Consider the following 72,089-nt stretch of genomic DNA (forward strand, 5'->3'; position numbering starts at 1 on the left):
AAACAGATATTTTTGATTACATGAATTGAAAAAAAAAAAACTTTTGTACCTACAAAACTCATATAGTGAAAATTATACAGAAAAAGAGGTAAAAAATTACAGTGTTTCTCTGATAAATGCCTTAATATATTTAATGTCTTAACATCTTAAATATGTAGAAAACTGACCCATATTTATAAAAATGAGAGCCATCTCCCAATTAATCAATGGCCAAAGGATAAGGACATATTTTTTCAGAAGAAGAAATTAAAAGCTATCAATAGCCAAATGAAAAAATGCTCTATATCACTCCTTATTAGAGAAATACAAATTAAAACCACTTTAAGATATCACCACAGATACCAGATTGGCTAACATGACAGAAAAAGGAAAAATAAAAAATACTAGGGCTAATGTGGGGACGAGAGGGAAAGGGAGGGGGGGGGAATGAGACACCAATGCATAGTTGTTAGAGTTGTGAAATAATCCAATCATCTGGAGAACAATTTGTAACTATGCCTAAAGGGTTATAAAACTGGGCATACCCTATGCCCCAGCAATACCATTACTAAGTTTGTAATCCAAAGATATCAAAGAAGAGGGAAAAGGAACTATTTATATAAAAAATATTTATGGCAGCTCTTTTTTTGTGGTGGCAAAGAACTGGAAATTGTGTGGATATAAATCATTTAGGAATGATTGAAAAAGTCATAATATATGATTTTTATGGAATATTGATGTACTATAAAATGATGAACACAATGCTTTATGAACTCATGCAAAGTGAGGCTAGTCGAACAAGTAGAACATTGCCCCCTAATATTATAAGGATATTCAATTGTGAAAGCCTTAGCTATTCTGATCAAAACAATGATCCAAGAAAATTCACCTCCAGAGAGACAACTGATGAGTTTTGAATGAAGTTGAAGGATAATTTTTGTCACTTTCTTTTTTTTCCCCTTTCTTGTCAAGAACATTTCCTTTCAGAAAGGCTTTTAGGGTTTCCATCAGGGGTCTTTGGTTATTGAGAAAAACCACTGACTATCAGTTTCTTGATCACCTTCTAGACTTCTAAATAAATTGATTATTAATTACCGAGAAACTCTGTCTCTCCAGTTTATTCATTCATCAAAGGAGGTCATTATTGGTTGTAATCCCAGCTCTCTTATCTTTCAGTATATCTTATTCCAAACCCTCTGTTATCCTAATGTGGTGGCTGTTATATCTTGTGTGACCCTGATTGTTGCTCCACAGTACTTTAATTGTTACATTCTGGCTTCTTGAGGAATTTTATCTTTGACTTGGGAATTTTGGAATTTGGCTGTTTTCTCCTGGGAGTTATCATTTAAGACTCTCTTTCAAGAAGTGATTGGTGGATTATTTCAATATATATTTTATCCTAATTCTAGGATATCAGGCCATTCTCTTGAAATATAATGTGTAGGCTGCATTCTTGGATGATGCTTTTCAGGTAGTCCAAAAATACTTAAACTCTCTCTTCTTGATTTGTTTTGCAGTCCATTATTGTTGTTTCTTTTTTTCCAACAAAATACTTCACATCGTTCTATTTTTTCATTCTTTTGATTTTATTTAATTGATTCTTAATGTCTCATGGAGTCATGAAATTCCATTTGCCTGGTTATAATTTTAAGCAAATTATTTTCTTTATTGAGATTTTGTACTTTCCTTTTTCATTTGACCAATTCTACCTTTTAAGAATTTTTCTTGAGTAATTTTTCTATATTTTCCCCATTTTTTAACTTCCTTTGTCAAACTTTTGACACTTTTTTTGTAACTCTCTTGAATTACTCTCATTTTCTCCAAATTTTCTTCTTCCTCTTTTATTTGATTTTTACATTTGTTTTTGAGCTATTCCAGTTCTTTTTGGGCCTGAGACTAATCTACATTTTTCTTTACTGCTTCCCATTTGGTTTTCTGACATCATTGTCGCCTTTGAGTTTGTGTTTTGATCACCACTATCAATTTGTTTGGGGGAGGTATTTTATAGTAATTCTCAGATTAATTTGGGATAGTTCAGATGAGCTACTTTCTTATTTGCCCATTTAGTAGTGCCCTTGACCCATTTTAATTTTTAAGGAATTATTTTCTTCAGTGATCTTTTGTACTTCTATTTCCATTTGACCAATTCTGTTTTATTTCCTTCATTATTTTTGTGTCTCTTTTCTTAAATTGTTAATTATCTTCTCATATTTTTTTTTCATTGCTCTCATTTCTTTATCTATTTTTTTCTCTACCTCTCTTATTTCATTTTGAAACTCATTTTTGCCCCTTCCAGGAATTCTTGTTAGAGTTGTGTTCAATTTACATTTTTCTTTGAGGATTTGCTGTTAGATGTTTTTATTTAATTGTCTTCTTATAAATTCACATCTTGCTTTCCCCTGTCATCATAGTGGATTTTTATAGTCAGATTCTTTTCTTGTTTGCTCATTTAACTATCCTATTATTTTTTTTTGAGCTTTATATCCCCAGAATTGTTGTGAGAAATGCTCTGTCTCAAGCTTTAGCCTTTTTCCTATGGCTGTTTTAAATGCTTAATCTTAAGTTTTCATTGCTTCCTAGCTGGTGGAATGTCAGGAAATGTATGGTCACTGATATTCTGGACTGCACTCTGGTGCTGACCCTGAAACTTTCCCTTATATCTTGGGATTACAATCATTAATGCTCCTCAGCCCCCTTGATACTTTGAGACTTGAAGTAATAATGTTTTTCAGAGACCCTGTTGCATTTTGACCAAAAGTGATGTTACTCCTCAGGACTACCACTCTTTTATGATTGAAAGTGCAGCTCTTCATTCTTGAATTATGACCAAGAAGTGGGCATAGATAATGAAATTACCTAATAATGACTGGCCAGGATGCATTAGTAATGATGAGGTAAGGGCTCTGGGAATCCCCTCAATCTCTCCTTGAGTCCTTGAGGTACAGGCTCTAAGAACCTCCCTTGGACTCTTGATTAAATCATCCCATTTTGATGAGGCATTTGCATAAGGTAATAAGCCTTACATTGTGGCTGAGCCCAAGCCTCTGTTCCTAGATTTCCCACCTATCAAAATATGGATCCACCCTTAAACTAAGCCAGCATTGTCTGTAGTCTGTACTCTCCAGATACTTCCCACCCTTAATCACTCATTGACCTCATTAACCCCTCCTGAAGACCCTCCCCCTAGACCATCCCTAGATTCCTCCCACAACCTTCTGCATATAAGACCCTGTCTTGTCTTCATGTTGGTGAGAGGGCCATAGAATTGGGAGAGTACCATAAAATGGTTACTCTGTGTCCAATACAAGCAAACTTTTAATAAACTTTACTTTTCTTTGACTGAGAAAAGATTTGAGTCGAATTCATTTGGCAGGACCCGGCTTTGTTGGTATTTTGGGGTCTCCAGAGCAAATAAATTTTTTCCAATGTTGTAAAAGACAACCCAAAGGTGAACTTTTGGGAGCTACAGGCATAGTGCCTGGAACTCCCTTCCTCCATAAAGGAAGGTTTGAGAGTAAGCCTCAAAAAACAAACAAAAGCCCCCCATAAAAAAGTACCTGCAGTTTTCCCAGTTCCCTAGCAATAAGATAATTGAAAGAATATGGATTACACTTCCAGATGGGTATGTCTGTCCTTATCTTCCATTCTTCAGAAACTGTGCACATGTCCATGTTCTCCAAAATAACCAAACAAGAACAATAACCTGAGGTCAGGCTGAGCACAAAACAGCCTCTTAGCCATCTGACCAAATGGGACTTGAGATGTCAGGCGCCCCCCCCAAAAAAAAAACATACACAAAAAATACCACAAAACAAAACAAAAAATAAAAAACTGTACTTCCAGGTTACTAGGGAAAGAGAGAGGCTTATGTACCTTCCAGTCCTGGCTGGAGAAGAACTTGAGATTAGCAGTTTTCCCAGTCAGGGAACCATAAAAATGAAGAGGTTACCCACTAAGAGTGTTAGGGTTGCTGTGGAGACCCCAAAATACCAACACGCCCAGTCCTTCCGAATGAATGCTAGGTCCTGCTGAATGAATTCGACTCAAGTCTTCTCTCAGCCAAAGAAAAGTAAAGTTTATTAAAAGTTTGCTTGTACTGGACACAGAGTGATTCTGTGCTACATCATTCTATTATGCTTTCACCATTCTATGGTGCTCTCCCAATTCTATGGTGCTGTGACTAACATGAAGACAAGACAGGCTCTTAAATACAGAAGGTTCTTGGAGGAATCTAGGGATGGTCTAGGGGAGGAGTTTGGGGAGGGTCTTCAGGAGGAGTTAATGAGGTCAATGAGTGATTAAGGGTGGGAAGTTACTGGAGACTACAGACAATGGTGGGCTAGGCCAGTTCAAGGTGTGCATCCATATTTTGAGAGGTGCTAAGTCTAGAAACAGAGGGTGTGAAATCTAGTAACAGAGGCTTGGGATCAGTCACAATGTAAGGCTTATTGCTTCATGCAAATGCCTAATCAAAAAGGGATGATTTAATCAAGAGTCCAAGGGAAGTTCCTAGAGCCTGTACCTCAAGGACTCAAGGAGAGCTCAAGGGGGCTCCCAGAACCCACACCTCATCACAGAGTATACAGACAGAAGTTGCAAGAAGACAGAGAAACATTTCAAGCAGACAGGACTCCAACTCTCTGACCATTACAACTATACCTAATCATTCACCAGAGAGGGAATCATCAGTATCTGTGTTTTTCAAAGCCAGAGGCTTCGGTGGCTGCTCTGAGTCTTGCCTGGTCAAGTCACACAACACTTCTCAAAGTGATCCCCAAAACAAAGCCTCACATCAGGATTTATATAGCCTTCTCCTGGCTCAGAGAATGCCACAACCCTCTTTACCCACTGCCCAATCAGAAAGTATTTCCTGAAAAACAAGCCTCCTGCCACAGGCCCCAGGTGTACTTAAGCCTATCAAAGGGCCCAAGAGTAGGAAAAGTCTTAAATGTCCACTCCCATAACACTGCTGCTTCTTCTGTCACCACCATCTAGTCCAACCACTGGTGTTTCATCAATATGGGTTTCAGGGAAGTCTCCACTCCTACATCACAGATCTCTTTTTCTGACATACTAAGCTGCACTTACCTGGTAGAATCTCTCTTACTCTGAGCTTTCATAGGTTCAGCCATTCCACAGTTTGTTTTGAGACACATTTTAAAACTGTTTATATGGGTATGTTAAGAGAGGTGAACTGAGTTCTTTCTCTACTCCACAACCTTGGCTCCAACTCCAGAATTCCTATTCACTGTTGTTTGTTGCTGTTGTCTGTCCTTTGTTCTCTAAAAGGATCAATGTCATGCCAAAGGTGATGTCTTGATATGAAATGGATTTAAATGGGGCAGAGCTATGTAAAGTCATCAGCCTTGTTCTTTCTTCCATCAGAGTCCAGTGACAAGATAACTCAAGACAAATGATGATGCCCTAGTCCTGCCCACTGTATTTCCAAACTGAGTGTGATAAGAAGACCCATTATTTTAAAAAGGAAATTTTATATACTTTCCTATCTTAGTAAGTGTACTAAATAAGACTCAATCTTACACTGATAATTCATGGCTTCATAATGGGTTTATATTGATTTAAGGTCAAAATTCTTAATCTTTTTTGCATCAGAAAACTGTTCAATGTTAATTTTTTAAAATTAATAAGCCTCAGAATTAAGATCATTTAGGGTTTAATATTTAAATCTCTCCTGAATTGAAACAAAAAAAATTAAAATGGATGAAATGAAGTGCTGGATATTTTTTTGCAATTTATATTTTTTTCTCTTAATATTATTTTATTTTTTCCAATTATATGTAAAGATAGTTTTCAACTTCACTTTTGTAAGATTTTACATTCCAAATTTTTTCCTACTTCTTTCCTTCTCCTGCCCCTCTTCAAAGCAGCAAGCAATCTGATATAGGCTATATTTGCACTATCATAATAACCATATTTCCACATTAATCATGTTGTGAAAGAAGAATCCGAAAGAAAAAAAAGCATGAAAAAGAACAAAAGAGAAAAATGACAGAAAATAGTTTGCTTTGATCTGCATTCTGATCTGTATCCATTGTTCTTTCTCTGGATTTGGATGGCATCTTCCATCATTGGTCTTTTGGAATTGTCTTAGATCATTGTACTGCTGAGAAGAGCTAAGTGTATTAAGGTTGATCATAAGATGTCCAGTTTGCTGAGAGATATCTGTCTAATCAAAATTTAATTATAAAGTTAGGGTAAAAAACAAATATATTAAAAATACACTTATTAAAATTTTTTTTCTTTTAATTCTCCCACAACACACACATTAGATGTCTGTTAGATAAAGGTATTCATATAAAGTGAGGTAATGTGTATAAAAATGATATGCAATAAAGTGCTATATTAATATGAAATATTATTGCCACTATTGCCAAGTTATTGTTGTCCTAAGAATCTTTATATCTTGGCCTAAATCTGAAGAAAACTGTGTTAACATGTTATGGTTTCAGATATGCATGATGACTTGGTGGAAAATATCCTAAGAATGGGAATGTCCATATTCTGCTGTGTAAGAAACTGACTTGATGCTAAATGCAACAAAACTCATGCATATGTAACTATCAGTAAGACCATAATCCTTCCCCCTTGCTGTCAAAGGCATTATTCTATGACTTGCCCTAAAACACAGCTTTCATTGATGCTAAGTGCCTTGAAGGTACAATATACCATATCTATTCTATGGACTGCATAGAAATTTAAGAAAGCATTTTTGTATATTATAAAGGTTTGAAAAGGCATTTTAATATGAAATACAAATCCTCCTTCATTTGTATTTATATTCTTTATGTTAATGTGAACTATCTTTTGACTTACAATGTTCAGCTCAAATACAATTTTGTTCTTAACTCCTAAATTCAAAGAGGTTGCATTAAGCCCTAAAGGATTTGTCCATCACTACAAATTACATATTTAATATGATAGACAAAGGAATTTATTTGCACACGTTGATTTTTTAAAACTTTTGGCTGCTCAAATCATGTTTTCTGTTTTTTGTAACTATTGTAATATGGGATAACAGATAAACTATTACCATACTTCTATTACAGTATAAAAGCAATTTGTAATTGCTGAGCAAATACATTATCAAGTTAGAATTCTTCAAGGCTTCATTTCTTTTACCATTTCACTGATTTTTTAAAATAAAAATTTAACAAACTTTACGGTGGAAGCAAATTGAACTTCTTTCTAATATAGTCAAACACAACAAACATCCCCTGTGGAATCTGTGTAATAACAGTGGAGTGATGGCTCATACACATTGTTTATTTCATTCAGTTTACATTTTCAGATTAAGATTTAAAGCCAAGATTTAAAAAAAATCCCCAAAACATGACCTTTTGGAGTGGACTTGATGAAAAATTAAATTAATTTAAAAGACTTTAGTCATTTTTATGAGTAACACTTATAGTACCTTTTTAAATACTGATGTTTACCAGAAGCAGAGGATTTGAAGAAAAAAAAAAACAATACAAAACAAGATAGAAATGATCTCTCTGAATCTCCCCTTCTCCTAATCAAATCTAGACATTGTATCAGCAATGCCATATTCACAATGCCTATAGAGATTACAAATATGGTGATATAATTATCCATCACAAAATACATCAGGTTTACCATTTGGGGAAATAAACTAGAAAATTTATTAAGATACCAAAAGACTGAGTCCCAAAACCAGAAAGTGAAAGCCATCAGAGTAGTTATGACATTGGCACAGGTAGATAAAGTAGAAAGCACCCACATTTTCAAGCCTTTAAAACAGAACAGGCTACCTCAGGCAAAGGTCCTCCTCTCCCCACTCACAGCAACCACCCAGCGTCCTGGAAGAGCGCTCCCAGCAGCTCCGGCCCCTGGCAGTCCTCAGCAGGAGTCCTAACTCAAAAAAAAAAAAAAAGGCAACCGCCACCAACTGCCAACTGCAGGACCGTTAGCTCGGCTTTTCACTTTCTCTTGCTCTGCTATGTCAGCACGTCCATGGGGCATGGGAGATCTTTAAATCCCATAACCCTTACATTCGGCCCCAAGATCTTTCATGTCCCTTACTTGGCAAAAATATAGTAGGAATAACTGGTGTCAACAAAATTTCACAATATAACAAGAATAGCACACAATAAACATAAAAAACCATATTTTAGGGTGGGGCTTGAGCACAAGCTCCCCATCATTCCCCCCACCCCGAACAAATGGGGCCCCAAAATCTTGTGGTAAGGGGTGAATATCTCTTCTTCTATGGCTACTTGCTGCTGAAATCGGATGTAGAGCTGTCCCTGTCCTTAGGGGTCCCATTTGAGAGGTCAGTTCTTAATATGCTTGATGCCAGGTCCAAGGGTGACACATCACAGTTGCAGACAGGGGGTGACATCCAGCTTAAGCTATCAGGCATCTACAGATGGAGGTACCAAGCCTGTGGAAACAAATCTAACAAACAAGGTGAACAAACAAAAAAATCAAGAACAATAACCAGACTATTGTAGCCTCACTCACGGTAGAATAAATGATTTAAGGGTACAATTTTGTAATCATCTTCTCCAGAATAAACAATAGTTACAGTGTTATCCTTCACATATGCTATAATCTCTGCAGCCTTTGGAACATCATCTGGCTTCCGTTTTACCCATACTTTAGCTCCTGATTTTATTCTATCAGTAGAACCAAATCCTTCAGTTCTGTGACAGTTATTTTGGAAGGAGGGTCAGTTTTTACAAGTGGCATTGTTTTACAAGGAACGATAATCACTTGAACTATCCTATCATTCTTGTGAATCTGTATGGGCCCCTCACCTAAATTCTGGAATGTTACAACAATTTCTCCTTGATAATTAAAATCTATTACTCCAGCCAATACATGTATTCCTTGAACTGGAGCAAGAGAAAGCGAAGTGGTCCCATTGTTTAGAGTCTATTGGGATGGTGAAGAAGGCATTTGCCTAGTCAATAACTGCATACCAAGTCCCATCATATTTCTGGATCCTTTCTATTAAGGTGATGGTATCTGGAACAGCAGCATACAAAGAAGGAGTCACCTTATTCAACTGTCTATAATCCACAGTCATTCTCCACGTCCCATCTGATTTTCTTACTGGCCAGACAGGATTATTCCATCTTGTGGTTGTAGGGACTAACACTCCTGCTTCAACATATTCCTTTATAGTAGTGGCAATTTCATCTTGCCCACCTGGCACACGATACTGTTTTAAAGTAATTACTTCAGAAGGTTCAGGTAAAGTGATTGGGTCCATTTTTAGTTTTCCTACTAAAACTGTATTAATTCCTATCTTCCTCACAGCAAATTGGTATCTTCCTTCAGGTAAATTCAGAGTCATGCCTCTCAATACATCTATTCCAATGATGTATTCAGGAATGGCTACAACAACCACAGTATATTCCTTCTTAGGTAACTGCCCAATTTTCATTGTTATTTTAACCTGTCTGGCTGATATTTCAGTGTCTCCTAGACCTGTGATGGTAATAGGAGTTCCATGTTTAAACTTATCAGGGTTTCCATAGATAAGTGTGGCCTCAGCCCCAGTATCAATCAGTGCCCTAGTCACAGTAGTTGATCCATTCTTCCAATATATTGTTAAACCAATATGGGGTCTGCAATCTCTTCTGCATATTTCTTTTATCTGGGCTGGGGCTTGGCCTATCTCCTATTCCCCCTGAAGGTGGGGCAAACTTGGATACAAAGATTCAGATTCAGAAATACCTGCGGGGGCGGTTCCTGCTTCCCTGTTCATTCTAATGCTAAGTACCTTTTCTTGGTACAGCTTATGCAGCTCTTCAGTTGGAATACCATCTATTCTTCTAAAGTCCACCCCTGCTCTTAATAGAGCAGTAAACAGTTCCCTTCTTGTGGGTCTATTTTGTCTCTGAATCCTCTGGCTGTTTACTCTTCTCTCTCGAGGCAATTTGTCTTTTTCCCATTCCCCTAAATCGCTTAATTGTGAAATCTTATCCAGCACCTCTGAAAGAGGGTGCCCTATTTCTCCAATTAAAAGAGTCAGAATTAGGTGCTTATATGCAGGAGGAGCCATCTTCACTATGATATTTCTATGAGGAACTCCTAGGGGGGTATCATAATATGCATTTGCATCTCCAATCAGGATAGCAGTTTTCATTACCTCCTCCTTTAACTTTCTCATACAGTCTCTAAGTGAGTACCAGGGTCTGTCTCCCCTAGGCCACATAGATTCAGTTGGATATTGCTTTTTGCAACCTTCTGCAGCTAAAGCTAGAAGACTCGTTTTGTTATTTCCTCCTTGCATATGGTGATCCCTAAAAGCCTGGTGTACAAAAGGATTCTGACTGATACTTTTGAATTTTAAACAGTCCTCATTGTCCAGTGTTATTCCTCTGGCGCCTTCATCAGTGATTCTTACTATCCAAGACACTAAAGACTCCCCCATTCTTTGGGTAAATCTACTCAATATATCAGTGATTTCCTGTTGAGTGAAATCCTCAATTATCTCCCTGGACTCTGTTTTGCCTCGGTGGTTCTCCTGCCTTCTTCTTCGTATGGGGAGAGCTTCTACATTAGGAGACTCCTCATCTAACCTTGTTCCATTCTCCTCACACACATTCTCCTGGAAGCTGTCAGGGCAACTCTGCCCAGCCTGTACAAAAGCTGCATGCACATTCCTTCTGCTAGTTTTTTGCTTCCTTTTAGCTACATGAACAGTAGCTTGCTCCTGGACCACATGGGTCCCTCCAGTTTGCTCTTCTGAGTACTGTGACACAGAAGAATCCTCAGGCAAACCAGCTGACTCCCTAGCCATCCGAGCTCTTTCCTTCAGCAGCTTATCCCTACTTTTACACATAAGGCGATAACTTGTTAGCAGCACCCAGCCTCTCCTGCACACTCCTGCCAGTTCTTTGCCTGGTTCTATGGGTATTGCTTTCAAAAATCTTTCCAAATCTCCAGGTTCTCCCTCTTTTAGCCTTGATTCCCAGTTTTCACAGGGCCCTGTGCTTTTAGCCCATTCTCTGGCTAGAGAGGAATAAGGCAAATCCTCCCATCCTGGAATAGCCATTTCTCCCTCTAAAGCCCCACTGCTTCCAAATAGAGGCCTGACATTTTGTGATCCCATCCTGGTCGCCAAATGTATCAGCAATGCCATATTCACAATGCCTATAGAGATTACAAATATGCTTATATAATTATCCATCACAAAATACATCAGGTTTACCATTTGGGGAAATAAACTAGAAAATTTATTAAGATACCAAAAGACTGAGTCCCAAAACCAGAAAGTGAAAGCCATCAGAGTAGTTATGACATTGGCACAGGTAGATAAAGTAGAAAGCACCCACATTTTCAAGCCTTTAAAACAGAACAGGCTACCTCAGCAAAGGTCCTCCTCTCCCCACTCACAGCAACCACCCAGCGTCCTGGAAGAGCACTCCCAGCAGCTCCGGCCCCTGGCAGTCCTCAGCAAGAGTCCTAACTCAAAAAAAAAAAAAAGGCAACCGCCACCAACTGCCAACCGCAGGACCGTTAGCTCGGCTTTTCACTTTCTCTTGCTCTGCTATGTCAGCACGTCCATGGGGCATGGGAGATCTTTAAATCCCATAACCCTTACAGACATACAGCACCAATATCTGGTTGGTTAGAAATAGGAATTTTGAGAAGTAAAACAAAGAAAAAATATGAACTTCCATTAGAGTCATAGTCATTATCACTTAATTCAAACTTTGGAAGTGAGAATAAAATGTTTCTGTCTGTCTATGTGTATGTGTGTTGTGAGTGTGTATATGTATGTTTGTATCCAGAATTGTAGTTTCATTGGTTTATTCTGGGGTAGAAATAATTCTCCTTTAATCATTTGTAATCTAATTTTAGAGACCTGAAATTGATAAATTAAGTGGCTTGCCTGTTATCCTAAAGCTGATAAGTGTCAAGGTCAAAACCTGAACCCAAGTCTACCTGTTTTCAAATCTGTCCCTTGATCTTGTTAGAAAAATTATTACCAATTGTTTCACGACTCATAAAAATAATGGTATAGTATAGACACTGATGTGTGTGATATAGATATTAGTTTCTATATCTATATTTATCAATTTCTGTATCTTACTATTTGCAAAGCATGGTACATTTTGGGTTTTGCCAAATACATTACAAGAAAACTGGCAATTTTCTGTGTATGTGTGTGTTTAAATCATTTTCTTCTTTTTTTTTTTCCAATTATGTGATTAACATATAAGAAGAATTCATGACCTCTCACATTGTACCTTAGACCCGGTGATTATTGATGAATCCCTGGGTGAATTGTTATCCCCATCAATATATTTCCAATTTAAAACACACATATAAATGACTCATAGGATGTAGATTTAGAAGATATTCTAGATCCCCTAATTTTAAAGAAAAAAACTCAAGATTAAAAAGGAGTTTTGACTTGATTTCTAGGTTTTCTAAATCCTATGATCCATTCAGACCTCACTCATGTATAAAATGCTTTATAAAAAGCTTTGGTTTGTGGGAGAGTGGGAGATAATTTTCATAGATAGATAGATATGAATAAATATAAATATATGTGTTCAGAATTATTATAAAATGATTTCACCTTTGGGGCTGCTAAAACTTTAAACCATTTGTAGTATTTTTGCTTACATATGCCTGGCTTAGGAAATATTAATTTCAGGCAAATATATACAAGATATTTAGTTCATAAGCACTGGGAGCTCTTGCTTTCTTAAGAAGCAAAAAACAAAACAAAACAAAAAAGTATCATTGTTTAGTATATAATTATCACATTATCTTCTTATATAATTATCACAACCTTTAGTATCACTAGATTCATGCAGTCCAACAAATTTATAAAGTATATGAAACCCCAGATTTCTCTAAGAGACAAACAGGAAACAAAAGCAAAATATAATATTCATTAAAGTCATTATACCCACAGTAACAGAGCAGCTGGGGGCACCAAACACTAAGAAGTCCACTCTTACACACCATTTTTGACCATTCCTGAGGAACTAATTGCTGTATTTCTTCCCTTTATTTCTATCTTCTCTTTCCTTTTTCAATTTCCTTCCTATTTCTTATTACTACTCTATCATAGAATAATAATGTAGGTGTTAATTCAAATAATAGCAGATAATAACAATCTTCAAATAGCTTATATATCTATTAAATTCACATGGACCAAATTTCAAATTATATTTTTATTCTGTAATAATCTTATATTTTTGTTTTATAAATTATTTTTTAATGTTTTATTAAATAAACGTTGGTTACTAAGAAACAATTTTGGGATCAAAGCAGAATCAGTACTTCAAAAATAATTACTCCAAAGTTAGATGTGTTTCATTAATGGAAACTTCAACTACTTTCATAATCAGTTATGCAGCAATTACTAATTCCCACCTTTGCAGACAAAAAGACAAAGAAAAAGTAGCAACTTTCCTGAGCTCTCCCCCAAACTTCTCCAAAGATTTTAAATAATGCCTGAAAACAAATCTTGTGTCAGAAGCCCAAAAAAGAGGAGATGAAACAATTTCCCAACCCAATACTTCTTAAAACTTTGGCAGGAAAGGTCTGCTGAATCAGGGTGAAAGTGGAACACAGTTCCAGTGGAGGGTGACTAGGCCCAAGAAAACCAAGAGCAAGCCTTCAGAGACACTGAATCAGCAGCAGCAGAGTCTGCTTCTAGAGCTCTCAGCCCACAGATGGTAAGGGGGTCAGATAACTGGTCATAAAGAGATTACAGGAATCTTTTTGTTTACACAGGGGAAGGCCTCTATTTCTTTGTTCATACTCAGATCCAGATTAGCAGACCCAGATTGGTGGTAGTCTCAAAGTAAGGAAAAGAACTAGAATATTAGAACTTGCATCATTAGTAGAACAGGGACCCTTACCATACTTCCAGGGCAGAAGAGAGTGCTTGTGGTCACTTACAGACCAGAGAACAGGCCAGGAGAATGGTAAAAACAACTCTCTTTAGATCACACCACCTTGGAAGAACTGAAAACTTGGCTACTACAAGTACCTATGAAAAGAGCTGAACAAAAGCTCTGAAGTTTGAGAAAGGGCACCCTTTACCCTGGAAGCGGAGTTCTACTTTAACAAACAGTTACAAGTCAAGAAAAAGGCTGGGAAAATGAGAAAAGAACAGAAAAAAGTTAGGACCATAGAAAATTAGTACAGTGAAAAGGAAGATCAAAACACACTCAGAAGAAGATAGTAAAGCCAAAATTTCTACATTCAAAGCCACGAAGAAAAAAAATATTAATTGATCTCTGGCCAGGGAAGAACTCAAAAAAAGATTTTAAAAATCAGGTAAGAGAGGTAGAGGGAAAAAAAAATTAAGTAACACCTTTTTGCTAAGCCTTATGTTAGCAATGGGACAAGGAGAGGAGATACCAAGGCAAAAGCAAAACAGTCCACACCTAAAAGAAATTATATTTTATTTAGGAGAGCAACATTTACATGTATAAGAAAATATGAAACATATAGAGTAAGTGTATTTCTTTAGGGGAGAGTCAATAGCAGGTGGAAGAATCAGAAAAGACACCATGTAGGAGGTAGGGTTTCAGCTTAGCTTTGATGAAAAGTAGGAATTCCAAATGTTGGAAACAATGAGGGAGTGCTTTCTAAGTATGTGGGAAAATTATTCAGAGGTGAGGGGATGAGATATGAAATGCCATATATGGGTAACCACAAGTATGCTAGTTAAGTTGTAATGTAGAAGTACGAAAGGTACATAATCAATCTGGATAGGCTGGCATGAGATTTTCTGGGAAGTGCCTTAAATACCAAACAGAGGAGATTATATTTGATGCTAGAGGTGAGAGGGAGTTGCTGAAGCATTGTTTTAACCAGGCAAAAGGTATGATCAGGTCTGTCGTTTAAGAATATTACTTTGGCAGTGATGTAGATGGATTGGAAAGTCTAAAGATTGAAACATCAGAAACAATTAGGAGACTATTAGAGTGGTCTAGAAGAGAGAAAATAGTAACCCAAATAAAGTGGTAACCATGGGACTGGATTCACAATGAATGTGAATAATATTGTTGAGGTATAATTCATAAGATTTAACACCTAATGAGATATGGGTCAGAGAAGAAAATGGTGTGTGAGGAAGAGGAAAGAGCTGAGGACAAATTCAGCTTAGTGGAACTATGGCGGTATCTTCATTAAAAGAGGAAAGTTAGGAAGAGGAATGGTGTTGGTGAGAAACAGAATTGATACTCTTTTAGACATGTTGATTTTGAGATGGCTAAAAATTGGCGTACATATTTTCATGAATGTCATCTATTCAAGCATCATAATAGAACACATAGGGCCTTATTGAAAAAAATTCTTTTAATAGAGATGGGCCAGAGAAAAAAGAGAGAGAACCTAGAACAAAACCTTGGATTATACCTTCAGTTAGAGACAACAATATGGATCATGATCCAATTAAAGAGTCTGAGAAACAGCAAGATAGGTAAAAGGAGAATTAAAAGAGAAAAGTATTTTTAAAAGGAAGAGACAATATGTAAGAGGAAACTATGGTCAGCAACAGCAAATTCTATTGAGACTTTAAAAAGAAAGAGGCTTGAGAATGTTCCATATTATCTGAAAAAGAAGAAATTTTTGATAATTTTGGATAAAGCAATTGTATTTTATTTGTGAAGTCAGAAACCAAATACCAAAGTGTTGATAAGTGAGTTCAAAGAGAGGAAATAAAAGCACAAAATGTAGAATTTTTTTCTAAAAATTTAGGCGTTTAAAGCAGGAAAGAAATAGTTCAATATCTTGAGAAGATGTTAGAGTTAAATTAAGAGAATTTTTTGAGTTTTCTTTTGTATAGTTTTGTTATGCATTATTTGTGTTTAAAGATGGTAGTGAAGGTGTGGGTACAACTTTAGGCAGCCTCAAAAAAGAATAATTAAGTAGGGAAAGATTTGAAATTGGAAAAAGAAAGACTACTTTGCAGGAGCAAAGCACTAAAGGAGAGAAGAGGAGATAGGAAGAAATGTATGATTTCAGAGGAGTGGCAATAATGAGAAGAACCAACTCTATTACCAACTGCAATAATGAGTGGGGCAGGTGAGAATAAAGTTCACATAGAATGACTTCAATTACGCATGGGGAGAGGTCTGCTTTTGAAAAGGAGTGCAGAGAAGGGGTGTAGGATATTTGAGATGAGACTTGGAATGCAGAAGGCAGGATGTGATAGTGTTAATTAGGGTAGAGTTAAAAAAATAATTTATGAAAGTGAGGAACCCATTGGGATTAGTAAGCATAAATATGGAATGGAACAAATAAGATGATTATATAACTTCCTTCAGCGATACTTGACATCAAATAAGGAGTCAAGGAGGTGGACAGCAAAGATAATTCAGGGTTTAATTTTATCATGACACAAAAGAACATTGGATAAGAGAAAGAGCTATTTTTAGCAGAGGACAGTGGAACCAGGTAACAATAGCATTAAGAAGAAAGAAGTCTGAAGGAAGAGCAGGGGAATGGAATTTAAGAGTAACAGATATGGAGGAACTACAGCTAAGAATAGCAGTATAAAAATAAGACATAAGGAAAGAATGATAAGAAGTTGTGATCTGAGATAGAATTTCATAGTTCTTGATCATGGAAGCAGAATAATTGTGGATGATGGTGAAATCAGAGTTCTAACTATCCCTATGTGCAGCTCATTAAGAGAAGAAGCAGACAAAGGGAATGGAGGAGATGGATGAACAAAGAGCTCAAGGCTTTTGAGGCAACAATGTAGACTGAAGTACTCTAGTATAAAAACAAGGATGAGAATGGACAGGAAAATTATGTACCAAGTGTTGAACTCAAAAGAAAAGCAGAAAATGACCAAAAACTGATGCAAAGTCTGAATAATATAATATTCTCAAAGTATTCTAACTGACTGTTGAATCAAGAAATTACACTCTGGGGGAGGTCAGGTAGCACAGCGATTAAGAGCACTGGCTCCAGTGTCAGGACGACCTGGAGATTGAATCCCGGGCTCAGATAAACAGCACCACACCCAGAAATAACTGGCCTTGTAACCTTGAGTAAGTTACTTAACCCCCATTGCTTAAAAAAAAAAAGAAATTACAGGCTGCTCTTATTGCTGTTGCTGTTGCATTAATGACATTCTAAGAATCATGGACTTTCCAAATTTTATTTCCTTGACTTTTAACAGAAAATAATTATGCTGTTGTATATTGCTATTACAATTCCCATTCTAAATTATTTTATAGTTTTCATGACCACAATAGCCACATTTTCCATCCTGGATACTGCCACTGAAAATTTGGCATTAGTTCATCTAGTGTCAGTGTCATATATATACACATACACATATACATGTATTTGTATACATGTGTGTACATATATATCCATACACACAGAGAGACACAGACACACCACACACACCATATATATATATATATGTATACATACACACACACACACACACACACACACACACACATATATATATATATATGTAACATCAGGCTAAACTTACATTAGTTTTCCCTATCATACATTTATTGATGATGAAAAGTAGAATTTGTTCCCTTTTCCTTATAGCCGGGAAATCTAAACTTTAGTTTACTCTTCTTCCTGATTGTAGTGTATAATACTGTTTCTGAGTTTTGCTCATACTTATGGCACTAGTACTCATAATTATGACAATAAAAACACAATTATGCAGAAGATAATGGGAATATTATCATAGAAACATTTGAATTTCTAGATAGCTTTTTTCCCTTTTAAGCATTAAAATATTTTCTTCAAAAATTATTTTGGGTGACAATATTTCTACAATGTATCTTTTAGTTCCCTGATTACTTATTTAATATATTCAGCATAATTTAATTTTGATGACATTTTCATTTGGAGACTTTTTTGTTCAGTCATTTCATTGTTTCTGACCCTTTGTGACCTCATTTGGGTTTTCTTTGCAAAGATATTGGAGTTGTTTGCCATTACCTCTTCCAACTCATTTACAAAGTAGGAAACTGAGTCAAAAAGGCTTAAGTGACATGCCCAGGGTTACAAAGCTAGTATTTATCTGAGGCCAGATTTAAACTTAGAAAAATGAGTCTTCCTGACTTCAGGCCCAGCACTCTTCACTGCCTTTTTTAATATGATGCTGAGTGATTCCCTCATGACCTATTAAGCTAAAAACAAAGACCTTCAAATGAATGACACCAGGTTTCATGATTTAAAATTCTTCTGTTTTGTAATTTTTTCCCCTCTTTCCTATCATTCTTTTGACTAGTATTTCTTCTAGCTTCTAGTGGACCTGACTATGCCAACCTCTCTCCACATTCTAATTTCTTCTTCTAATATGGTATGTTAGAAAACCAGTTATCACAAACTTTTATGCTGGACTTCTGTCTGAAATATGTGGTACAGAGTTTTTGAAATATTTACTTTGCTTAGATATTTTCTGCATAGATCTTTTTTATTGTTATTAATTCTTGTCTAAATAGCTGAGTTTGCTGAAGAGCTGGGTAGTAGTAGTAGGGCATGTGTCTTCAGAACTTCTTTCTTATTATGCTATTAGATATACTTTATTTTTTATATATAATATATCATATATATTATATATAATATTAACATTATATTAGTAATATATTATATATTATATATGTTTATATATAATATATACTGCATTTCAAGAGATATTTCTTTTTTAAATATATTTTATTCGTTAAATTACATATTTCAAATTACATGCTGAAATTCTTAACAATCATTTTTCAGTTTTTATTTTCAAATTCTCTCCCTTACCTGCCTCTCCTACCCTATTGAAAAGACTACCAATATATCAATTATACATGTAAAGACATGCAAAATATTTCCATATTAGCCAAGTGGCAAAAGAAAACACAAAAAGCAAGAAAAGTACAAATTTAAAATTATCTTTCATTCTGCACTCAGATTTGATCAGTTTTTTTTTTTTTTCTGAGAGGTGGATTGCATTTTTCTTCATACATCCTTTGAAATTGTCTTGGATCATTACCTTGCACAGAATAGCTAAGTCTTTCATAGTTGATTGTCCTTACAATACTGCTGTTGCTGTATACAATATTCTTGTAATTCTATTCACATAACTTTGCATTAGTTCATATAAATCTTCCCAGATTTTTCTGAAACTGCCCTGCTCATTATTTCTTATATCACAATAATATTTTATCATAATTATATGCCAAAACTTGTTCACCCATTCCTCAATTAATGGGTATTCTCTCATCCTCTAATTCTCTACAATTACAAAAAGAGCTGCTTTAACTATTTTGGACAAATGAGTTATTTTTCCCTTTTCTTTGATCTCTTTGGGATACAGACATAGTGGTTATATTGTTGGGCCCATGGACATGTACTGTTTTATATTTCTTGGGGCATATTTCAAAAATTTTCTTCAGAATGGTTGAATTAGTTTCCAACTTCACCAACAGTGAACTGAAATGATCATTTTATTATCTAATACTCAACTTTTATCTTTATCATTCTTATTATTTCAAAATTTATCAATTACACTTGGACTTCAAAGTATTCTTTGAAAGCAGATATTCCCCCAAACTGGTGCTTTTAATATAACAAACAGTTTTAATTTAAATGAAATTTAAATATTCATATTACAACAAAAATCTTTCATAATCAATTAGACTGTTATATTGTATTGATGATCAATACACTAAGGAGCATTAATGTAGTTAAAATACCAAATATCCTGGTTGTGTCATGTGGGCATGATCTAAATGGAAGTGTGCACTGTACATATGCATAGTAATTCAGTTTCCTCTCACATATAAAGAATTTGCTACCTTCCCACTTTACAAGGTTATATTGACTTCTAATGAATCATCATTTGAATTTTAAAACTGTTGTAAAAATAATGCTGACAAAATTTTCTGATTGTGATTTAACTACAATATAGGTACATCACTTTTTTTCTCCCTGACCTTTTTCAACTCAAAAGCTCTTGAGGAGATGAAGAAATGTCAATAAGCACATCCTGAGCATTCACAAAGGATTTCAGATCAAACACAAACTTAAAATGCATGTTAAATTTTTCAAAAGTAGGTCCTCTCCTAAAGTGAAGTTGTTACATTTAATTATATCAAATTATATTATGTCATATAAGTATACAAAATACTATATTCATACCCCATCACAAAAGTGGTTATGTGTTGAGAAAACATTTAGGCATATGTGCATGCATACAAATATACAAAATACATTTATATATGTGTATATGTGCTAGTATACATATACACTGAATACACATACATGTATCTGTATATTGTGTACATGGAGAAATTGTGGGTATGTTAATTCTATAGTAGTCAAGATTTAGGCAAGTCACATAAATGTGTTATAAAAAGGTATTTCTGCTTTACATTGACTCTAGCTACATATATCCATATCTTGCATGCAGCTTGAGAGGAAGCAGATACTTTTCAATGTAATACTTTAGAAATATTTTTACAGGGTAATAGTTTACCATTACATTTGACTGAATATTATTTTTGTTTCTGTTTATTCATATTGGATTATCAGTACAAGGGACTAGAATTGTATTCCATGACCCTGCACTTCATGCCTCAATAGATGAGCTGCAGGGAATTGAATAAACTGAAATTCTCTCTTGTTCAATTCAGCCAAGTACACATAAGTGCAGTAATTGATTTATAGACCACTTGCAAAGACTTTAAAAATGAATGCAATACATGGAAAACAATAAAAAAGGAAATCAATTATGTAGGTACTTACATACCTTGGTCCTTTTTAAATGTACTAAGAGAAGGACAATTTGCAATTATAGGTTCCTATGTTTGTTCAGTTGTAATTTCGAACAAAATAAATTTATAATTCTTTTAGAACATATGGAATTATGAGCTACAATATTGAGGTGTATTATTGTAGCAGCAAGCAACACAGCATACCCAGGGTGGCTGCCAACACAGGTTCTTAGATCTGCTTTTCTAAAGGAAGCAACTCAAAATGGGTTAACAATCTTGCTTTAATCAATCAATCATATCATTCACCTAGTTTGGGGGAAAAAGGTCAGCACCCCGAACTTCTGAGTACACAGACAGAAACATTTCAAGCAGACAGGCCTCCAACTGTCCAACCTTTACATCTGTACCTAGTCAGTCATCAGAGAGGGAAACATCAACATCTGGAATTTTCAAAGCCGGGGGGCTCTCAGTGGCTGCCCAGAGTCTCATCTGGTCAAATCACAGAACACTTCTCTAAGTGAGCCCCCAAAGCAAAGCCTCATATCAGGGATTATATAGCCTTCTCCTGGCTCACAGAATGTAACAACCCTCTTGACCCACTGCCCAATCACAAAATATCTCCTGAAAAACAAGCCTCCCACCACAGTCTCCAGGTACACTTAAGCCTAGGGGCAGGGAAGATCTTAAAATTTTACATTCCTATAACAATTATTGAATTCCCAGACTCTCAAAACACTTCTTCTTTAGATACTGCTTTTGATCTAAGGAGTTTAAAGAACTTACAAATGTTTTCTAATTAATTCTGACATGTGGTGGATACCTACCCCCTTTGCTTACTAGGCTTTTCTAAGGATCAATTAAATGATGTCTCCAACATGCTGCACATTTCTGTAGCTAAAACTATGCTCTAAAACTCTAAGGTATGACTGATATTTTGTGAAAGCAGCTGCTAAATGATGAAACAGTGTTTTGATTATGTTAAATCCAAAGAAAATAGAAGGCATGTACTTTCTAAAAAAGAGAGTGGGACAAAGTTTAGCTGAAAAGACAACAATAAAACTAGTCTTCTGATTTTGTGTGCTAACAATGTTATCAGTAACCATCTTATTTATTCAGTAATATATCTAAATAGGGAACAATATCTTCAGTATCAGTCAATATGCCAAATAACGAAAACTTACCCTTCAGTTTTAAGGAAAAAAATAATAATTTCCCCAATTCAAATTGAATATAATGAATACATTTTGACTTCCATTTATTTTTTTGTTTTGCATTGTCATTTGAACATATATTTTTCCCTATTCCTTACCAGAAAACTATCTCATCTCATAAATATTTTTTTAGAATAAGAAAAGAAAAAGTTCAATAAATAAAACCACTCAGTCAGGCAGCAAGCGTTTTTAAAAACTTACTATGTACCAGGCACAGCTCAGGGGATAAAAAAGGGCAGAAATAATCTTTGTTCTTAAAGTTTTCATTCTAATGGTGAAGAAATCTTGTAAATAACTGAGTAAATAGAAGATGCACATAGAATACATGGAACCTATGGGCACCTAGAAAAGCCTCCTGTGGTTGGATTGGAATTTGAAATAGGTTTTGAAGGGATCCCAAGTACACAAGAAGCTGATATAAGTAGATGCAATCCAGGCATGATGGATAGCAAAAGAAGAGTAACAGAAAAGGGAGGATGGGGAAAGATAAGTTCTTTTTTTTAGGCATGTAGAATTTAAAGAACATCAGATTTGAGATATCAAAATGGCAGTGGGTGACTTAGAGATCAGGAAAGAAACTTGGACTGCATATATGGATCTGGGAATTAATTATATAGAGATGATAGTTGAACTCATGGGAGATAATGAAATCAGCAAGTGAGATAATATAAACTAGAAAGAAGGCAGCCCAGGAGAGATGGACAAGGAATGCTCATGATTAATAGAAATATTGTAAATGAAAACCAAAACTAAAACAAATTATAAACAAAGGAGCCTGATAAGAAGCAGGTGCAGAGAAAGGAGATCATAGAAATGACATAAAAATCTAGAGAAGATTGAGTAACCACAAAGTGATAAAGAATATCAAATAACACATCATACCAATCTGACAATACAAAATGTTCCACCTATGGCGGCTAGGTGGCTCCGTGAATGGAGCACGGGCCCTGGAGTCAGGAGGACCTGAGTTCAAATCTGTCCTCAGACACCTAACACAAATACTAGCTGTATGACCTTGGGCAATTCACTTATCCCCAATTGCCCTCCAAAAAAAAAAAAGCAAAATGTTCCACCCACATAGTCCCTTAAACCTACAAAGATGAAAGGAGGTGATTTCCCATTTTTTCATCATGGCCATGTTTACTAATTATTTTTTGTTATTGTATTTTTTTCTAAACTTAAACAAAAAGAAAACTTCCATGTACATAGAATAGCAAAGGAAGATTGCATATTAAATGGTCAACCTGTATTTCATAATACTTGCTTTTGATAAATTATATAATCATAAAATTGTGATTAATTGAATACGTTACTTTCAAAGTTGTATTCCTTGTTTGTACTTTCCTCTGAACTTTAATTCTCTTCTGGGCATTAAAAAATGTTTGGATTGACCTATTTTTAATAGTGCTAGCAATAATAATATCAAACATTTGCATAAGTGTTGAAAGATTTCCAAAATGATTTACATATGTTATTTCATTTGATCTTGACAACAACCCTGTAAAGTAGGTGTTGGTATTATCCTCATCTTATGAAATGAAGAAACTGAGTCTGAGAGAGGTTGTTACAACAGGTCAGAGGCAGTATATAAACTCAGATCTTCCTCAGTCCAAATCCCACAATCCATTCATTGGGTCACTGGCTTCCCCTAAGCAGAGACTGCCTCCCCCATCTTCCCAAAAATAAAACAAAAAAAATAAAAATAAAGGAAAAGTATGCAACAGATAAGCATGCAAAAGAAAATAAAGTCACATGATGACCATTTCAAAAAATGCATTTTTTTCCTCTATGGTGGTTCTGTTACCTCTTTGTCAGGAGGTGGATTATATGCTTTACAATAGGCCCCCTGGTCATTGCTTTGATTAGTCTTCTTAAGTCTTTTAACGTTTTTTCTTTAAAATGTTCTCTTATATAAAGTTTTCTGGCATGGTCTTTTCTTTTAACCACTTTTTATTGCACAATAATATGCAATTACATTTATATAACATAATTTGTTCAGCCATTTCCCAATTAATAGATACTCTCTTAGTTTATGTGTATATGCAAGCCATATGCCTCAGTTACAGCGTACCTTTCATATGCCCTGTTCTTGAGTGACTCTAGAGTCATCAAAACTTTATATGCCCTCAGTCCTTATTGACTTATTCATCTTAGTTTGCACGTCTTGATGCCACTTCTTATATTCTTCTTTGTTTCCTCAACTATGTAGACTTCTTCAGGATAGAGACTATCTTGTATTTCTTACTTATTCTGCTTCCCTCTAACTCCTACTACTCTTCCCTGCAGAAACTATGTGCTGAGTAAGTTCTTCTGACAACTTGACTGAAAAAGAATACTTCAGTGATGAGATTTTTGAGGACCATTTATCACTAAGAGTTGTAGCTTCGGTTTCTTATTGACAGAATAAGCCACAGGATAACAGCTTTCAATAAGGCCTAATCTCCTATTCCATATTGAATTGCTTATGTCTTCTTTTTCAAAATAACATAACCTATTCTGATTTCTGACCTATGTCCTTCACTATATTTCCCTTTTGAGCCCAGCACGCCTTTCCAAAGATATAGCTCTTAATAAGGAAAATAAGAAAGACAAATGAAAAAAAGGAACACTGGCCTATATGATCCTTACTTTAATATTCTTGAGGGAATAACATAGCAAGAACTTAGTATGTAATTGTTGATTGTATTAGTGACCAAATTCTCTTGTTTAAAGCCCATAAAGATGCAGTCACTATGTCAATGGGACAATTATATGAGTAATTTTCCAAGCATAGTAAAATATCATAATAATTTTTACTTTCTTCTCATTCATCTAGCACAGAGCTCAGAAATGCCACCATTAACTGTCCAAAATTTTTATGTTTTGGAAAAAGAAAATATGATGTTTTTCCCTAAGACATTAGCAAAGAATTATGTGCAAGGAATTATGACTGATTTCTTTTCTTCAAGCAGCCTATTAAGTGGAAAGTAATTTATTTATAGATAGATATTAGTTTTGTTCAGGGATATGCTTTTGGGTTACTCATTGTCAGGAGAGAAAATTTAATAGATTAATTCTATGATATGTCAGCTATTTAGGGTTGCTTACAAGAAACACATTGGTTAGGGAGGGAGCCTATTACAGCACAGTAGCATATTTATGACTAGGCTACTTTTTATTTTATCATTTAAGCTTAAGCAAGCCAAACCCCTAGTTGTTTCCAGAGTAGGGAGAAATACTCTATTTGTTTAGTAATTCTCCCTCCCCCCTCCAGTTTATAGGACCCTTAAGGCGAACTCTGTGAATGACAAATCTCAAAAGAAAGAAAATTTAATTTCAATTTGATTAAGAGCTAAAGCATGACCATTTTGCTAAAATGTGAGTGGGAATGGGAAGAATTGCCTAGAATTGGCCTGCTACTTCTAGCCAAAACTACAATGGCTTTTTGCTTATTTAGGGTTATGTCCAATTTAAGCTGGTTCTTCAGGCACATTGTACTCTTTTCCCTGTCTTTATTAGGTAAACACTTTTTTCACCTAGGAGCTGGGACTCTATAACAAAGATGAAAACTACTGTAGACAATAACCACTTATGTTCCTCACTCTTTCCATTTCCCCGCCATGATCCCTATCAAATCTCCATATTTCTCAGGAAAGAACATATTACTTTGGCTTTACTATTACTATATGTAGTAATGGCTTTGTTAACTACTACAATAAGGTTTAGAAAACTCACAAAAAATTTACTTTTTTTTTCACAGAATGTTAAACCTCCTGATACCTACTATATATTTTGAAGGAAAATAAAATATTTTCTGAAATCAGAAGTAACCAAAAAAAGTTTCCCAAACTCTTCATAACCAGAGATATTGACAACTATTTAAAAGTTTTTATTTTATTAACAAAAAATCCAAATTTGCTAAACTATTCAATTAAGAAATATACCTTCTGGGGTAGCCAGATAGCACAGTGAGTAAGCGCACTGGCCCCAGAGTCCGGATGACCTGGGATCAAATCTGGGCTCAGATACTTAGTATCACACCCAGAAATAACTGGCCGTGTAACCTTCAGCAAGTTACTTAACCCGAATTGCTTTAAAAGAAAAAAAAAATATACCTTCCTCAAGAATATAAATCTTTTTCTAAATTTTTAAGCCTGTATTTCCAAATTTGGAGTTGATACAGGTATTAACAAAAAGCATTACTTGCCTGTTTGTACTTTGCCAGAGACCTGTTGCTAAGATATAGGCCTCTTCATTAGAACTCTTAATGAAGAACTATTAAACTTTTTGGGTTGTGCCGTTTTTTCCCCCTAGCATCTAAAACAAATGCCAACATAATTATTTCAAATCCTTTTGTGTGGGTGTATATCCTTTTCTTAGAAAACCTCTGAGTATAAGCAACGTTCTAATTCAAATATTTAAGATAATCAACAGCTGTATCATTAAACATTTGAATAAATCAATTCCTTTCTTTTCTTGACTTATTACATTCTCTCAATGATGGAAATGCTTTTAAAAGGTGGTATCATTTGAATTTTTTTTAACTTTATAGAGGGTATCATTAAAAAGATATTACTAGGGGTGGCCAGGTGGCTCAGCGAGTAAGAGCACTGGCTCCAGTGTTGGGATGACCTGGAGATTGAATCCCAGGGTCAGACACTCAGCACCACACCCAGAAATAACTAGCCGTGTAACCTTGAGCAAGTTACTTAACCCCGATTGCTTAAAAAAAAAAAATGAATGCTAAAAATTGTCCAAATATGTGCTTGGGAAAAATAAAATTAAAAAAAAAAGATATTACTAACTGATACCTCTTTAAGCAATATGTTCTCAAACTGATATACAGAGAAGGGCAAATTGTTCCAATGATATAACTCTTTGTAGTGTTATGAAAGACTCTATTTAGTAACGATCTATTTTAATGGGTCCTACTGTTCAAAAACAGTGCACTAAACTAGTTTCCATATCACATGGAAATCACAGCAACATTCTCACCTTGTTTTATGTCAGTGTAATTGCCAAATTTCTATCAAGAATCACCTTTAAAAATGAGTTCTTAAAGAAGTATTTTTTATAAAATATATCACAATGCAATTGTGTTTTCCTTTATGTTTATCCACTAGACCTTAAACTTGGCTATTAAAAGGATATATTTTGCCAGAAGGCTTCTGAGCACATGTAGAGAAATATATGAAATTCAAGAATTCAATTAAATAGAATAGTAGCTACAGTGGATATGTTTCCAATTCAATTACCTGACCTACCATGGCATGCTCAAATGTATAGAGATATCTATCTCATATAATTGTTCAAATTTAAGACTATTCAATGGAAAGTTTTCAGCTGCATGTATTTTCAAATAATAATCTTGCTCTTTCTCAATATGATTTCCATCATATAGAGATTATTCTTGAAATATTGCCCTACACACAGTAGGCACCTAATAATAATGTCTGTCCACTACATTGTTGTTCAATGATTTTCAGTCATGTCCAATTCTTTGTGACTCTATTTGGAGTTTTCTTGATAAAGATACTAGAATGGTTTACCATTTCCTTCACTAACTCATTTTCCAGATGAGGAATCTGAGGGAAATAAAAAAAAAATCTTAAGGTTAATGACTTGACAGTATTACATTGCTTGTACGTATCTTAAGGCAGCTTTGAACCCAGGAAGATGAGACTTCTAACTCCAGTGCTGGCACACTATCCACTGTGCCACCACATTGCCCTGTCGACTACATCAGGTTAGTCTTAAAATATTTTAGATTTTATTGTCTCTTATTGAACTTTTGGAGACATATTTGAGAGATCCAGATTGCAAAAGGAAATACAAAATTTTATATACCTAAGTCCCGCTTTCCACATTGTTGACTTTGGTTTCATCTTCTGTGGCACCTGAAGGGATCTGATGAGACCAAATTGCCTTCTTTTTTTAAATGGGACATTTGACAAAAGGAATTATTTCACAGCTAGGTGGATGTAGCCCACCTGTGGAAAGAGAGTTGGGTTAATAACTTTTTAACTTGCGGTATCTTTGTGATATTGCTATTTCTAATGTATGACTCAAAATAAGTATCAGGTTTTGCTTTTCTTTCTTTCATTTAAAAAAAAGTTAGGAATTTAGAAGGAAAATTTTTATTCAATAGGAAACACCTGTCCTGATAGGAGGGGGAAAAAAGAGATTAACATCAGTCAAACAACTAGTTTACCAAAAAAAGAATAGCAATTGCTTTTAATTTAGCAAGAAAAAAAAATCAAGATTAATTGTATGTATAGATAATGATCCTACATAAACTCCTTAGTTGTTAATTTTTTAAGTACTATGTAGGAGATTTGGTAATATACTTCAGAAAGTAGTCCTTAGTACTTCACTTAAATTCACTACCTTGAAACATCTGAGATTATTATAAAATAAAATAGTACTACTATTGCCTTCCAATACAATCTGACATATGATTTCATGTTAACAGCTTTCATATTATCAAATACCAATAACCAACAAACATGTATCCCCCACTCTCTGTTCTTATAATAAAAGTATTACCAAAACCCCCCCCAAAATTAAAAAAAATAAGTATTACCACAGACGTGTCATTTCTCCCATGACTGAATCAATCAAAGATATAAGTGGGTTTAAAAAGACTTTAATCAAGTTAAGATAAACAAAATTATTTAATCATTGCATTCAAAGATATATCACAATACATAGGAAATACTTTGTGATTGACTACAAGATTTAGACACACTTCTAGGGTTATTTAAAAACACAGAAATTTGGTTCGATATGGTACATTTCAACAGCAAACTTGTCTAGTAGTAGAACAACTCTGGCCAGTCCCTGGTAAAGAATACCTTCTAGGTGAGAGAAGGGGAAGGGGATAGAGAAAGCAACTGTTCAGGAAATCCCTGAGAGTTATCAGATGCTTCACTGGTGCCTAAAAGATCAGAAGAAGTGACCCTAGAAGTGTAGTGGCTCATAGCATCTTTGAGAAATGAAAGAAATACTGAAGATTAACTATTACCATAAAGGAATGGGAGCCTCAAAACTCTTTAAGGGCTTTCATTTTCAGAGCCCAACAGACAGTTATGGCTAAGGGAAGCTTCAGGAACAATCCATAAATAGAGAAAAGTATAGTAGTAATCAATAAACGTGAATTTAACTTTTAGCCAACATGCTCTCCAAATTTGAGCCTACTCTTCCCAAGTATTTTGTGTGTGGAAGGGGAAAACATGTGCTTGCTTCAGAAGAAATGATTCTACAACTATCCTCTTTATATCAGCCAAGGAAATACCTTTTTTTAAAAAAAAAGCTAATTGACTCTATCTGATAATCAAAGGGAGGTCACTATAAATGGGGGCTTGTGAGTATTATAACAACATAAAGCCCTGAAAGATTATTCCTAGAAGTATTCAGCTAATCTCTGGATACCTAGACTGGAAGTATTAATTACTAGTTAGAATATTAGTGAGCGGGGTTATTACACTTAAATATCTTCCATTTTGTCTCATATTTTCACTTAACAAAATGATTGCATTATTGTGGACTGAATACTTTTTCTTCCCAGTGCCTAGTACAAAGCCTTATACATAGTATGTACTTTAAAATGCATACTGAATTAAATTGAACTCGTTTGAAAATGTTCACGTAATTAAAAACAAAAGATTTCCATTCAATATTTCAAATGATAACATCACAAACTTTTGGTATCACTAGTATCTATATTTTAGAGTCTTAACTTTATTAAAATTAAAAAGTACTATTAATAAATACTTAAATGACAGATGGTTCAGCAGATAAAGTAGCAGGCCTAAAGGCAGCACACTTGAGTTCAAATCTAGCCTCAGACACCTATTAGCTATATGACCGTGGGCAAGACAATTAACCCTGTTTACTTCAGTTCCTCATCTGTAAAATGAGCTGGAGAAGGTATTGCCATTAGGCAAACCACTCCAGTATCTCTCCCTAAATAGGATCACGAAGAGTCAGCCATGACTGAAATGACTCAACAACAACAAATGATACAGTTATTGAAATACCGATACTAGACATAAATATTTTCTAACAGGAAAATACTCATTAAATAATGTTTCTAAATGAACATAAGCCTGTTTAGCAGTGTTTCCTGTTCAAACAACTTCATAGTCTTCATCTCACAAATTCTGCATTTCTCTCAATTTAATCTAGGAGAGTGTGGTAACATCATAAGCATATACAGAACCATATGAAATGTTATTCATTAAAATGGAATAAAGTATATTTAGGATGAAGATGCAAGCTATTTCTACATGTACCAAAACAGAATAGTTCTTATTGCAACTTTACAGTACATTTCAGGATTCTAAACAGCCATGTGATTAGTGGAAATAATGGAAATTATAGCGGAAATAATAATCTGGAAATAATTGCTGCACTACTCTTGCCATACTGTACATGGCTTGGGGTGGAGGAAGTGAGAAACCTGTTTCTAGAACACAGGTACAGTTGAAATTTGATAATCAACCTAATTTGGTTAGGGCCAACAAATAAAGCAGATAATCAAAGTCACAAAGTCACCTAAATCTTGATACAGATTTCTATTTTGTTGTTGTTCAGTCATTCTATCTTATTCAATATTTCCTGATCCCATGGATCATACTTTTCATGACAAAAAATTTTCTTGGCAAAAAATTGGAGTGGTTTGCCATTTCCTTCTCCAATGCATTAAAGCAAACAAGATTAAGCACCCAGGGTTAAAGTTAGTAAGTGTCTGAAATCCAATTTTAACTCAGGTCTATACTGAATGCAGACCCAGTGTTCTTTTTATCCATGAACCAACTAGCTGCCCACCTATTTCTATATGTGACCATAATAGAATTGACTCTTCTGAGCTACATTGCCCAACTTTTTTCTCTCTTTTTAGTTAACTTATAGATTGGAATTTAAATAAATAGAGACATTAAGAAGGCCAAACCAAGTCTCCCCCCCCCCCCACTTTGGTTTCTTTTATTTTCTGAGCTAACAATTTCTTTAGATGCATGACCATTATTTAGTTTATAAGCTATGTTCAGGACAAGTAATTTTTTTTGGGGGGGGACGTAACCTTAATAATAAGAATAATTATTGTTGTCATTCATTTTCTTTGATACAGTAATAGTTATTTATAAAAAAAACATAATATAGATTTTACTTTATTGAATCCAATATGTCATCCCTGTGGGTATCATTTCCCTGAGATTTTCCATAAATTTTCCACCAAAGACCCATTTGATGTAATGGAGACCTTATCATATTTGTTCTTCTCTTCAAATTATTTTTTAACTTTTGGGCTTTTCATTTGTCACCTCTCACTTTCTCTTGACTGACCCCCTCTCAAAAGGTTTTGATTAAGACTTTCATAGGATTATTTTTTTGTAAGGCAAAAAGGCAAGTAGGTGGCACAGTTGATGGAACAAAGGCTTACAATCAGGAAAACTTGAATTGTAATACTGCTTTAGACACTTATTATCTGTGTGACAGATAATAATCCTGGACAAATCCCATAACCTGTCAGCTTCCTGATCTTCATTTGTAAGACTATATTTATCTATATAGATATTATAGACATATATAGAAAAAGTATACATATATTTCTGTATGTATATGTATACATGCATGTGTATTTATGTATATATTTGTGTGTATATACACATAAACATTTATAGTATTAGAAAATTGTCATTTCTATGTAAATGGTAGCTATTATATTATCTCTGACAATATTTTGGTTTCTATGGTTATTTTTCATCATGCATTTTTGAACCTCCCTTTTGGATACCTGAATTTCTGAATTTTTAGAAATTTTTTTTATGTTTTGTTATTTACAACCTATCTAATGGCAGTACAATCTAGTAGACAGATATAGTGTTGAACTCTAAGAAGAGTTTGGATTCACATTTCACTTCTAGCACTTACTGAGTATATGACCGCAGGAAAATCACTTAACATTCTCTGAATTTCAGTTTCCCCATCACTAAAATGGAAAATTCAATGTATCTATTGTTTTTCTCACAGGACTCTTCTGAAGGTCCAATAAGTGATCTTTACAAACCTCAAGGGAAATAATTGTTGATTAAGCATACATGTGTCAATAATGGTGTTGAGCTTTACCGATATTACCTTATTTGATTCTCACAACAACCCTGAGAGATAGGTACTATTATTATCCCCATTTTAAAAATGAGGTAATTAAGGTAGGAAGGTTAATTGATATGAATATTGTCACATAGCTAATAAATCTATAAAACCAATATGAACTCAGGTGTTCCTAACACCAAGCTCAGTGATATATTCCTTATGCAACCTAGTTGACTCATTTTGACATTAAACTAGGTAAATGTCAGCAATTAACATTATTTATTATGTTACTGGTTTTTTAAAATGGCTTTTGTAGCAGAGTGACTTGGCATCACAGATATATTGAACATTTCCCCAAGTGGTATCCTGTTGGAATTTTTTATTTTGGCTAATTCTGGGAACAGGTCATTTACCATCTGAAAGGCCTTTTCAAGTTATACACATTGATGGGCTAAATTAAAGGCTATCTACTGAATCTCATGCCATGCTTAATGGGTCTTTTTAATTATTTTTTCCTATGCAAACAGTTTGATATTGCTTGAATGAAGAGGAATATTTTTGAGAATATCTTACAGTATTTTTTAGCTTCACATCATAACTTTACTCATGAACTTGAACAGCTGAACAACTTCATCAATAGGAAATCTCTCTTTTATTTGATGTCTGTGCAGAATATCCTCTGCAACTATGATGGTGTCACTCTATGTTTTTTTCATCATTGAATCTCAGTATATCAATAAACAAAGTGATATTTATGGTTGCATCTGATGTAGAAAAACTTGTCAAGACATACACATTGGAGATGTACTGCTTAAAAGCTATATTTTCTTCTATTGAGTCAATAGTTTGGGTTTTATTTAGTCAAAAAATAAATAACATAGGATCAAAAAAATAGACACACATATACAGATACACAATACACTCACATATATATTTCTGAATATATGTATATGTGTATGTACATGTACATACATATCTATATGTATATGTTTTTCATACCTCTTAATCAATTGTATATTTGATCAGGGGGATTTACCATATATTATAACCTAGAAATACTTATCTCTTTATTTTTCATGTAATCAAAGATATTTTGCACAGACCATTTTATCTGTATTTTATAGAAATGAAAGGTAGGCACTTGGTGTCAGTAGTCATCAACAAGCATTCTTAAGTGTCATTTTATCTCAGATATTATGTGTAAGGCATTATGCTAAGCTCTAAGGGTACAAAGAAATGGGAGGAAAAACAGTCTTGCTCTCGAGGGATTGCAGTCTAATGGAGGAGAGACACAGTTTTATACAAACTGGATATATGAAGGTTAAGATAGAAATAGTTTCATAAAGGAGGTACTGAGGTTAAAGAGGGCTCTTAAAGGCTTCTTGTAAAAGGTGGGGCTTTAGCTGAGATTTGAAGTAAGTCAAAGATGCTGGAAGGAGAGGTGAGGAAGGAATGAGTTTCATACATAGGGAACAGACAGTGAAAGTGTCAAGAATTAAAAAGTAGAGTGTAGGGGTGGCTAGATGGCGCAGTGAATAGAGCACTGGCCCTGGAGTCAAGAGGACCTGAGTTCAAATCCCGCTTCAGACACTTGGGCAAATCACTTAACCCAAATTGCCCTCCAAACAACAACAACAACAAAAAAAGTGGATTGTATTTTACAAGAAACTAGGAGACCAGTGTCACTAGATCAGTGTCATTTTGGGGGGCATTTTTAGGGGATAATAGAACTTTCCATACCCCTCCTCCATTCTTTTGAAACACTTCTCTCTGAGATAAAATGAAAATCAAAATATGTCCTCAAATTTGTCATTCTCACCATCTGGGTATTCCATGTGTTTTTTGTTAATCTCAACTTATCTATAATTTTTTTAATGTCATTTACCAGTTCCTCACTTAGGCTACAGAGATCTCAAAAGTAGGCATTTGGAAGGGACCTCAGTGGCAATGTAGTGGTCCAAATCAGGAAACTCACAACAAGATGACTTCACTCTTGCTGATGTAATGAATAGAAGAACCCAGTGTAAACACCTGCAGATTAGTTCTCATGCTATTTTGTTGTCATTTTACCCCTGTTTTCTACAAATTCCATTGGGATGATCTAGTTTTGAAGGGTCTAATATCAAGCTCTTTTGAGCCTTGAATCTTCTTCAATAAGTTTTTTTTTCCTTTTTCTTTTTAGTTATTTCATGAGGAATCCCACTGTTCAGAATCCTGTCTTTCTTTTTAATGCTTTATAGTGAATATATTGTAGTCCATACTAACACTGTTTTTGTGTGCTACATCTCTATGCTTTGCAAGGAGATTAATTATATATTCTCTGAGGGGTTGTCTGAGCTTTCTGGTGCCTCATTGTGTGAATACTTTTTTGGTTGTTAAAATTCTCTTAGAAATGGTGATTAGAGTAAATAGTTTTTCATCTTTCTCCATACTCTTGGAGAAAATGGAAATATTTTAAAAACAGGTAAAAATAGGAATAGCATGGCTATAGGCATTGTCTTATTACTGTCTCCTTTTTTCTAATGTGGTATTGATTTTTACCCCTGCTCTGAGTAGTCAATATTCTGACTGTACATATAAGCAACATATGCCAATATCATTTTCATACAGGTCCAGTTGTTTCCTGTTCTTCTAGTGGTGCTAAGAGGACTGAGAAGCACTGAAAAGCAATTTTTTTTAAAGCAATCGGGGTTAAGTAACTTGCTCAAGGTTACACAGCCAGTTATTTCTGGGTGTGGTGCTGAGTGTCTGAGCCCAGGATTCAATCTCCAGGTCATCACAACACTGGAGCCAGTGCTCTTACTCGCTGAGCCACCTGGCCACCCCTAAGCAATTGGGGTTAAGTAACTTGCTCAAGGTTACACAGCCAGGTGTTTCTGGGTGGGTGCTAATGTCTGAGCCTGGATTCGATCCCCAGGTCATCCTGACACTGGAGCCGGTGCTCTTACTTGCTGTGCTACCTGGCCGCCCCTAAGAAGCAATTTCTTAAGAATTAAAATTGCAGATCACAAAAAAGGATATGAGAGCAACATGCTGAAGATCTGAGTAGAAAGTAATGAAGGAATAAATGAGGAAACTGGTGTATAAGATTTTATAAGAGGAAAAGGCAAACAGAAAAGAAAGTGGATTTATGATTTATATTGAAGCATCACGCCATTGGATCAAGAAGCTACATTGATGACATCAGTGATCTGCAAAAGTAATATCTAATCAATTTTGAGTTTTATGATGTTATTCACTTCTTACAATATCAGGTGATTTTACTTTTATCTTGAAGGACATTTTTTTATATGAAGGCATGTGAGTTCCCAGACTTTATATTTTTTGTAGGGCAGCTAGGTGGTTCAGTAGATAGAGTGCAGGGCCTAGAGTCAAGAATATATGTCTTTATGAATTCAAATCTGGCCTCAGACACTTGATTGCTGTTTGACCCTACCCTTGTTTTTGTCAATTGTCTCACCTATAAAACAATCTGAAAAAGGAAATGATGAAACACTCCAGCATCCTTGCCAAGAAAATCCCAAAAGGAATTGTGAAGAGTTGGACATGACTGAAAAACAACTGAGAAATATATTCCTCCTCATTTCTTGATTCCAAGTAACATTTGCCTTTTTTTTTTGTCCATCGTCTTATATGCCTGCCCACTTTTACAATGTGTCCACCCAGCATTGTTATATATATTAACTTAGGTTAAAATTTCTTGTCAAATTTTTCACATAATTATTATGCTATTTACTTCTCTGATACATATTTATCAATAAACTTTAGAAAAAATTACTCATTTACTCATTTGTTTGTTTATTTACTGTAGTCCTTACCATATGCAATGTACTATGCTAAATGCTGAAGATATCTCACAAGTGAAACAATACCCTGACCTCACGGAATTTATATTGTAATGAGGAGAGAGAATATGTACATTCATGAGTATATAAAGGATACAAACAAAATGAATAACAAGCTAGTTTTGGGAAAGGGGATCCTAGCAACTAAAAAAGATGAGGAATGGCTTCATGGAGAATGTAGTGATCAAAAATTGACCCTTGAAAGAAATTAGTGGTTCCAAAAGGTGATGATAAATAGCATTTCAGGCAGGGGAATACCTTGTACAAAATCACAGAGATAGACATGAAAGACATGTAGAACAGTGACTGAAGTATAAGAATGGAAAGGTAAGAAAGAGTTTGTGATGATCTTTAAATATCAGTGAAGTTAAATTTGGTTCTTGAGATAATAGGGATTTACTGTACTTTATTGAGCAGAGGGTCACCCTCATGATTAGACCTGATCTTTAGGAAAATAACATTGGCAGCTATAGGGAGGATGGTTTGCAATGTAGAGAAGAGAGGTTTGAGACAAGGAGGCATTAGTGCATGGGTTCTAATAATAGTTATAGTTGAATATTTTCTTGAAACTGCAAGCCAAGGTGATCTAATGTTCCATGAAACCTATCTTATTGTTTTTAATGCACAATGAAACCAACTTCAATAGCAGCAAATATAAAGTGCAATAAAAAATGAACTTAATGTAAAGAAAACAATTCTTAAGAGTAAATTGAATAATGCATTCCCCATAGCTAGAAGTCTTCAAATAAAGAATAGATGCCCAAATTCTGGGGATTCTTGCTTAGGTGTGGGCTAGAGAAGAGATTACGCCTAAAATGTCTTCTAACTTGGAGATTCTGTAGCCTATTTTCTGTGAATTTCTCTGAATAGGTTCTAGGAATCATGTATTCTTTAGCTGAAACTTGTTTATGTCCAGTTTTTTTTTATTTTTTTTTAATTTTCCTCTCTGATATTTCTTGAAAATTGATCACTCAGTACCTTCAATATTGTGCCACTTCTCACTCGGATTTCTACAAATTCTTCTGAAATGTAATTGCTTACATGCTATTGCTAATTTCTCTTATGATAATAAGATGGCAGAATTTGGTACTCCATTATTAGCACTGAAGAAAAAATAATTTTTAAGATGCAGGCAAATACATTTCATTATAAATTCATTTTCTCTTCTTGTTCCTATTTTATCTAGGATTGCTATTAGGAAAATATGGTTTATCAGAATATCATGCTAAATTCTCCGGAAGCTGTTTTTCTTTTAAATTACTTTTGCTATTTGGAGGGTGGAACTGCTCATAGCCTTCCGAATCTAACCCACTGACACCTTTTGTTACCACTTCTAAACTTGGCAGGTAGAATAATTGAAAGTTAAGGCTGTTTCTGGGCTTTTGTTACTTAAATTGTGGTGACTGTTAGGCACTGATTAAAACTATGTGTATTCCTTTTCCGTTTCTAATTTTTCTTGAGGTTACAGAAAGGTCAGGTTGGATAGAGTGTGATTGTGTGAAGTTTATATGCTTTATTTTGATAACTGCTTCTTATCTTTGAAAATATGGTTAATTTCATTTTTATGATGTCCTGTGTGTGACACTACCTGTGTCTTCCAATTATCTCCTTTCAGTGATTTGTTTGCTAATGACCATCATTAGCACAGCAAGGTGAGATGAATAAGTGTTCCTTAAAATATTAATTTCTTATCTGATGAGTATGAGGTGGAACCTTGCAGTTGCTTTAATTTGTCTTTCTCTATTCATGATTTGGAGCATTTTTGTATGTGTCTAATGATAGTATGAATTTCTATATTTGAGAACAGCCTGTTCATGTCTCTTGACAATTTATGTGATATTTTTTTTATAAATTCATATCAGTTCTTTATCTATCTTGGAAATTTGACTTTAGAGGAAAAATATAAATATTCTTTTCCTATTTAATTGTTTCTTTTCTAATTTTAGCAACATTGGTTTTGTTTGGGCAAAAAAGCATTCACTTTTGTGCAACCAATATTGTCTATTAGCCATATCTATAATATCATTCTTATAAGAAATGAAATCATAAGACACTGAGGAATTATAGATAATTGGAAAGAAGTTTCTTGAGATCTTTTTGTATAAATGAATTCAAGCATTAATAGCTTTGGTTTTACAATACATGCAAGTGTAAAAAGTCAAAAACAGTGCGTTATATACATGAAATAGGAGTCACTTTGCTTCATAAAAGTCTTTTCTCATCTTGCAGATTAGATCTGCAAATTGTTAAAGAATTTTTAGCTCCAAAGTATGTTTTAGAACATCTAGTCCAAATTTCATTTTATAGGTGAAGAAAATACCTGGGTTGTAGTGGTAACTTAGCATATAAGACACTGAACCTGAAATCAGAGGATAGGTAGTTGAATTCCATCCTTGTCATTTGGTATGCCTTTTGGTAAATCCCTTGACCTCCTTGTTTCCCATATGTAAAATGAGGAGGTTGGAGTGGACATTTCCTAAGGGTCTCATATCCCACAATTCTATAAAAACACACACGTTTAACTAATATCCAGCTTAGAAAGAAATGTAGCATTTTAATAGAAATAAATTGCCCAGGGCCATACCTTAAATAGACAGCTGAACATTTTCCTAAACTTAGTAAACTCTAACACATTAAAAATCTTACAGGTCAAGAACACTACTAAGAGGACAGAGATTCAAATATCATTTTGGTCTTTTGTTGTCTTTGACAAATCAGTTGAAGTCTCTGCTCCTCAATTTCTTCTGTTAAGTTAGGTGGTTATGCTAGAAGCTTTCTTAAGTTCACTTCTACCTTTAAGTCCTATCTTTATTTTGCCTTAAAATTTTATGTGTGTGTGTGTGTGTGTGTGTGTGTGTGTGTGTGTATTGACTCCACTTTTCATCCACCGCTTTACCTGGTTCCACTCCAAGGAACAAGATGCCCCACTGATGATAAACTCATCACTATTTCACTCCACTATTCTGCTAACTCAATACTTCATTGACTCCATCTCTTCAATGCCATTGTTCCCTCAGTTTGGGGAGCTAGAGAGCAAAGTTCCAAACTCCTTCCAATACCTTCCTTTATAGAGAAAACTCATTCTGCCTTGCATCTGCTGCTTGGCCTGGTTTTATCTCCACAGAACAATAAAGCTCTCCTGTCCAGAACCTCTCACTAACTCAACCTCTGATTTTCTGACGATTTTGTGTGTGCTAACCCCTTTAAATTACAAGTTTATTGAGAACAAATTCAACCTCAGACAATTACTACCAGTGTGACTCTGAGTAAGTCACTTAACCCTGTTTAACTCAGTTGCTCATCTGTAAAATGAAGTAGAGAAGGAAATGGCAACAACAATTGAGGAAAGACAGGAAAGTCTTATGACAAAGGGTAGAATTTCAGCTGAAACTTGAGGCAATGAAGATGCAGAGGTGAAGGAGGAAAGGGTGTAACTCTAGGCATGAGGGGCAGCAAGTGCTTTTTGTTGGTTCTGTTTCCTTAAATCTTTAGTAGAGGGTCATGTATAAGGAAGTAGGACCTAGATAAAAGAAAGCACTTTATAAAATATACTGTGGAGAATTTAAAAGAAGTTTATGTATCAATAGCAATACCAATATGTATATACATAGATATTGTTGATATATTTGGAGATGCACAGTTTTCCTAAGACCAAGCAAGCAAGCTGTGCCCAGAACTTGGCATAACAATAATAATCCTTTGTGTTTGTCCTCTAAATGATATCAACCACAATAAATTCCCAGAATTGTTTCATATAATTATTGTATTGCTTTGAACAACACCAGGTGTCCACTGAGCTCAGATAAGCACCTGTTGTACCTGTGTTCTGCTCATGAAGCCCTGTTATGAGTCAAACTGTCATCCTCATTGGCAGGTCTATGGCTCATTCTGCACAGCCATTGGTATAAGTATTGAGATTTGGGAACACTAAACATACCCCTTCCCCACCAACTCTGAGTGGGGCCCATACAGATGTGTCTAATTTGCCGCTTTGCTTGAAAAACATTTCCCTCACTTTGAAATTAAACTTCTTGATTCCTGACTCTTCTTTCTCTGGCCTGCTCTGTTCAGCTCCAGCTATCCACAAATTAGAGTCTGATTCCATCCGGTTGACAATGTACACATTTACATGAGTGTATATAAGTAATATACACACATACACATGCATATACACATATATGAGTGTGTACATGTTTGCATATTTATGCATAAATGTGTGTGCTTATACACATATTCACAAACACATGCACCTAAAAATGGTGACATGTATGAGGTTTGAAACCTAGGTCAGGTCTACACAATGTATGGCCTGTGTATGGCTTACAGTCCACCAAGGATTTCAGGTGAGTTGGGGAAAATGTTAGGGTTGCCACTGCACACTCTCCTGTTTGTCACATGACTCGTGGCAACCAACCATCATCAGTCTGTCTGAAGTCGAGCCTATCTTCAGTCAAAAGAAGTTTAGCCTATTTTAATTTTGGTCCCAACCTACTGCCAAGTTGAGCAGATCTGAACTAGGTGAAGACCAATTAGGATATCTGGCCAAATGTTCAGTGCTATGACCAACTCAACTGACAAAAATTGCTATTATCTTAAAGCCACACATTTGTGCCTATATGAACTGAGATGTCTTCCTTTAAATGAAATTCTTTAAATATCTGAATTAATTAAATTTTTCTGTTAAAAAAGAAGTCATGTTCCATTTGTATTCTGTTCTATTCAAATAAATTTGGGAAAATCACTTTTAATATCACTTTTACCAAAATCTCTCACATTAAATTTCTAACATTATAATAATTTCCTTTTGCTCTTTCTCTGTTTATCTTTAAAAATGAAAATATTATAACTATACATAGCAAGAAACACATCCCAGTACAATTTTCCAACTGAATTCAATCTGATCTAATCCATTTTATATAATTTCATGTTGGGTGGGTAGTCCTTAAGGATAGTACAGCATCTTTTAGAGGACAGGACTGTGTTTGGGGAGAGATATAATGATGATATGATATGGTATGGCATGGTATGGTATGGTATGGTATGGTATGATATGGTATGGTATGGTATGGTATGGTATGATATGATATGGTATGATATGATATATTATATGATGTGGTATGGTGTGGTATGATATAATTTGATGTAATGTGATATGATATGATAGTATACATATACAAATGTACTTAAAGGATGCCAATATTTACATTTGTATTTATACATATAATACATAAAGAGTATTATATATGTATATGAGTACGTGAACCTTCATGAAGTTATTTAAAAACTACCTATGAAGAGAAGACTTTTGTAAATTTGCTTACCAAATGAGAGCTATTATTTTGGCTTGGTGATACTATATGCCAAGGTTCTAGTGACCCTCTGAGAAAATTAAAATGATAGTATAAATAATAGCAATAACACCCAAACAAAGTGATGTTACAAATACTTAAAATGCCATATATAAGAATGTCTGATGGACAAAATTACAAATGAAGCTTCTAGACTAATAATGATGAAAATGACAATGATCTTAATGATTCTTAAAATCTGCATGTGAACAAATCAGCCATTCAAATATTTTATAGATGTACATTTGTTTTCTCAATCATTGGGCTAACCATGACTAAACATATGTCTTATAAATTCTCCCAAAGGCCAGAAAACACAGGCTTTCTTGAATTTAGAGGGAAAATGAATTCTACAAACTTAGCTTACACAAGAAAATACCTGGACTTTGGAGAACAATTGATGTCAAGAAATCCACATGGAAAGTAAAGTACCAGTCATATCAGATCATGGATCCTTTAAAGATTAGCTTTCTTAAATTAAAAGCGTGAATCATAACATATGTCTTTTACATACACTGTCTTTATATAGATTAGAGTCTCCAAATGAAATTCTGAGTTAGTTACTGCAGTTGGGAGATTTTGGAAGTAGAGAAGGGATCAGAATCTGTCTGTCATCAAACATCACTTCAATTGTCAGGTTCAGGTTGCCCTAGGCAATGGCAAGCTGTTATTTTGCTTCCAAATTTAGTTGGTTTTCTTCTGCTTGACTTGTTTTCTTGGGTCACTAATTGTGTTATTTGTTGTACTAAAAGAAAAATAAACAATACACTTCGTACCAGTGATAGGAGAGAAAAAAAAATTTGATTGATCACTCTGAACATCATACAGTTCAATTGTTTTTTGAACTTTTTTTTCTGTTTCTTGTTTTGTAATTTCTCACATTATGTTTCTTTGCACCTTAGGTATTGGATTAAAAAAAATAGATTAGCCTATAAAGTTAAACTTTGATTTTTCATAATCTAGCATACTGTCACTTAAGCCCCACTGTTCTAAATTGAACTCTATAAATAGCATATCATTCATTCATAGAGTAACTGATCTCCACTCAATAGGAACACGAATATTCTACTAAATCTCTGTGTGTTTTTTTTCTCCCTGCTGTCTGTCTCTGTCTCTGCCACACACACACACACACACACACACACACAACAATCATCTAACCTTTGCATGAAGTTCTAAAATGAAGAGAAAAGAGCAATCTACTAGAGAAGCCTATTTTATCCTATTTCATTTTTTTTGTTCTGTTTACTACGAAGGTTTTTTTTTTTTTGCCTTTTGGAGGGAAATTGGGGTTAAGTAACTTGCCCAAGGTTACACGGCTAGTTTTCGTGTGTGTGTGTGTGTGTGTGTGTGTGTGTGTTAAATGTCTAAGGCTGGAACCCAACTCGGGTCCTCATGACTCCGGGGCTGGAGCTGTACTCACTGAGCCACCTAGCTGCCCCTATGAAGTTGTTTTTTTTTTTCTTTAAATTGAGCCAAAGACTGTACCTTTGCCATTTCTGTTCATTGCTACCAGTTCTACCTTCTGGGCAGAAAAAAAAAAAGGATAAAATCTAATGCATCTTCAAGTGGGATGACATTTTGAAATGGCAAACTATACAGTTAATATAAAGGAAATGTTGTTTGTTATTCAGTTTTGTCTTGATCTTTGTGATCATAGGATCATAGGACCATACTAAGTCTATAGGGTCTCCATGGCAAAGATACTAGAGTGGCAAAGGAAATAACAGTCTTACAAATACTTGAAGACATCTATAATATTCCCTAGATTTTCCTAGGCTAAATGTCTCTAGGATAAGTGTCAACATTTACAAATAATAAACTTTAATAAATTTAGCAACTAATAGTTGATATATTCAATTTAGTAATTAATTGTTGTTTTCAGAACTTCCAGATTATCAATATCCTTCTCCAGATGTGATGCTAAGAATGGAACTATTTATTTCAGAGGTAGTCTGATCAAAGGAGACTATGAAGGAGCTATCGCCTAATTAATAATTAATCTTTGAATCCAATGATGAGGGTTATAAAATAAAGTATATTATATATCTTATCATATTATGATATAGAATATGATATGTATTATAGAGTTCTAGGCCTGGAGTTAGGAAGACCTTAGTTCAAATTTGACATCAGTTACTTATTAGCTGCTTGACCCCAGGCAAACCACCTAGCCCCCTTTGTTTCAGTTGCCACATCCATAAAATGAGCCAGAGAAAGAAATGGCAAATTATGCCAGTATCTTTGCCAAGAAAATCCCAAATGGAATCACAAGACTCAGAAATGACTAAACAACAACAGCAACAAATATTTAGTATAGTTCCTGACATAGTAATATTAACAATTACTTATTATTATTATAAATATTATTATTAATTATTGATATTATAAGCACGTAATATTGAGTATTGGGAATATGAGAGCAAGTAAAATAAAATCATTATTGCACATAAGTAGCTTTCATTCTACTGTGACATACCAACACTGACTCACATCAAGATCACAATCTACTAAAATTTCCAGGCAAACTTCTATGAATATGTTTGAATGACTAGTTAGAATCCAAATAAATGGCTTCTTTGCATTTTTTCCAGTTACATTTTACTTTATTAGGCTTGGCAATGTTCTAATCAATTTAGATCTTTTTTGGATCTTGACTTGGTTATCAGAAATTCTGACTCTTCCTCCCAGCTCTGTCATGTACAAATTCGTTAACCATCCTGTCTCTATCTTTAGTTAAGATAAAGATGGAAATGTTAGACAGCACGAGTCCATGTTGACATTGACCCATTAATAACTACCGTTTTGTCCCAGTCATTGAAACTCCTCTCAGTACATTTTAACTATGCTATAATCTATTCCCTGTCTCTCAATCTTGTCTAAAAAGATAAGTAAAAAATTGTCAAGCAATTCTGAAATTTAAGTAAAGTAGATCTATGGAATGTTACCATTCTTATAATTTATCAAAAAGGAAATCAAATTGGTCTGGCATAACCTGTTTATTTCTATATTTTGTTCTTGTCATGCTTTGAGACTTGTAAAGCAATTTGTTTACATTTTGTTGATATCTGTTACTTTTGAACACCACAGTAATATCTGAAAATACTTCCAATTCTTACATAAACATTCTTCAATCACCTTTGTTGTTTCATTATCCATATCAGGCCACTTATTGTAAATGTATCCCAAGGCCTTGCTTGGGTTTCCTACTTCTCTGTCTCTCTCTGTCTCTCTCTCTCTGTCTCTCTCTCTCTGTCTCTCTCTGTCTCTCTCTCTCTGTCTCTCTGTCTCTGTCTCTGTCTCTGTCTCTGTCTCTGTCTCTCTGTCTCTGTCTCTGTCTGTCTCTCTCTCTCTCTCTCTCTGTCTCTGTCTCTCTCTCTGTCTCTCTCTCTCTCTCTCTCTCTTTCTCTCTCTCTTCTGTAACTCCATTGTTATACTCCTTGTTCACCTAAACTCTACATATCTAATCAGTTGCCAAATTTTTCCATTTCAACTTCCAAAATATCTCTCATATCAGAACCATTTTCTCTATTAAAGGTACAGTCACCCTTCAGTTCAGGCTCTCATTACACTATTGTCTGAAATATTACAATCACCTTCTAATTGGAATCTCTGTCTGGAATCCTTGAATACTTTTTCTACTCAAATGCAAAGCAATTTTCCATAAGTTTCAATGTGACCATATCACTCTCCTCAATCAACTCCATTTGTTCCTTATTGTCTCTAGGATAAAATAAAAACTTTTTTACTTTAATGGTTCTTCACAAGAAGGTCCCATCTATCTTTCCAGTTTCATCTTATGTTATTCTTTTTTAAATAATTGCAGTCAAGTCAAACTTGTCTTTTTTTTCCCTCTCTTCCCAGCACATAGTACTTTTTCTCCAATTTCAGTGCCTATACCATAACTCTTCCCTTCAACTCCTCCATTACCTAGAATGCAGAACCTTCTTACCTTTTGCCAAAATTTTTCCACTTCTCTCAGGGTTCAGTTCGTGTACCACCTTTTATACTAAGTCTTTTTTTAGTTCTTACCAATCTTTGATGTCCTCCTTCCTTTGAAGCTTTTGGTGCAGGAGTTCTGACTTCACTGCTATCCTCCTGTTCCATGCTTTGCTCCTTTTTGTCCCCAAAATAGGAGTGTATTGTTGGAATCCTCTGTCTGCTTTGTGTCCTTTGCCTGCTCATTTTGCCACTCAATTACTTGACTTTTGGGCTTTTTGCCACAGTAGGACTCTGCCACCAGACAGGAGAGCTTTTGTCCCAAACGCTGGGATTTTCTCAGCTGCTGGAGGTATTAGATGGGTGCCCTCTCTAAGGTCTCAACACCCTCTGGCAAGCTGGATACACACCCCAGAACCTCCACCCTAGACTGCAATCTAGATCCAAGCAGGTTAAAGCAGGAGCAATTACCCCTCAGACTGTTGCTTGGTCCCCCTACACTCTGCAGGCCAAGAGCTGAAGCTGCCACCTGGCACTGGCTGGCTGTGCTGGCGTCTCAGGGGCTTTTCGCCCTTGAGGTAAAAGCTACGCACTCCCACTTACTGGTCCCAAAGTCCAGACTGTACTGACCTCTCACTTTGTCCTTTGTGTCTATGTGTTGATAAATCTGGAAACGGCCGCAGCTGCTGCTGATCTGGAGTCCCTCTGGCCGGTGGCTGGTCAGGCCTGCCCTGGTGCTAAAACCTCAGTGTGGGGCTGGGCTCGGCTGCCAGAGTGCTGTGCTGGATTCCAGCCGGCCTGCCGGGCTGTCCTCAGTGGGAGGTTACCTTCTCTGTGTCATTTTGTGGGTTCTGCAGCTCCAAAGTTTGTTTAGAGTCCCCTTTTTACATGGATTGGGGAGGGTGGAAGCCAGAGCCGCTGGAAGGTCGTGCTTCTACTCCACCATCGTGGCTCCGCCCCCTGATTTCCTCCTTCCATATGTACTTTTTATCTTTTTTTTCAAAATAAATATTTGTTATATATATAGCTTTGAAGATATCTAGCTATCTCTAGGATATGTTCCTTGAGAGCTGGGATTGTTCATTCTCATCTGGGTCTCCCCAGAACCTAACAAAGGGCCTGACATATAATAGATACTAAATATGTATTAATTTATTGATTGACATCCCATCTCTGTCCCCAGAATACAATCCTTCCTTACATATTGTTTTCCCCTGTTTTTTATTATAGCATTATTTTCTTTTTAAATTTTGATTTCCTGATTCTCCCCCTCTCTCCACTCCTCCCACACACACTGAGAAGGCAATTGATATGATTTCAATTTATACACATGAAACCATACAAAATATATTTCCAAACTCTTAAAAAAAGCGAAAAATTATGCTTCAATTTGCACTCAGAAGACATCAATTCTATCACTGGAGGTGCATAGTAACTTTTTTATCATGAACCCTTGGGAACTGTCTTGGATTACTGTATTAAGCCTAGAAGCCAAGTCTTTCACAGTTGATCATCATTACAACACTGCTGATACTATGCACAATGATCTCTTGAAACTTCTCAATTCACTTTTCATTAGTTCATAGAGGTCTTGGCATAATTTGTTGTTGGTGTTGTTGTGGTTGTGGTTGTGGTTATTGTTGTTTGAAAGCATCTTCGCTTGTCATTTCTAATAGCACAATAGTACTCCATCCCAATCATATGTCACAGCTTATTCAGCCACTCACAAAACAAAGAGGATTTGTATATATTGATCCTTTTCCTTTTTCTTTAATTTCTTTGGAGAATTGAGTTAGTAGTGGCATTATTCAGACAAAGAGTATGCACAATCTTATAGTCCTTGGGGATAGTTTCAGATTGTTCTCCAGAATGTTTGGACTGGTTCATTACTCTACCAACAATTCATTTATGTCCCTATATTCCTTCATCTACTCCAATATTTATTATTTCAAATAAGTGTGAAGTGCTATCTCACAGCTGTTTTAATTTACCTTTTTTAATCAATAGTGATTTAGAGCATTTTTATATAACAAAGTTACCTTTGTTATCTCCTTTTGAAAATTGTCTATTCATATCCTTTTGCCAATTATCAATTAAGAAATTTATAAGAATAAAAGACATTCTTCAAAAGATAAATGGTCAAATGATATTAATAGAAAGTTTTCAGATGAAGAAATTAAAGCTAACTATAGTAATATAAGAAAATGCTCTAAATCACTATTGATTAGAAAAAAGCAAATTAAAAAAAAATAGCTCTGTGATACTACCTCTCACCTATCAGATTGGCTAATATGACCAGGAAGGAAAATGATAAATGTTGGAAGAGATGTAGGAAAATTGAAATACTAAGGCACTGTTGGTGGAGTTGTGAACTGATCCAACCTTTCTGAAAAATAAATTGAAACTATGCCCAAAGGGCTATAAAATTGTGCATACCTGTAACACCAAGCAAGATCAGCTTCCAAGGTTCAAATTAGGAGCATAGCAAACTCCATTTATTCAGTGATTAAGGCAAAACATTCACAGAATATCAAAATACAGCATTCACCATGTGTAACTCAATCATTTAGTAAGTCCTCAATTCAATCACAAAGTACAAAGGTCAAAGTACTCTATCCCAGGATAGTACATTCATTTAGTCAATCACAATATTTTCTCTCTACTCAACTGGAGATTAGTTTCCAATCATAAGCAAAGTACATTCATTTGGTCAGTGGAAAGCACAAAGGTCATCCATCCCTAGGTCACAATTAGGTTACAGTTTTATAGCAGCATTCAATACCCAAGGAAAAGTTTTTTTCTTCATCTTGAACTGAGGCAAGTTCTCAGCATTTTCTGTTCCTGGGAAGATGAAACTTAACAAAGACACCATAACATTCATGCAAATTGCCAGCATCCTCTTCAATTCACCTTCTGCCTGTGAAATTGACCTAGGCCCAACAAGGTCTAAGGCCTCTATCAACAAAGAAATCTGACAAAGTGACCTCAAAACAGACAAAATATTGGCACCACAGTCATGCCTTTTCAGTTCTCGGCAGCTCTGGGTGGCAGTTCTCAAAAGTCCTGGGCAGCTCCAACTGGTCCTCAGCAGTCCAGGCAGCTTTGGCTGGCAGTTCTCTCTCTCTCAGCAACTCTGGCTCCTGGCAATTCTCTCTCTCTCAGCATCCTCATTCCAGGTGTCTCTCTTTCTCTCTGTCTCTCTGTCTCTCTCTCTCCCTCTCTCTCTCCCCAACATGCTTTTCCCAAAAGTTCTTCTGGCCTCTCTTGGGCCTCTTCATATACACAGCACCAGCTCCTCCCTGTTCAGGCCCTTCTCATCACATCAACAAGTCCATCCCACTTGTAGGATTCACAAGCTCCAGGTCTTAACACAACCTGAAAACCAAGCCAATACAAGGGGATCTTAAAATTCCATTACCATTACATTACCCTTTGATTCAACAATGCCATTACTAGGTCTGTATCTCAAAGTGTTCATAAAAATGGGAAAATGACCCATATGTATAAAAATATTTATGGCAGCCCTTTTTGTGGTGGCCAAGAATTGTAGGTTGAGGGGATGCCTATCAATTGGGGAATGGCTGAATACGTTATTGTACATGGATGTAATGGAAAACTCTTGTTCTATAAGAAATGATGAGTAGGCATATTTCATGGAAAGATTTACGTGACCTGATGCTGAGCAAAGTGAACATAACTAGGAGAACATTTTGCCAACATTGTGTATTGATGAACTATGGTAGACTTAGATCTTCTCAGCAATACAAAGTTTAAAGACAATTCCAAAAGACTTGTAAGAGAAAATGTTATATCAAAGAAGCATGGAGTCTGAACCCATATAAAAGCATACTATTTTCTCTATTGTTTTTTCTTTCTGTGGTTTTCCCCTCTGTTATGAATCTTTTTTCACAACATGACAGATGTGGAAAAATATTTAACATGGTTGTACATGTATAGCCTTTATCAGATTCTGTGCTATCTTGGAGAGGCAGGAGAGAGGAAAAAGAGGGAGAAAAACTTAAAACTCAATATCTTACAAAAAATGCCAGAAACTATCTTTTCATGTAATAAGGAAAAAATTAAATAATATTAAATGCAATAAATAAATAAAAATATGTGGTAGAAAAAAAGGATATGGCTCTTTAAAAAAATAATTTTGACAGTTTCCTATATATTTGGGAAATACTGTCTTACAGAAACTTGCTGCACATGTTTTATATTGTTGTATTGTATTTGGTGCATTTAGAAAAAAAAAGTTTCCCTGACTATTTTTTTCAATTAGGTCTATTTTTATTTCTGCTTTGTATGAGATTGTGATTGTCACTTGCCCTCTTCACTTCCACTAAAATATAACAGATAGATCACCAGGCTTAGAAATAGGAAGTCATTTTCATTTCTTCAAATCTAGCCTCAGACACTTACTAGTTGTGTGATCTTAGGTAAGTCACTTAACCCTCTTTGCCTCAGTTTCTCATTTGCAAAATGATCTGGAGAAGCAAATGACAAACCACTCTAGTAACTTTGCAAAACAGAAAAGCCAAATTGGGTCATGAAGAGTTGGACATGACTGAAGTGACATATCAGTAGATAGATAGATAGATAGATAGATAGATAGATAGATAGATAGATAGAGATATATGGATATAGATAGATATGTGTGTATACACACATATACATGTACATATACACATGCATATACATACATATAAATATGTGTATATGTATACATGCATATATGTGTGCATTTGTATATGTACAAATGTGTATATGTGTATATGCATATATGTATTCTACTCTCTTTAAACCAATTCTTATGATGATGAGATGCGAGTAATGTCTCCAACTTCCCTCATTTTCCTATCCAGTATAAAAAGTCTTCTTTACATGTCTCCATTATGCAAGATCATTTGACCATTCTATCTCTTCCTTGCCACCTTCTCCCAGTGCATCCCTCTTCCTTACCACTATAATTTTTTGAGATCATCCCAAAACAGCTGATGTAAACCCATGTTTTTTGTCTATTTAGCCTCCTTCTTACTGCCCTAATAATAATAATAATATCATTCTAGGAAATTACATGTATAATTTCTCTGTATTGACAAGCAAACATCTTAACTTTATTGAATCCCTTACAATTTCTCTTTCATGTTTACCTCTTTATTCTTCTATTGAGTCATCTGTTTGAAAGTCATATTTTCAATTGAGCCCTAGTCTTTTCATCAAGAATACTTACAGTATAAGAATTCAATAAATATCCATTTTTCCCCTGAAAAATTATATTCAGTTTTGTTGGGGAAATTAATTTTGGTTGTGACCTTTGCCCTTCAGATTATTATATTCTAAGTCCTTCACTATTTTAATGTGGAAGTCATTAGATTTTCTGTTACTATGACTATGGTTTCACAATATTTGAATTATGTCTTTCTGGATGCTTTCAATATGTTCTCTTTGACCTAGGTGCTCTGGAATTTGGTAAAAATATTCCTAGGAGTTTTCATTTTGGAATCTCAGAATGTGACTGGTAGATTCTTTCAATTCTTATTTTATCCTCTGCACCCAAGATATCTGGCAATTGTTCTTCCTAATTTCTTAAAATATGATGTCTAAGCACTTTTTATGATCTTGGCTTTTAGGTAGTACAATAATTCTTAAGTTATCTCTTCTAAATCTATTTTCTTGGTCTCTTTTATTTGGTGAAATATTTCACATTTTCTTCCATTTTTACATTATTTTGACTTTTTTTTATTGTGTGCTTATTTCTTATAGAGTTTTTATCTCCCAGTTGCTTAATTCTCATTTTTATCGTAGGCAATTGGGGTTAAGTGATTTGACTAGCATCACACATTTAGTAAGTGTCTAAGGCTGGATTTGAACTCAAGTCCTTTTGACTCCAAGGCCAATGATCTATCCACACCTGCCTCTCCTTACCGATTCAAATGTTTAAGGAATTTTTTCTTCAGTGTTCTTTGGAATGCCTTTTCCATTTGGTCTATTTTGCTTTGTAAGTAGTTCGTTGTTATTTCCCTTTCAGTGTATTTTTTATGTATCTTTTACCATTATGCCAATTCTGTTTGGTGCTATTCAAATCAGTATTTTTTATTTGCTTTTTCCCAAAGAATTATTTTTTTCATAATTTTCTTACATTACTCTCATTTCTGTTTTTAATTTTCCTCTATCACTCTTTTCTTTGTTCTTCCAGGAATTCTTGTTTGCCTTAGGCTAAATTGGCATTTTTCTTTGAGGTTTTGATTTTAGCTGTTTTCAAATTTTTTGCCTCATTCTGAGTTTATGTCTTAGTCTTCGCTGCCACTACAGTAGCTTTTTATGGTCAAGTTCTTTTGTTGTTATTGCTGCTGCTGTTGTTTACCTATTTTCTCAGTCTACTAATTCACTATGAACTTTATGTTAAAATTGGGCTCTGCTCACCTATATTTGCAGAGGCACTATTCCAAGTTTCAGGCTTTTTCATGCTGTTGTTTTCAGAAAGGGGCAGATAGGTGGTGCAGTGAATAGAGCACCAGCCTTGGAGTCAGGAGGACCTGAGTTCAAATCCATCCTCAGACACTTAACATTTACTAGACATGTGACCTTGGGCAAGTCACTTAACCCCCATTTCCCTGCTTTTCCCCCTCCAAAAAAGAAAAAAAAACAGAACTAGTTCTGGAGTTTTACCAGTTTTGGGGGCTTCTGAAGTGATATGATCCTACGCACCCCCTAAGGTGTTTTAGACAGGTAAAATGTCTCACCATGACCTTTTGTTAGCTTTGGTGATCCAAAATTTTATTTGAAGAATTATTTCAAAGTTGTTTGGAAGGGAATGTTGGGAGAGTTTGTGTGGGTCTCAACCAGCACTCTGTCATCTTGGCTCTGTCAATACCTCCCTTTATCAAAGAAATAAAATTGGGGGTTTTTCAACCATTCAGAATTTGCCTTCCTTTTAATATTACTTCATTTATGTATTCATAGTCATTGTGTATATTGTTCATTTAGTTCTGCATATTTTAACCTATATCAGATCTTGTAGATCTTTCATGTGTTTTCAGAATTCTTTTTCATCATACTCTTTTACTATACAGAAAGGTCCCCTTTTAGTCCCAGATCAGACATTGTTCAGCTATTCCCCATGTGGATGACCAATGTTTCTGCTTTTTGTTATCTTTTCTAATTTCTGAGGTTTGAGGTGAATCTTTGGAGTTTCAATTTGCATTGCTTGAGTATTGTTGATTTATGTGTTTTAAAATTGATTCATACTTTGAAATTCTTTTTTTTTAATTTTTTTCATATTTTTGACAATATATCATCCATGGAAAAGATATCAGTCTAACATATTTCTATCAACTTCTTGTAATTATAAGGAATAATTGACCATAAATCAATGTGCTAGCTCATAACTAGATCTAGGGAACTAGGCAAGCTACTTTTGTTGTAGATGACCCCTCCCACAATGGATCTCTGAGCAGTAATTTCAGCCTAGGGTAAATTCCCTGTCCTGCATGACCACATTCTTCCCTGTCTCCTCCCCAGCCTCATGTCCACCCTTATGCAGTCAGCTCTCCTTCCCAGAGGTGGGAGGTTTCCAGGTCAGGGAGACTTGGCACCAGTGGGGAATTTCAAGGTGTTTACTACCAATCACAGTTCTTGGCCTCTGCAAATTTCTGCTTATGTAATACCTAACCGTTGACCACGTGGCGTCCCTTTAAAAACTGGCACATTGTACGTGCAGACTCTGCCTTATTTGGACCTGACCCCAGATAGTCCAGAGGAAAAAGTAAAATCCACTTCCAAATTTTACTCTTGTGGGTCTCTTGTCTTGCTTCTTTTGGCACAACACTTAAAGTTACTGTGTCTTAGTTTCCTTATGTGTAAAATGGGGGCTAACATTATATATGCATAAAGTCACTATGAGCCCAAAAATTATTTAAATGCTTTCGTGAATAATTATTATGTGGCTAAGAGATTAAGTTTTGTAAGTAAATACAAATAGTACTATATAGAGAATGAATGAAAGTCAAATAAAAATGAAGGAAACAGTGCTTAAATTATTTTTTTTTGAAAAACAAAAAGAAAAGAAAAATAAACTGCCAAAGATCATATCTTATTTTGTTTGCAGAATAGCAATCTCAATAATAGTTTCATTTTTATAAATGTTTAAAGAGGAAATGACTGAGGATTCATGATGTAATTTAGACTGGAAAGCAACTTGAAAATATTGGCTAAATGTGATATGTAATCCTAATGCAGACTAAATGGTCCTGTAATTGACTTTTGTTATTCATTGTCAGTGGACAGTACAATTTCATCTATTTCTTCCAGGTAGATTCCTTATTAAGTAAAAATATAGTCAAACAAAAAAATAGTAAACATAAAACCAAATGATAGCAAACCTGTAATTCATTTCTCTAAAATCAATAATTGTCATATGGGAACAAAGATGAATTAATTCATTTATCCAAATCTTTAAAGCATAGACATAATAAACTTATTAGACCTAATAAAGGCCAAAGGTGGTCTGTCAGGTCTCCAAAATATGTCCCCTTTGAACACACACACACACACACACACACACACATACACAATTACTATGTTTATTTCTTATATCTCAATTATATAATGCTATAGGAATTAGGATCTGAAGATCTTCCCTGACCCTTGGCCATTTGATAGGCTTAAGTGACTCTGAGAACTTTCCTTGATTTGAGAATATACTCTGCCCCCTAATAAGCTGAACGTGCTCACCTGGAGACTGTAGAGGGAGGCTTGTTTTTCAGAAACACCCATACCTTATTACTTTGTGATTGGGCAGTGGATCACTAGGGTTGTAATGGTCTCTGACCCAGGAGAAGGCTGTATATACCCTGATGTGAGGTTTTGCTGTGGGACTCACTTTGGGAAGAGTTGTTTTGTGTGGCCAGATGAGACTCTGGGCAATTGTTGGGCCCCTCCCTAACCTTCCCTCCTTTGAAAACCCAGATGATGGAGCTTCCTTCTCTGGTAACTAGGTATGGATGTAATGGTCAGACAGTGGGAAGCCCTATCTGCTGATATGTCTCCCTGACTGCTTGTAACTTCTGTTTGTATTCTCTGATATTTGGTCGATTAAAGTGACATTGTTAACCCATTTTGAGGTGCTTTCCTTTAAAAAAGCAAATCTAAGAACCTGTGCTAGCAGCCACCCTGGGTATGCTGGGGTACTTGCTGCTATATATATATATATACATATATATGTGTGTGTGTATATGTATGTATATATTCATATATTTTGCATAATTAGGATAATTTAAGTAATTTAACATTTGATAACAACAGCCTAACATTACCTTTGAAGATGGAAATCTTTAATGCTCTAAAATTTTCTTTCATATATGTATCTATGTTTATCTATATATATATACACATATGAACCATTTAGTATACATTTGTTTATATAAATATGAATATATATATGTCTTTATAAAATACATTTAGCATTCATATATATTTATATGTACATTTTTTTACACACACACTAAATATGCCTAGTAAAAATGAATTACAGAGTCATAGAATTTCAGAATTTGGCAAGATATCAGTGATGATTTAGTCCAAGATATACCTGAAAGCAATATCCACTAGAACATAGTTAGTATGGTCATTCAGCCTCTTCTTAAAGACCTCCCCAGTAAGAGGAAACCCACTACATACCAAAAAAAGAGCAATCTATTTTTGGAAAAAAAATAATAATTGTTGTGGAGTATTTTTTTTTTCCTCATAACCTAAATTTGTTTCTTTGTGGCCTCTACCAATTACTTTTTTGTTGTATGCTTCTGCCTTCAGGAGGGTTGGCGGTAAGGAGAGAAGTCTAACCCATTTTTCAAAACTTGTCCTGAAAAACTTGAAGACAGCAATTTAGATACCTTTAAGTGTCTCATCAGCACAATAAATTGTATCCTTGTTGGCTAGGATATGTGACATTTTTGACACTATATCTCTACATATTGAGATAGAGTTGAGATGGGGAAAGAAGAAGGTAGAAAATGTATGAATAAGAAGAACTTATTAAAATAAGGCCTTTATATACTTATAAATTCCTCTACTGTATATACACTTAGAGTTTGAGAAAATCACAGTGTAAAACAGCTATTTCCTTAAAACCTTTTGGATTAACCCTCATTCATTTTTAAATTACGTAAGTAGGTTTTGAGGCTACTAATCCAAGTCACAGTAAGATTCATTCAGATCACTCTTTAATCCTGTGACTATGGGATTTTTGAAGTGGAAATGAGTCTGATCTTGGAGAAAACACTCTGTCTTTATGGGCCCATCCTTCAAATACCCACAAACTTACAGATATTGTGCTTGGTATAAGCTTATTGTCACTTGGTATAATTTATTGTTGCTTGAATCAGCTCTTAGAACATGTGAAATGACACTGATGGGGTAATGGTACCTGGACCCCCAAAAGAGAAAATGACCATATCTTTTGTATCTGAACCCCTAAAAGGAAAAAAAAAACATGTCTTTGCAAGCAACCCAATCTCTGATTTTTCCCACACATTTCAGTAGTCCAGATCACTGGCATCTTGCCCAAGGCATCTGACCCATGCCAAACCATTTAACACTCCTTACTATTGTACCTGAGTCACCCCAATCTACTTTATTCCTTTCACTATTGAACCTGGCCCACCCCAGGCTACTTAACCACTCCTTAATCCCATCCAGTTCTTTTCTCTATCCCTTCTTTGTATATTAAGTGTCATTCTCACCCCCATTAACTTACAGATTCCCTAAAAGTATCACTCACCCACTCTGACCAATGTTACAATAAACCTTGCCACTTTGACTGGAAGGTTTGAATGTGTGAATTTGTTCCATGTGGAAGCCACCTTACACCCTGACATTTCAGGGTTCTCAACCCTCAATACCAGTTTGTTTGTTTGTTTGTTTTTTGACATAAACATTTTTTTTTCTCTTTGTTATAGGAAAGTAAATTTTTAAGATCTTCCCTGCGTCTAGGTTAAGTGCACCTGGAGCCTGTGGTGGGAGGCTTGTCTTTCAGAAACAACCACATATTGGTGCTTTGGTCAAGAGGGTGGTTACAGCCTCTGACCCAGGAGAAGGCTATATAATCCCTAATGTGAGGCTTTGTTTTGGGGATCACTTGAGAAGCATTGTGTGATTTGACCAGATGAGACTCTGGACAGCCGTTGTCGAGCCCTCCAGCTTTGAAAAACCCAGATGTTGATCCTTCCCTCTCTGGTAACTGTGATTTGGTATGGATGTAATGGTTGGACAGTTGGAGGCCTGTTTGTTTGAAATGTTTCTGTCTGTATACTCTGAAGTTTGGGGTGCTGACCTTTTTCCCCTGAACTAGGTAAATGATATATTTGATTGATTAAAGCAAGATTGTTAAGCCATTTTGAGTTGCTTTCCTTAGAAAAGCAGTTCTAAGAATCTGTGTTGGTAGCCACCGTGGGGACGCTGGGGTGCTTGCTGCAACACTCTTTTAGAAGAGCCTTTGGTTTTCTAACATATACGAAGTCAGATTGTTTATACTGAAGAAACCATATGGAATATAATCTTTGAAAGAAAAATCTATAGTTTCAGCCTTGACAGAGAATTATTTTAGATGTAGATAACACGTTTGATTATCAGTACCATTTCCACATCTGTGTTGTTTGAAACTACACTGAGAAGAAATTTTGCGCTTACAATAATCTGCTAGAAGTCATTTTCTTTTTTTTAGCCTAACAATATGAAATGCAATTAAATTCATTTTTATAGTTATACATTTTATTAGTTAATCTACATGAACATGCACTTTCACTTACAATGTGGTACATCAATTTTAGCACGTTTTTGGAATGAACTCTCCCTCAAAATAGTTAATTTAGTAATACCACCACCTATTAAAACATACTGAGAATTAGCTATAATAAATAGCTATAATATCTATTACATAGTGGTTAATCCTCAGTAAATATTTTAAACCGATGTGCTTAATATATGGTACAGTAAGTATGTTATTAAAACTAAATTGAATTTGTAAGTCATTATTTATCAGGAAAGAACAGAGGGCAAGGAGAAAGGAAAAGAAAAAAAATGAACTGGTAGGAAAAGAATGGCAGAAAAATTCTGCAGATGATGTAAAACAAAGCTAAATGTTTCTGAGTTGGTTTTGTGTTTTTGACATAATATAAGCTGTATAATTCCCCAATGTTGTGTCCTATTGAAGATCTGTCACTGATAGCCGATTAAATACATTGCATTATCTCTGAGTAGTTCTAGTCAGCTGCTAACTATCATGGATAATACTATTCTTGAAGCACTAAAAGTGGGCACTATACACTCTTTAGTAGATAACATAACCATTTGGAAATGGAAATGGGAAATCTCATACTTCAGCCCTGGGACACCTTAAAAAAGGACCTATTAGTAGTGTATTATAGGCCAAGTTGGATGTATCATGTCCCCAAAATAGTTCTACATAGCCTGAGGCTGCTCCCAGGAATGCAAAATATATTATGGTGAACCCAGGAGATTAATCAGTCAACTCACATTTATTAAAACCCTTCTATGTGCCAGGTACTAACCTACATTCTAAGGGGATACAAAAGTGATGATTAAATTGTCCCTTTCCTGAAGAAGTTATATTCCATTGAGATCTAGTCTGTACTGTGACTACCATGGTCACTATCCACAGGGTGGAGGACTGTGAGAAGCTTCATGGGGAGAACTCAGATGACAAAAGATAATAGCATGAATTTAAACAAAAATTAAATGCTCATTTTAATATTTAGTGAAATGGAAAATCAAGTTATTTTTTCTGGAACATATAAAAGGCATCCACAGGTTAGAAAACCTAGTCACTTTTCCTAGATCAGAAGTTCTTTACTTGGGAAAGAACTTTTTCAAAAATTCTTTAATATTTTGATAATCACATTTAATATAATTTGTATATAAAAGGCCCATATCTTTTATGCATGTAAAGATAATATTCTGAAAAGGGGTTCATAATCTTCACTATACTAACAAAGGGATCTATAACACAAATTTAAGAACCTCTTCTCTAGATAAATTTGACTAGGTAAATGATGGCAAATAGATGTAAACGATTTGTAAAAAAAAAATACAATCTTCTATACCTTTAAAATCTCTTAGGTAATCCAATAAGGGATATGTTTAATAATTCTTCTCCAAATTTTTCACACATATAAGATATATCTTTATGATTTATCTTAATTTATCTTAATCTCCTTTCGTTTTTTTTTTTCCCCTTCTGCAATGTAAATGGAGAATCTATTGATAATAGGTACAGGCAAAATAGAAACATATTATAAAATCACAGGTTAGTCTTTATTTTAATTTTTTAAAAATCTAATTTCCCACATTTTCTTGATGAGGTACTAGCAATGTTTTTTTTTCTTTTATTTGACAACATTTCAGGGTTGGAGAGAGGCAATTAATTTCTTAATGAAAAACAGATGGAAGCATTTGTGGGGAAAAAATGTAATGTCTTTGGAACATTTAATCATTTGTAGACTTACACCAATAAAATACTACAATGATTCTTATCATAGAAAAGAGTTTACTCTAGGTTTTTGGAGATTATGACAATATCAAAAAAAGACTTCTGGTATGGAATTAGTTTTGAGATAACCAAGCCCAGACAAATAAGGAGATCATCAACAGAAAGTAGACCACCAGCTAATGAATGTTTCTAATCAACTCACAAAAGCTTACTAAGGCAGGAAAGAAAAGTTGCAGTCTCTATAAGAATCACTCACATAAAAGCATAGATATTTTAAAGTATTGAAATATGTTAATATTTCTATTTCTATTATATTCAGTCTAACTTTCCCTTTCCAGGCCTATAGCATGCCTTCTATGATTATTCTTGTCAACAAATTTTCAATTTGCCACTCCTGTCACCAGAATAACTAGATTCTCCTGTATTTCCACCTTATAATACTATGGAGGGCTTCCCTCAGGTGATTTATGACACCCTATTCTTTAATACCTGGATAGTAGAGCACTGTTACTAATGCATTTTTCATAGGAATAGCCCATGACATCATAGTAAAATGAACCATTTCTTTTGATAGTGAATCAACTGCCATATTTGATTAAATTGAAAGACAGAAATTCTCATTTACAATGTGCAAGATAGCAACCTTTCAGTAAATTAATACAAAAATGACCGGCTTAATTCCATACTTTTGCTAAAAGTTAATTACATTTTCAAACACTAATGGCAGTACAATATCAAATGAATTCAATAAACAGTTGATGTGATTAAGTAGCCTTTCCCAACCTCTCTGTTTTAATTCCTAACTGCCATTTGAATGCCAAGGTTCTACTCTGACTGAAGTTCCAGATCTTCTGTCTATTGGTTTGCAGTATTCAGCAACTGAAATACAATCAAATACAAATACAAATCCAATCATCTCCTTCCTCATTTGGATTATCAGGACATTTTCATCCTGAGATTACCAGGTGGGAAGTAAAAAAAAAAGGGGGGGGGGAGGGTATTCTTGCAAATCCCCAAAATATCAAGTTTATATTTTCCTCATCAACGTTCTCATTAGTTTTCATATTTAAATGTAGGGATATTCTAAATTTGTCCTTTCTTTATAATGTGCTCAAACTTTAGAAATACCTAATCAAAGGAACATGCTTTTTCTGCTTAGGTAAATCATTTACAATATGTAGTATTATCAGTAGGGTATTAAGAAAAGATCAAAAGTGAACTTCACATGTGTACCCTGGGCAAATTTACAAAGAAGGGATCTATGAAAGAATACAGAAATATTTCTAATGTCCATAAAGATGGTAGAAAAAAAGGTATCCATAATGCTATTTAGGGTAGGAGAGTAATCTAGAACCCTGCTTTGTGTTTGTCTGTCTCAGATATTTTAGTAAATTATTTTATATAATTTTATATTGTGTATATGAAAATGAACAATTAGGCCTTAAGTATATCTTTTTTTAGAATTTTACACTTTACATGTGTATTGCAGGCACTTAAAACTAACCACTTAAAATGAAATTTCAATTTTCTGACTAAATAAAAAATATATGCACAAAATGTAGGCATGTATATTCATATAAGATGTATACATATTCGGTTGTTTGTCTTTGTGTGTGTGTGTGTCTGTGTTGTACACAGACATACACATGCAGATATTTTTCTCCTCCTTCAGATCTTCAGTGAGTAAAACATTTTATCCCAAGAATGCTCCCCAAACAAATCTCGTTGAGCTTTTGGCTTTAACTGTTTGCCTAACACAATCTAAGTATTGCCCTTACCAAGAGATTTCTTAAAGTTCTGAAATAGTCTTAAGAGGATAGTAACATTAGTATCCATTTTCATTTTAATATGATTCCAGGCATTAATTTTGTACTCTTTGAGAAATACAGAAATTTACCATTCAAAATGCATTTATGTTCAAATTCTCTTTCTGATAGTTACATAATTGACTTTGGACACATAAAATCCCCTCAATTTTGATAAAATATGTCTTTCTATAAATTTGACTCTGATTGATATTAGTTTCATTTTCATCCATTGGAATTCATTTTCCATGAAAACAAATATGTCACAATGCTCTAAAGTTGACATAGAATATAAACTTCTTAAAATACGCTTAAAAGTATGAGGTCCTTATGTACAGAGTTGGAATAGATCAGCATCAAAGAGATGTTTGCCTTCATTCCACAATCACCATCTTATGTGTATTTCACTGTCCCTCCCTCCTCTCACCTCACAGATTTGGGCAATTCTTCTAGTGCAATTGACTTCCCTGTGACTTTAAAAATCAATATTTATCCGAGAGCTTTGTGGGAAGCATCCACACTAGACAACACTAAAATAACATGCTTTGAAAAAAATATGATTCCTGAAGCAAGGAGAACTTGAGCAATTTAAAACTGTGTGGGAACCAATCCTATCATCACTAAGAGACCTTCAGAGCAAGCTGACAGCTTAGAGTGCACCTAGGATCCTCTACCCTTAATGTCTCACACTACCAAGTAAGTACACTAATAGTCATGATTTAGGTCAGTTAAGTGGACATGAGCAAAGATAAAGAACTTCCTCTCACCTTAAGAGGCCTTTTTGAAGAGAATTATAAGGAGAATATTAAGCAAATCTAGAATACACCATGCAATAAATAGAGTAGACACACTCATCTTTAAAACAAAAACAAAAAAGAACCTAGATATGACTGTGTGGTATGGGGGAGGGGGAGGTGGGTGGGGGGGAGAACCCTAAACTTGCAATCAGGGGGTTCGAGTTAAAAGCCCAAGTTATACGTGTTACCTTTGGACAAGTTGTTCAGTCTCTGGGGGCCTCTGTTTCTCATTTCCAAAATGAAGGGGTTGGATTGGATTACCCCAAAGTGTCTCCTCCTTTCAACTCTAAATCTAGGAGTGAAGTGGGGGAAGGGACTTTGCTCTTCATTGAGCTGAGTAACAACAACAGATAAGAGCTAAACCACTCAGATATTGAAATGTGCTAAGAGCAGAAAGAGAGGATTCTTTTTCATTCCCTAACTTTACTATGGTACTTTTTTATGTCTAGAATGCAAGAATTTTATAAAACTTTTATCAACAGTTTCATAGACCATGACACTGCTGAGCAATCAACAGAGGATGTTTTGGAACCAGTCAAATTATTTTCTAAATTTTCCAATCAATTTCATCACTGAGAAAAAATACATCACTTATTTAAAAGTATCATTCATCAATAAAAATGTATTGAACACCTAGCATAGGCACTGTGCTAAAATGATGGGGATAAAAAAGAGGCAACAGACAGTTCCTGCTTTCAAGAAGTTTACACTATAATGGGGAGACAATATGCAAATATATACAAAGCAAGCTGCACGTGGGGAAAGTGGGAACCAAAAGAAGATACCAGAATTAAGAGGGATGATGGAAGTCGCTAGTAAAAGATGAAATTTTAATTGAGATTTAAAGGAAGCCAGAGAGATCAGAGGACTGAGTGGAGAAGAGAGAACATTTCCAGCATGTGTGGTAGCCATAAAAAATGCTCAGTCAAAACATGAGATGTCTTATTCATTTAATACTCAAGAGTCCAGTATCACTGAATTGGAGACCATGGGCAGGGGGAAATGTTGTAAAAAGACCGAAAAGATAGGAGGGGCTTGGTAATGAAGGGCTGTGATGCCAAAATAGAGAATTATCTATTTGATTATGGAGGCAAAAGGAGTTTATTGATTGAGGGTTAGGGTGGCATAATTGGATTTTGGATTTGAGATGGCTCTTATTTGAAGCATTATTTTCTTGGACAAAATAGCTCAAGATTTTTTAACTTCACTCTATAGTGAATTGCTATTTTCAGGTTGAGCGAAAACTGCAAATTCATGCATGGAATTTTGTACTGAAAACGCAGAAGCAAAGGAACTAATGATATTATATATTGGATTGCTGGGGATTGCATAAAAGCCCTGATTTTTTGAGGATATATTTCTAACAAATTGTTCCCCACTAGAAGCTGCCTGTGTGTACTTCCATGGAGTGAAATAGAGTGACTATGAAGATTTGGGGGAGATTGTCAGAATACAAAAGTACACAAAAGAGTGAGATAAATGAAGACATAATAACAGATTTCAAAAATTTCAAAACAAGAATTTTCAAAAATGGAATTGGGAAATTTCAAAAAGTTTATCATGTAAAAGAAAGGTTAGATCTATTATGCTGGAGTTTAAAGAGGGAAAGTCCAAGACTGATGGATGTAACTTTAGGGGAAGCAAGTAAATGAAGGAAAAAGGGACATTGCGTGGAGATGTGGAAAGACCTCCCTTTAGCATGTTTCTGTTTTGGCTGCTCTCCACAAAAGATGTTGTTCAATGAATGCAATTATTCTCAATATGAGAGGTTTGTAGGCTTGTAACAACAGTAGGTTTGTTTGTTTTGTTGTTTCCAATAGTCAATGGGGACATGGAGGTAAGAGCACTGTTAATACCTTCAATTATCTAATTACTGAAATTTGTTATGTATAGTCTGCATGTTTGTTAAGAGTGGTGCATATTGTACATCACTAAGGGAACTAAATAACACATAATAGTAATAATTATAACACAACTGGTGCATAACTTTGTTTTACAGGAACAAACATTTCCAGTGGTTGTTTATTAATTAGTGTAATCATCATGTCATACACCTAGATGCAATTGCAATAGCAATAACACATTAAAGGGAACAAGCATAGGATTTTGGAAAATAATTCATGAAACTGCTAAATGTTTATTTTTGTACCACAACTTTGTGTTGAATATTTGCATTCTTAGCCAAGTAAAACATTGATTTTTTATCATATTTATAATATTTGGATTTAAAATAAATTCAGTTAACAATTTTACATACATATTTGGGTATGGAAAGGGAAAATAGAGTATTTAAATACTTATCAGACAAATTAACCTACATTCTTTAGGGTTATAAAAAGTTTAGGGAAGAGTGAAGGATTCTGCATAGTTGACCATCTACTCTTGCCAAAGTTTCTAAATAATTATTTGGCCATATGTTTTGCTTTGCCAATAAAATATATTCCTTTTATCTCAACATGTATATTTCATTGACTTCTAATATTTACACATAAAATTGAGCGGTGTAAGTGTGGAATGTTTTCAATAATGCTTTCTCTTATGTAGATTCAAAATTTATGAAAATGTACAAGTCCATGAAAATAGAAATTTACTGACAGAAATTTAGTTTCAAATTTACCAGTGACAATTTTTCACATTGGGAGTTCCCTATATAGGTAAAATAAAATATTCTTAATAATTAATAAAAAATATTGGGTATTATCATGTATAAATTATATATAGAATAAAATTATATTATCTATTTACATACCTGTAATGTCTTCCATGTATGTAAGTTTGTATATGTATAATTGTAATGTGTATATTTGTTTATTGTAAAATTAAAATGTCGAAACCATATCCAGCCCAAAAGAAAAGTAAACAAAAGGAGATTATTTAATGATTTTCCTACTCTGCCTGTCTTTCAGGTTCAGTGACCCAGAACAAGTGGCCTTAACTGTATATTCACACAAAAATATTGACCTCAAGGTTGTGACAAAGATATTTTATCAACAGTCCTATTAAGTCAGTAATCATACTTCTCTCTGGCAATGACTTTGATATGCTACTTTTGAAGTATTTAACAAAATATTTCCCCTGCTTTGACTATCTATAGAACTAGACTCTATTTTTAGTGTCAGAGTCTCTGTCCTTAACATGTTTTGTTATATTGTTTCCCTATGCCACACAAGAGTTACATTATTGTACTGAGAATAGAATTGTTTAGTCAATGGCTGACTGAGATCCAGATTGGTGATAGCTGGAAAAAAAAGCATTATATATGCCTAGTTTATCTAGATTTCTAACTATTCCTCATCTACCAATCACACATCTACATACATACACACATATATACATATCTACATATATGTGTGTAAATATATGTATGTATGCATACACACCCGGTGAATGATCTGTGTCCATAATTTTGCTTTTTTTTTTTTTTTTGGAGGAGGAAGACAGGGCATTTGGGGTTAAGAGACTTGCCCAAGGTCACATGTCTAGTAAATGTTAAGTGTCTGAGGATGGATTTGAACTCAGGTCCTCCTGACTCCAGGGTCAGTGCTCTATTCATTGCACCACTTAGCCATCCCTGGGTCCATACTTTTGAAAAGAGGAGAATAAGAGGATGAGTTATATTTAGGTGCTTCCACAGTGCTTTTCACTGGAACATTCTCTCTAAAACAACAATAAAAATATCTCTTTAACACTTATTTTCATTCAATGATGATAAATGCCTATGATTCATTTAATACTGTAGTCTCTGATGAATCCAAATTGCAAATTAATCCAAAATCCCAAAATTCACTCTCGGTACAATAGAGAGACATATAATAGATACAAATATATTCTACTTTATTGCTAATGATAACTTGGTTGCAAAAATTGATGTAAAAATATCATGCAAGTAATGAAATACTGAACAAAGATGTGAGCCAGTCGCCCTTGCTTACAGAGTTTAATAGGGCATCTGGGTGGTGCAGTGGACAGAGTGTTGGGCCTGGAGTCAGAAAGACTAGCATTCCAATATGGCCTCAGACACTCACTAGCTATCTGGTCCTGGTAAAGTCGCTTAACCTTGTTTGTCTCAGTTTCTACATCTGTAATATGAGGTGGAGAAGGAAATGGAAAACTGCTCTAATATCTTTTCCAAGAAAACCCTAAAAGGGGTCATGAAGTGTTGTCCAGAACTGAAAACAACTGAACAATAGAAACTATTCAACTGCTGCCTACTACTATTCCTGTGGCTTCTTTATCTCTCCCAATTCCAATATTAATCAATTGTTGGACAAATGGGAGCAAAGTAAACCCAATCTGACCTCTCTTTCTCTTTTATCCAAACTCTTCAACTCTGTTCCACCTATGTCTTACTGTAACTTCACTTACAATTTTCACTATACTCTTTGGAATTTTCACTCCATAATGAAAGTCTCCTTTTTATCCCAGGTCTCTTTCATAGTCCTTTCATCTACTAGCTCTCACTGAAACCTGGCTCCCACCTGACAACACTGTATCTTACAGCCACTTTCAAACTCTCCTTTTAACCATCATCACTCCTCAACTTTTCTTTTTTGAAATTCATTCCATCAAAAATTTCTAACCTATCCAAATCATGGCAGATTCTACATCTTTTCCTAAGGAGTTTAACATATGGCTCATCATCATATACTTCTCCTCAAATTTGGCCTTGTGTACTAGTGAACTTCAACACTCCCTAACCTTCAGTTCATTAGCTTCTTTAAATCCCAAGACCTATTTCCTCACTCCATCTCAATCAGACATATAAATGATTGCTAGATTTCACTGTTACCCACAAATACCTTACTTCCTTAGAAATTTTCACATCCCTCTATCTGGCCATGATCTATTATTTTACCAATTCCTATCCTGTATTTCTATTAAAACTATATCACATCAAGATCTCTAATCTCTCTACTTTTTAGCACATTGTCAGGGTTGGTTTTTGCTTGACGCCGCACTTACTAACTTCGACTTTATAGCTAGCCATGTTAGCTGTGAATTGTCCTCTGCTCTGAAATATCTCACCCCTATTCTTGTCTCTCATCTGTTGCCCAATCTCAGCCCTAGATTTACCACCACTATGACTTCTGTTTGCTAAATGGAGCTGGAGAAAGTTTTGTGCCCATGTTCACTGTATACATTATAAATACTTGTCATCAAACTTCACCTGCTATCTAACATTCTTTTTTTTTTTTTTTTTTTGCCTTTTGGAGGGCAACTGAGGTTAAGTAATTTGCCCAAGGTTACACGGCTAGTTTATGTGTGTGTGGGTGGGTGGGTGTGTGTGTGGGTGGGTGGGTGGTTGGGTGTGGGTGTTAAGTGTCTGAGGCCAGAACCAAACTCAGATCCTCCTGACTGGGGCCTGCACTTTACTCACTGTGCCACCTAGCCGCCCCTTATCTAACTTATTCTTTAGTTGTTTATTTAAATCCCCACAAAAGTTATTTCAGACCCTCTCTTAACTCTTCCTGGCTCCTTTACCACTTCTGTTTCTATCTCTTTTATCTTTTATCTCGTAATGTAGCAAGAAAAGTGTGGCCATTCAATATGAGGTCTTTCTCCTTTCCTCTTTAAAAACCGTTTTGATATCATCTCCCACTCTCCTTCCTCTCAGTCTCTGAAAATGAGGTAAACATTCTCTCTGCCAAAACCAACCCTCTACATGTACCCCCTGATGAATTTTCTTCCTATTTTCTCCAGCAGATCACAATTCAGTTATTCTCTTTCTCCAATCTTCAACTTCCTCTTGGTTGTTTTTTTGGTTGGTTTTTCCTTTATTGCCTTCAAACAAATCAATTTTTTTCCATCACCCTCCCCAAAAATGTGACTAAACCCTGTCATGCCCTTAAGTTATCATCCTAAGTATATTTGCTATTTTTTCTTAGACAAACTCATGGAAAAGTCTCCTAAATGTATTCGCTCCCCTTCATCTTTCTTTACTAAGCCCTTTGCAGTAGGGTTTCTGCTATCAGCTATCTCCAAAGTTGCCAGTGATCTCTCAGTTGCCAAATCTTGTTTATATAGATGAATCCTCATCATTCTTGACCCATCTGCTACATTTGACACTGTTAACTATGTTTTGCTCCTAAACTTTCTTTTTCTCATGACAATAATATCTCCTGGTTTTCTTTCTCCCTATCTGGCCACATCTCCATCTCTTTTTCAGGTTTGTCATCCCTAACAATGCTACTTAAAACCTGGGTATTAAAGAAGATTATGTCCTAGGCCATCTTTTGTCCCTCTATAATTTCTCTCATCTAGAACACTGGGCATCTTTCTCTTTCTTGTACTTGCAGCTCCTTCTCTCATGCCTGGATATTCACTCCTTCCTCACTTCTGCTCTTGAGAGATAAAAGTCATTCCTCCAAGAAGCATCTCCTGTGCTACTTTCTGCAAGATAAAATTTTCATAATTATGCATCCCTCCCACACCCACCAATGCTCTCTCTCTCAAACTGCCTTGTGCTCAAGTGCTTTGTATTTATTTATTTTATATTTATCCTGTATATACATTATGTACTTCATATTTTTATGATCAGAATATAAGTTCTTTGTCAGCAGTAATTGTTTTATTCTCTTTCTGTATAACCACTGCCTACCACAAGTTCTAGCAAATAGTTGGGAATTAATCACTGCTTTTTGATTGAAAGAAGGATTGATTGAAAAAAGAGTTGGACCAATGAGAGTGAGGGATAATACTGGCAGTAGGTGTAATACATTGGTACACAAATAATGTTAACATACAAACCACTGTTGCTACAATAATTGATGGTTTCTGAAGCCACACACACACTCAATCCACACAATAAATTAAGAATCTTCTATTGATTAGGATATCTTTGTCTATTGCCTCCACCAATGTAATTCCTTACCTTATGTACTTGGTCAATGTCCACTACATTTTGATGACTCAGGGGAGAGAACCTAGGAAGACCTAATTTCAAATCCATCCTCAGATTCTTTTTTTTTTTTAACTTTTTGGAGGCCAGTTGGGGTTCAGTGATTTGCCCAAAGTCACATGACTAGGTTTTGTGTTAAATGTCTGAGGCCAGATTTGAACTCCGGTTCTCCTGACTCCAGGGCTGGTGCTCTATTCACTGTGCCACCTAGCTGCCTCCAGCCTCAGATTCTTATGAGTTGTGTGACCCTGCGTAAATAACTTGACATCTTTTGCCTAAAATATTTTATAAACCTTAAAACAGTACATAAATGCTGGATAGAGTTCTAGACCTGGAGTTAGGTATCTGAGCTCAAATCTGACTTCAGATGCTTCCTAGCCATATCACCCTAGACAAGTCACTTACTTACCTTCTGTCTACCTCAATTTCATCGACTGTAAAATCAGAACAATAATAACATTACCTTTCGGGATTGTGGTAGAGATCATATGAGATAACATTTTAAAATTGCTTAACACAGAGAGTACCACACAGTCCGTACTTCAAAAATGTTTATTCCTCTTAAGGATTGTAAAGAACATGCTCGCATTAGGCCTTCACAACCATCCTATGGAGTTTTCAATAGAGATATTGGGCTTTCCACAGATGACACAGATTGTTTTATTCTCCAGGCAGAAACTATTTTAATAACTGTATTAACAAATAAGTCAATTTAGTTGAAGAAAAAATACTTAATTCCATAACCATGTTAAATAGTCAACAGGTTTACTTTTCAAAACAATATTGATTTTGTTTTTGCATGCCATACTTTCATGTTTAAATCCACCTTGTACTCAAGAATCACCATGTTCCCCTTCATGTACATGCATAGGCTATATATGCTGTGTGTATATATGTATATATATATATATACATATATATATATATATGTACACAGTTCAAAGGGACCTTCATAATCAACTAGTAAATTATGCTCATTTAATTGATAAGGAACTGGAAGGCTAGAGGTTAAATGCATGCCTCATATTAGATAATGGCAAAGTAAGGACTAGAAAAAAGGTTGTTGTTTTTTTTTTAATTTTCCATACCAGGGCTTTTTTGAGAATATTTCATCACCTCTCACAACAAACTTGACACGTAGTGTTTGCTCCATCAGTGTTTTTGACTATTGTTTCCATGTTGTGAAAGAAAAACAAAGCAGTTAGATGATATAAATGACTCAAAAAATTGAGTTTTAAGTTAAATATCTAAACTGTAGACTCTCATCCAGGGCACTAGATATGAGGTTAATTGTCTATCTATATGTAGAGAAGTTGGTCTATCTACATGCATGTGTGTGTGTATATATGTGTGTGTATGTGTATATATAATATGTATATTATATACAAATGTCCATATATGCATATGCATATATATACCAACAGATGTATATTAATATGTTGAGATCCTATGATCCATTATTGTTGTCCTATATCATATATATATATATATACATATATATGTACATATATATATATATATATATATATTAAGCAATCGGGGTTAAGTAACTTGCTCAAGGTTACACAGCCAGTTATTTCTGGGTGTGGTGCTGAGTGTCTGAGCCCAGGATTCAATCTCCAGGTCATCCCAACACTGGAGCCGGTGCTCTTACTCGCTGTGCTACCTGGTCTCCCCAAGGCCTATATCATATTGCAAAAAATAAAAATAGCTAGTAATCAAAAGTTCTGGATTTACATTTCAGTATTTTGCAACCTCAGTCAAGTTGTTTAACAGTTCTAGGCTTCGTTTATATCCTCAATTGCAAAAATCCAGAGCTTGAACAGAGGATAGCTGGGGTTTCTTTTAGAATTAAAATCCCATCCCATCCTTTCTTCTCCTTTACTATCTTGTCATGTCTTGATTTTTTGTTCTAATTTTGAATCAAAGAAATAGGTAAAGAATTTGGCAATTCTTATAACTGTTTTGTAGATTATAGCACTTTATGCAAACTTATTCCACAGTGTCAAAGTGTTTTTCTCCCATTATCCAGGAATTCTCATTTGTCTAGACTGTGGCAAATGCTGTTAGTGAAATCATGCAATGTTCAGAGGGGAAAGTATTCCCTTTAACTCATTTAGCTCATACCCTATTAAGTGCACAGTGAATAGGTACATATGTTTTCCTTCTTTCAGGAAATACTAAAATCCATGGGATGGAAGTAGGGAGAGAAATAAGATAAGGTTATTCAATAGTTCTATAAAACTTTGTCTTCCATGGTTGGCAGTAGAACCAGTACAGAAATGTTCCAACTCTTACTTTCATTCAAATTCATTATCTATAGCCTCTCTGTTAAAAAATGTAGTAAACAAAGAGCTGAAAATGTTGGTTGATTCGTGCATATATTCATATGACAAAATCTTTATGAAGTTCTTGTCATGTGCTTAATCTTTGCTAGGAACAAGATGAGACAGAAGAATAAAATAGAGTCTCTGCCTCAAAGGCCTTATAATTCAGTAAAGAGTTCAGTATTTACCAGATATTAATTAGTTATTTTAATAATAAATAATAATAATAATGGGATATTTGCTTACACTAGAAAACAGGCCCTGGTACAGAGACCATTTAATACTATGCCATTAGAGGGGCAGCTAGGTGGTGCAGTGAATAGAGCACTGACCCTGAATGAATGAACCTAAAACTTAGGTAAAGTCAATGACTTTCCCAAGATAATAAAGCCATCGATGGTCCTGCAATCTAACTAGGATTTAAAAACAGGTTTCTTCATGACTTTTCCTACTCTATGAAGAAGCATTGAGGATAAGTGCAATGTATAGAGAGAATGGTTAATGAATTACCCTGGATGACATAGAGGATTTATGTAGTGTAGCAAGGGAAAAGAAGGCTGTAAATGTAAATTTAAGCCAGACTGTAGAGGTTGTTTGAATGTCATGCTCTTGAGTTTGAACATTATCTTGTAGATAATTTGGATCTAATAAAGTTTTGTGAGCTAGAAATAGATATCTAAAATAAATCTTTAGGGAGATCAATGTGGTAAAACTTTGCAATAGAGGTTAAAAAGAAAGAATTAAGACATGATGACAAGGTAGGGGATGGTGTTAATAATCTAGGCATGATTTAGAATTATAATTCAAAATCTTACCTCCTCAATTTAACAATGAGGAAACTAAGGCCTGATTATAAATATGAAATCATACAAAATACATTTTTACATTAGCCATGTTGCAAAAGAAAATAAACCAAAAAACACAAGAAAAATAAAGTAGCAAAAATGATACCTCGATGTGCATTCAGAGTTAATAAATTTTTCTCTGGAGGAAGATGACATTTTGCAGCATGAGTACTTTAGGTTTATCTTAGATCATTGTCTTGGTCAGAATACTTAGGTCTTCCACAGCTGATCATCCTTATAATATTGCTGTTATTGTGCATAACATTGTCCTGGTTCTGCTCATTTCACTTTGCATGAGTTCATATAAGTCTTCCCTAGTTTTCCTGAAATCATCCTGTTTGTCATTTCCTATATTACAATTGTAGTTGATAACAATAACATACCACAATTTGTTCAGCAATTTCCAAGTCAATGGACATTCTGTCAACTTCTAATTCTTTGTTACCACAAAAAGTTATTGTTATAAATTTTTATATGAATAAATCATTTCTCCTTTTTCTTTTATATCTTTTGGGTGCAGATATAGTAGCGGTATTATTGAGCGAAGTGTATGAACAGTTTTATAGCTCTTTGGACATAGTTACAAATTATTATCCAGTATTTTCAGATTTTTTCACTACTCCAAACAGTGCATGAGTGCCCCAGTTTTTTCACATCCCCTCCAGCAGTTGTCATTTTTCCTTTTCTGTAATGTTAGTCAATATGATAAGTGTAAGGTAGCATCTCAGAGTTATTTTAACATGCATTTCTCTAATCAGCAGTGACTTGGAGCTCTTTATCTTATGATTATTCTTAGGTTT

Source organism: Petaurus breviceps, unplaced genomic scaffold (genome assembly GCF_028583685.1).
Source record: "Petaurus breviceps papuanus isolate PSGF00001 unplaced genomic scaffold, PetGlider_PUasm1.0 90769, whole genome shotgun sequence".
In the NCBI taxonomy this organism is placed as follows: Eukaryota; Metazoa; Chordata; class Mammalia; order Diprotodontia; family Petauridae; genus Petaurus; species Petaurus breviceps.